The sequence below is a fragment of the Stegostoma tigrinum genome, unplaced genomic scaffold (assembly GCF_030684315.1).
Source record: "Stegostoma tigrinum isolate sSteTig4 unplaced genomic scaffold, sSteTig4.hap1 scaffold_104, whole genome shotgun sequence".
Classification (NCBI taxonomy): Eukaryota; Metazoa; Chordata; class Chondrichthyes; order Orectolobiformes; family Stegostomatidae; genus Stegostoma; species Stegostoma tigrinum.
The window spans coordinates 594,499-666,587 of NW_026728056.1; the positions used below are offsets into that span (position 1 = coordinate 594,499).

General features: G+C 46.9%; 1 pseudogene; it reads left to right on the plus strand.

Annotated features, from left to right (window-relative positions):
* Positions 1–8,828: 8,828 nt before the first annotated feature.
* On the plus strand, positions 8,829–53,891 carry LOC132207581 (utrophin-like; annotated as a pseudogene).
* The last annotated feature ends 18,198 nt before the right edge of the window (positions 53,892–72,089 follow it).

Below are 72,089 nucleotides of genomic sequence, written 5' to 3' on the forward strand. Positions count from 1 at the left end.
CTTGGCAGAACGGATTAGGGAGAACACAAAGGCATTTTACACTTAGGTGAGGAATAAGAGAATGGTCAAAGAAAGAGTCGGGCCGATCAGGGATAGCATAGGGAACTTGTGTGTGTGGAGTCTGAGGTGGTAGGGGAAGCCCTAAATGAGTTTTTTGCTTTTGTCTTTACGAAAGAAACGAACTTTGTAGTGAATGAAACCTTTGAAGAGCAGGTGTGCATGCTGGAATGGATAGAGATAGAGGAAGCTGACGTGCTGAAAGTTTTGTCAAACTTTAAGATTGACAAGTTGCCAGGCCTGGACCAGATTTGTCCCCGGCTGCTTTGGGAAACGAGAAATGCAATTGCTTCGCCACTCGCGAAGATCTTTGCATCCTCGCTCTCCACTGGAGTCTGACCTGAGGACTGGAGAGAGGCAAATGTAATTCCTCTCTTCAAGAAAGGAAATAGGGAAATCCCCGGCAGTTACAGACCAGTAAGTCTCACGCCTGTCGTCTGCAAGGTGTTCGAAAGGATTCTGATGGATAGGATTTCTGACCATCTGGAAGAGCATGGCTTGATTAAATGCAGTCAACACGGCTTTGTGAGGGGCAGGTCATGCCTCACAAACCTTATCGAGTTCTTTGAGGATGTGACTAGAAAAGTTGATGAGGGTCGAGCTGTGGATGTCGTGCATATGGACTTCAGCAAGGCATTTGATAAGGTTCCCCATGAGGGGTCATAATTTTAAGCTGGTTGGAAGAAAGTATAGAGGGGATGTCAGAGGCGGGTTTTTTACACAGCGAGTTGTGAGAGCATGGAATGCGTTGCCAGCAGCAGTTGTGGAAGCAAGGTGATTGGAGACATTTAAGAGACTGCTGGACATGCATATGGTCACAGAAATTTGAGGGTGCTTACATGAGGATCAATGGTTGGCACAACATTGTGGGCTGAAGGGCCTGTTCTGTGCTGTACTGTTCTATGTTCTATGTTCTATGTAATGAGAAGGGAATCATTGCCAATCTAGCTGTGCAAGATTTCTTGGAGATGAGTGACCATAACATGATAGAATTTTTTAAATCAGGATGGAGAGTGAGAGAGTTGATTTTGAGACCAGGATGCTGTATCTTAATCATGAAAGCTGAAGATATGAGGCATGAAGTTAGCCTTGATAGATAGGAAAGAGTTGCTTCAAGGGATGTCAGTGGATAGGCAATGGCAAACATTTAAGGAACACGTCGGGGGACTGCAACAACTGTTTAATCCTGTCTGGCATTAAAGCAAAATGGGTAAGAGGGCCAATCCATGACTTAACAAAGGAAATTAGCGATAGAATCTGATCCAAGTAAACGACATTTGAGGATTGGCAGCAATTTCGAATTTAGCAAAGAAGGACCAAGGGATTGATTAAGAAGGAGTAAATGCAGTCCAAATGTAAGCATACAGGGAACATAAAGACTGACACAAAGAGTTTCTATAGACACGTGAAGAGAAAGCGACTGCTAAAGACAAATGTTAGGAAGGGCGTTGACCAGTCAAGGGAAGACGGACAGGTCAAGGAGGCATGGATGAGGCTTGTAGGTAGGAGGTGGGGTGGGGGTTAGGGTGTAACTCTAACCCTAACCCAAACTCTCAGTCTAATCCCCACTCCACCTCCTACCTACCAGCGTAATCCCCGCCTCCTTGACCTGTCTGCCTTCCCTTGACTGACGAACCCCCATCTTAACTCCTCACCAACACTCACTTTTACTGGCTCCATCGCTGACTCTTTGATCTGTCTGTTTCCTCTCCACCTACCTTCTACTCTATCCATCTTCTATCCATCTCCCCTTCTCGCTTTATTTATTTCAGAATCCCCTTCCCCTCTCCCATTTCTGAAGAAGGGCCCAAACCTGAAACGCCATCTTTCCTGCTCCTCTGATACCGCTTGGCCAGCTGTGTTCATCCAGCTCCACACCTTGTTATCTCAGATTCTCCAGCATTGGCAGTTCCTACCATCTCTGAAATGGTATGTTGGCCTTCATTCCGAGAGGTTTTGAGTACAGGAGCCAGAATGTGTTTTTGCAGTTGCACAGCGCCTTAGTGAAGCCGCACCTAGAATATAGTGTGTGCAGTTTTGTGCTCCCTTTCTGCAGAAGGATGCTGTTACTCTCTTAGTTTATCAGTGCACCGAATGTTTATCAGGCTGATTCGGGGGATGGCAGATCTGATGTATGATCAGAAATTGACTCGGTTAGGATTGTTTTCGCTGGAATTCAAATGAATGAGGTGGATCACACAGAGACTTATAAAATTCGAACAGGACTGGACAGGATAGATGCAGTTCCCAGTGGTGGGTGTGTCCAGAACCAGGGGTCACAGTATGATGATTCAGGATAGACGATTTAGGATGCTTGTGAGGAGGTATTTCTTGACCCAAGGAATGGTGAGCCCGTGGAAATCATTACCAAAGGAAGCAATTGATGGTAAAACATTGAACGTATTCAAGACATGGCTAGATATAACACTTGGGGTGAATGGGATCAAAGGTTATGGAGAGAAAGCAGGATTAGGCGATTGAGTTGGATGATCAGTCATGATCAGAAGGAATGGTGGAGCAGACTCGGAGAGCCAATTGGCCTCCTCCCTGCTCCTATCTTCCATGTTTACAATAGCCACTCTCTGAAATGCAAAGCTTGAGCAATTGTGCAACTTTGAGCTGGGTGCTGGGAGTTTGGTCAGTAACGAAGTTAGGTAAGGCTCGGCAGGACAGCGCTTGTTGCTGTTTCTAACATTTTCACCCTGTAGGACTTGGTCCTTGTTGTGCTTCAATGGAAGAAGTTAGCTAATTGGAGATATCTGCAAGTTGTTAAGGTTCCAATGGTTTAAAGTGATTTGGGGAAGTGTGGTATTGTTCATAAAGTACATCATGAAGATAAATAAGATAAAAGAGAAAAGAATGACGAGAGTAAGATGAGGGCCAATCAACCATAATAGTGGGAAGATGTGTGTGGAGTCAGAGGAGATAGGGGAAGCACGAAATGAATATTTTTCAACAGTATTCACTCTAGAAAACGACAATGTTGTCGAGGAGAATACTGAGATACAGGCTACTAGAGTAGGTGGGATTGAGGTTCACAAGGAAGAGGTATTAGAAATCCTACAGAGGGTGAAGATAGATAAGTCCCCTGGGCCGGATGGGATTTATCCTAGGATCCTCTGGGAAGCCAGGGAGGAGATTGCCGAGCCGTTGCCATTGATCTTTAACTCGTCATTGTCTACAGGAATAGTGCCACATGATTGGAGGATTGCAAATGTGGTTCCCCTGTTCAAGAAAGGGAGTAGAGACAACCCTGGTAATTATAGACCAGTGAGCCTTACTTCAGTTGTTGGTAAAGTGTTGGAAAAGGTTATAAGGGATAGGATTTATAATAATCTGGAAAGGAATAAACTGATTAGGGATAGTCAGCACGGTTTTGTGAAGGGAAGTTCGTGCCTCACAAACCTTATTGAGTTCTTTGAGAAGGTGACCAAACAGGTAGATGAGAGTAAACCGGTTGATGTGGTGTATATGGATTTCAGCAAGGCATTCGATAAGGTTCCCCACAGGAGGCTCTTGTACAAAATGCGGAGGAATGGAATCATGGGAGACATAGCAGTTTGGATCGGAAATTGGCTTGCTGAAAGAAGACAGAGGGTGGGAGTTGATGGGAAATGTTCATCCTGAAGACCAGTTACTAGTGGTGTACCACAAGGGTCGGTGTTGGGTCCACTGCTGTTTGTCATTTTTTTTAAATGACCTGGATGAGGGCGTAGAAGGATGGGTTCGTAAATTTGCAGACAACACTAAGGTCGGTGGAGTTGTGGATAGTGTCGAATGTTGCTGTAGTTTGCAGAGAGACATAGATAGGCTGCAGAGCTGAGCTGAGAGGTGGCAAATGGAGTTTAATGCAGACAAGTGTGAGGTGATGCACTTTCGTCGGAGTAACCAGAAGGCAAAGTACTGGGCTAAAGGTAAGATTCTTAGTAGTGTAGATGAGCAGAGAGATCTCGGTGTCCATGTACACAGATCCTTGAAAGTTGCCACCCAGGTTGACAGGGCTGTTAAGAAGGCATACAGTGTTTTAGCTTTTATTGATAGAGGGATCAAGTTCCGGAACCAAGATGGCATGCTGCAGCTGGACAAAACTCTGGTGTGGCTGCACTTGGAGTACTGCGTACAGTTCTGGTCACTGCATTACAGGAAGGACGTGGAAGCTTTGGAAAGGGTGCAGAGGAGATTTACTAGGATGTTGCCTGGTATGGAGGGAAGGTCTTACGAGGAAAGGCTGAGGGACTTGAGGCTGTTTTTCTTAGAGACAAGAAGGTTGAGAGGTGACTTAATTGAGACATATAAGATAATCAGAGGGTTAGATAGGGTGGCTATGAGAGCCTTTTCCCTGGGATGGTGACGGCGAGCACGAGGGGGCATAGCTTTAAATTGAGGGGTGAAAGATAGAGGACAGATGTCAGAGGTAGTTTGTTTTCTCAGAGAGTATTGAGGGAATGAAACGCTTTGCCTGCAACTGTAGTAGATTCGCCAACTTTAGGTACATGTAAGTCGTCATTGGATAAGCATATGGACGTACATGGAATAGTGTCGGTTAGATGGGCTTCAGATCAGTATGACAGGTCGGCACAACATCGAGGGCCAAGGGCCTGTACTGTGCTGTTATGTTCTATGTTCTATAAACAATTGCACCTCCCAGTCGCAAACCATTTTAACTCCCCCTCCCATTCTTTTGACGACCTGTCCATCATGGGCTTCCTGCAGTGCCACAATGATGCCACCCGAAGGTTGCAGGAACAGCAACTCATATTCCGCTTTGGAACCCTGCAGCCCAATGGTATGAATGTGGGCTTCATAAGTTTTAAAATCTCCCCCTCCCCCACTGCATCCCAAAACCTGCCCAGCTCGTCTCCTCCCCCAACTGCATCCCAAATCCAGCCCAGCTCATCCCCGCCTCCCTAACCTGTTCTTCCTCTCACCTAACCCCTCCTCCCACCTCAAGCCGCACCTCCATTTCCGACCTACTATCTCATCCCGCCTCCATGACCTGTCTGTCCTCCCCGGACTGACCTATCCCCTCTCCACCTCCCCACCTACACTCTCTTCTCTACCTATCTTCTCCTCTATCCATCTTCAGTCCGCCTCCCCGTCTCTCCCTATTTATTTCAGAACCCTCTCCCCATCCCCGTCTCTGATGAAGGGTCTCGGCCCAAAACTTCAGCTTTTGTGCTCCTGAGATGCTACTTGGCCTGTTGTGTTCGTCCAGCTTCACACTTTGTTGTCTTGGATTCTCCAGCATCTGCAGTTCCCATTATCTCTCCCTTCAGCCCAACTGCCTATTTTCTGTTCTTTGACCAATTCTGAAAACATGCTAATATACTATCCCAAAATTATGTGTTTTTTCTTATATTAGGTAAACTTCGGGCGATATTTTTTCAAGTGCCATTTTAAAATCGAAACACAATACATCTACTGGTTCTGTTTTATCTGTCCTGTCTGTTACTTACTCAAAGAATTTTTTAAAAATTGCCAGGCACAATTTCCCCACCATGAAGCTATGCTGACTTTGCTTGATTATATTATCTGCTTCCACTGTTATGGACTCGATCAAATCCCCACACATAGGTATCAAGGAGACAACATAGACTCAAACTTTTATTTAAAGACAATTCTAAGGTGCTGTGTTCCAGATGTAAATCGATTGGGCACGCCACTCAGCTTTAAGCAAAACCACTTTCCCCCCAATTAAAATGCAAGCAAAAGAAAGAAGAATTAAGATTAGTTTAACTCTACTGGAAAACTTAATTGAATAATATATTACTTAACTACCAAACAACAACTGTTCCAATATAATAATATCCCACAAACACATCTTGGCAAAGGCAAAGTCAGTAAAACAGATTGTCTCACATGATTCTGGTAGCAGAAAGAGAACCCCTGCTTTTAGCTGTAACACAGAGAGAGAGAGAGAGAGAGAGAGAGAGAGAGAGAGAGATAACAGCTTCCACAGCCAACTTCAAACCTCAACAACTGTCGAAATCTCAACGAAAACCTTGGTTCTGTGGGAGCCTGACATGACCCATTCATACTGAGATAGTAAGAACTGCTGATGCTGGAGAATCTGAGATAACAAGGTGTAGAGCTGGATGAACACAACAGGCCATGCAGCATCAGAGGAGCAGGAAAGCTGATGTCTTGGCTGAGACCCTTCTTTGGAAATTACCCATTCATGCATGCTGCTTTTGTTGTTACAACTTCCAAAAAATAAAACCCCAAGGCCTCACGAGTTGTTTATTGGTTTAGAGAAGAACACAAGCCAGGACAAAATACACCTCTTAAAGCCATAGTATTGCCAGACCACATGACCTGCTGTTGCAGCTTTTACAACAGACTGCAATATTTTCCCAATGAGAGGTTGCCTATTTTTTGTCATCCTTCCTTTTCATATCAAGTTGTTACATTGGCAGTATTCCCATCTACTGCTTGAAATGTTCCAGATTCCCGGGATATTTGGAAGATGACTGTCAGTACATCCAGTATCTCTGTGGCGACATCTTTTAATATCCTAGTGCAGAGTACATCAGGTCCAGGATACCTCTCGACCTTTAGCCCCATTAGTTTCCCGAGCACCTTTTCTCTGGTGATATTTCCTGTCTGCTTTTTGCTCTTTGTTCACTAAATATTTTTGAGATGGTATTTGTGCCTTTTGCTGTGAAGACTGACATAAAGTATTTATTTGTCTCATTTGCCATTTCCTGATTCCCCATTATTATTTTTGCAGCCTTCATTCTTTAAGGGATCTGCGTTCACTTTGACCTCTTCCTTCATTTGTTCAAATAAGCTCTTATTGTCTGTTTCTTTTCTTTTTCTCAGCTTTGAAATCTTTCCTTATTTCTGGTTTCCCACTCACCTTGGGCACTGACTGTTGAATTGGCAGAACATTGGAGAGAATGCTGAGGATATGGAAGTTTTGGTCTGATAAATAGTACTCGACATGGTGCTGTTGCCCCAGCTCCTGCTCAGGTCTCTCCCAGTTGAAATGCCAAATAGGAGCCTGCCCATGCTCTTCACATCTGCCCTGCAGCATTAAATGGCTGGAGACAGGACATCAGGCACCCTCTTGGATGGAAATTCTACCTTGTCAAACTCCTGGCCACTTAGAGCTCAGAAGAGTCTGAAGTTGCTGATGGCTGGAGGGCGGGTCCCCGACGAGAGGTACGGAGTGGTCGAGGGTTGTTAGGGGTTGTTGAAAGGTTGGATGAGAGTTTAAGGGTGTGAAGTGCCTAGGATCAGGCCAAGGGGCCTGCGAATGTGGTTCCCCTTCCAACTCACGTTTTCTAGGTTGGATTATGCATCTAAAGCTGAATGTCTTTCTGATTGACATCTATCTCCTTAGGCAATAGAGGGGATCTCTTAAATTGCCATCAATTGGTCTCAGCAGGCCAAAGGATAGGCAGGCTGCTTGACAGTTCCCCAGAACTTCCACACATATACACACAGTGCCCTCCAGATTTTATGTGTTTCTTCCCACCTTCGTATCTGTGGGATGGGGCTGTATAATCGAGCTCATGCAGTGCTAAAACAAAGAAGTTATCCTGAACCTTGAAATAGGACTGGAATGATGCAGCCAAATCTGGTGACTAAACTTCAAGGGTAATAATTTTGGTAGTATTGAATAATAATGATGAAATTTACCCAACGTATTTTAGGAATGTGACATTTTATCAACAAATTTAGCTCATGCTATTTTCATTGGAGTACAGGGGATTAATAAGTAGTTAATGAAACATAAAGGATTATGATCAGTTGGGGTAAAATAAACGTGGAAAGGCTGTGTTCCCATGGCTGATGGATGATGTTACAAGGAGAAGGGAATGCATTCATGTTTTGGGGAAAAGATGTAGGGGTTGTAAAGAGGAATTTTTTTGAAGCAGTCAATGTTCATGGGCCAGGATCTTGCTGCCTGTGGAAGGGTTAGAAGCCGAGAAAATCAATGATTTCAGTCACATGAATGCATATCTCTGGGCGCTTCATTCCTCACATTGCCATTAGATTTTATTTATGGAGGTTCTGTTATATTTCGAGTGGTTCGACTGGCATTTGATGTTTTGATGAAGTTTGCCAGATTTTGTTGGCATCATGTGAACTAACATTGAAGTGATACTTGGTTAACTACTAATTGTTTTTGGTAGACACTGTAGAACATACCATATGTATGACAAAATAGCAAAATTACAAGAGAAATCTCGTTCAAAACCTAGGTAACAGAGCACCTTTTTAGAATTAACAAGAATGTGTGATTAACACACTTAATAGCTGTGGCATAGTGTGATTTAAAAGAATGCTGATTACCAGAAGTGAAATATGGGTTGTAAGGTCCACTATTTTAAACGGGTAAAGAGCCAATTAGATTGTACTTTGGATTTGGATGTCGTGAGAATGAACATCGGTTGAAAGAGATGGATGTTTGAGGTTAAATTGTTGTGAATCCTGCTTCATAAATATAAAGGAGGGCTTCATGACATAGAAAGCTACTGTTCCTCCACCATTGTTCTGCAGAAATTACTGAACCAAACAACAGAATATGACCAGCATCACTGACGGTTCCCTCGTTAGATTTGACATATTGCATTTGAGAAGGAAATGGCCTGTTTCCATCATTCCAGAGTACTTTTGTGAATCCTTGTATTTATTTCGAGGCCAAATAAAGGAATTAATTTTATTTAATAGCTCCAATAAGTTAAAACTGTAATTGAAGTTAGTTTTCTTCCTCCTTTGTAGTGGATCTGTTGGAGTTGCACACAGCACAATGCGTCTTGGATCAACACAAATTGACACAAAACGAGCAACGTCGAAATGTGACTGAAGTAATCAACTGTTTGACGACCATTTATGATGGTTTGGAACAAAATCACTTGGTCAATGTGTCACTCTGTGTCAACATGTGTCTGAACTGGCTGCTGAGCGTCTTTGATACGTATCTATGATTTACACTTTAATGTAGTATGTTTAGATTGTCCTAAGGTGCATGAAACTGCATGCGACGTATTGGATTTTGATATGTACATGATCAGTTAAGTAAATGTGAAGATTGTTGACTGATTAAAATCAATCCGAGTATTGATGACATAAGGTTTCAGTATGTTCTAATTTCATTTTAGTTCAACAGAGAAAATAGTTGAAAGTTTGAGCGACTTTTGTTTTAAATCATAAAATTGAAAGTGATATACTTTTGATTCCATTTGGTCAGACCTGTACAGGATCATGTAGACGTCTTGACACTCTGATTGTAATGCTCTTCACGGTGACAAATGTTAGTGCTGGAGAAAGATGTGTATAAAGTACACAATATGAACATCATCCAGTTAATGTCAAGGAATAAATGGCTTTGTGAGGGGCAGGTCATGCCTCACAAACCTTATCGAGTTCTTTGAGGATGTGACTAGAAAGGTTGATGAGGGTCGAGCTGTGGATGTCATGTATATGGACTTCAGCAAGGCATTTGATAAGGTTCCCCATGGTAGGCTCATTCAGAAGGTCAGGAGGAATGGGATACAGGGGAACTTAGCTGTCTGGATACAGAATTGGCTGGCCAACAGAAGACAGCGAGTGGTAGTAGAAGGAAAATATTCTGCCTGGAAGTCAGTGGTGAGTGGTGTTCCACAGGGCTCTTGGTCCTTGGGCCTCTACTGTTTGTAATTTTTATTAATGACTTGGATGAGGGGATTGAAGCATGGGTCAGCAAGTTTGCAGATGACACGAAGCAAGGAGGTGTCGTTGACAGTATAGAGGGCTGTTGTTGGCTGCAGCGGGACATTGACAGGATGCAGAGATGGGCTGAGAGGTGGCAAATGGAGTTCAACCTGGATAAATGCGAGGTGATGCATTTTGGAAGGTCGAATTTGAAAGCTGAGTACAGGATTAAGGATAGGATTCTTGGCAGTGTGGAGGAACAGAGGGATCTTGGTGTGCATATACATAGATCCCTTAAAATGGCCACCCAAGTGGACAGGGTTGTCAAGAAAGCATATGGTGTATTGGCTTTCATTAACAGGGGGATTGAGTTTAAGAGTCGTGAGATCTTGTTGCAGCTCTGTAAAACTTTGGTTAGACCGCACTTGGAGTAATGCGCCCAGTTCTGGTCGCCCTATTATAGGAAAGATGTGGATGCTTTGGAGAGGGTTCAGAGGAGGTTTACCAGGATGCTGCCTGGATTGGAGGGCTTATCTTATGAAGAGAGGTTGACTGAGCTCGGACTCTTTTCATTGGAGAAAAGGAGGAGGAGAGGGGACCTAATTGAGGTATACAAGATAATGAGCGGCATAGATAGAGTTGATAGCCAGAGACTATTTCCTAGGGCAGAAAAGGCTAACATGAGGGGTCATAGTTTTAAGCTGGTCGGAGGAAAGTACAGAGGGGATGTCAGAGGCGGGTTCTTTACACAGAGAGTTGAGAGAGCATGGAATGCGGTGCCAGCAGCAGTTGTGGAAGCAAGGTCATTGGGGTCATTTAAGAGACTACTGGACATGCATATGGTCACAGAAATTTGAGGGTGCTCACATGAGGATCAATGGTCGGCACAACATCGTGGGCTGAAGGGCCTGTTCTGTGCTGTACTGTTCTATGTTCTATGTTCTATGTTCTAACTGTGTCATTGTGGTATTTTCCAGACTAATTGTCCTTCAGCTTATCTCAGTCAGATTGTTTACTAAACTCCATTTAGGAATAATGTTATGCACTTCACTTGGAAATGTATGAGGACTGTGACAGTATATTGGGGAATCCTTGCAAGCGGAGAGAATTTTATTTTCTTTCAGTCCGGGCTGGATCTCATTCTAGGACTTGGAGATGAAAGTCCGGGGTTAAACTTTCAGTGTCCTTCTATACACCCCTAATCACCTCCAATATTTCATTTATATTAAATTGAGCTTCGTCTGCATGAGATGTGTTCCAATATTATATCATTATTGTGACTGTCAATTTTGACATTGTTCATTAGGTGCGTACCCTTCATATTGATTGCAGCTCAAGGTCCTTCTGGATGTCAAAACCAAAATGTTGCATTTTCCAGTAAAATTGCAGACATTGAGCGGAAATTCACACTAGGGAGTACTGAAAGGCATGAATTATTTCTCAGTACCACCCTCATTAATACTTTTTCTACCTGCCAGACAGAAACTAGACTCTCAGAATTACCGAAATGAAATTCTGAGTGGGTGTGTGGTGCTTGCACTTTGCTCAATGCTCCTCTGGACCTCCAACTTGGGTAGTAGTCACCAGTATCTGCAGCCACACCCTTCAGTAGCACCCCATCTCCACAGTTTTGACATGTGGCATGTTCCAGCCTCAGCACATCTCACATCTGCTTTCAGTACTCTTCTGTACTTCATTGCTGCATTTTGGATTGCAGCAGCCCCCCTCATTGCAGTGCTACTGCCAGGGCACTTTTATATGCAGGAACAGGCACCCATTCGTGTATTGGGCCACGTTACACATCAGGACACCTTGCTTGAGCTCTCCACTCTCATTTTGTCCCTGCATGAATGCTAACAGCTCCTCTGCCTTGTCTTCATTTGCCTTGTCTTTTTACGGGTTGCCCCCTCCGCCACACCTCACAGACTCATAATGCTAGTATATTGATTAACCTTTTGGCATCGAGACAAAGCCAGACAGCTTGTCATGTTTGTCAGCAGTCATCAATCAAAGGAGTGGGTGTGTTGCCGTTCAGCACCGTGATATGTTGATCTCACACCTGCAGCATGTGCCAGCTGCAGAAGCACAGAACGCGTTGCATTGTCTCCAACCTCATGGTCATGCTTCAGGTTCCGAGGGGAATGGTCTCCAGTCAAGGGAGGCAGTTTCAGGCAGCAGATCTAGGTAACTCCAGGGCATTGTCTGATATCACTCGAGGGGCTTGGATGCAATCAGTTGGCTGCTCAGGATGACCATCGTCAGGACACTGTCCTCATAGGTTGTGGGAAGTCGAACGTTAGACACCTCACTACCTGTGTTGGCTCTTTCTGCCCTACTGTGGGCTGTTTTTCCTGGATGAAACAAAGGGAGGGATTGAGTGAGATGAAATGAGCTGGTGCATTTGTTAGTGCTCATGTATGTTTGGGAAGGGAGGTGAGGTCTCCTGGGTGAGAGCAAGAGGCACAGAGACATAGAGGATTAATAGCCTTGGGCCCTCAAGTAGGCGAGAGCAAGTGAAGACAGACATTGAATGCTTTGGTGAGAATGGTATTACATGAGCTGTGCTGAAGGGTGGTGCAGAATTAGAGAGAGGGTGAATGTGAGGTAGCACAGAACAATGAGGCTCTTCTTCTGTTGGAGCAGGGGTCACTGATCTTGCAGCACTGCTGGATGGTTCTTTTGGTGGTTGAGCCTGCGTTGGCACTGGACAGCCTTGGATCAGTCTGGCCGAGTCTTGTGTCGTGGCCTCCTGTGCTTGTCCTTGGGAAAGAGGACAGTTCTGCACTGCACCAATCCATCCACCAGGACCTCCAGGTCCCTAACTGTAAAGTAAGGTGCTAATTTCCCCTTTCCTGCCCTGTCTGGGACAAATGCTATGAACGGTACGAGGCAGTTCTGGATTCTGAGCAATTTACTGGTCCACAATAGCCTTCAAACATGGCACGAGTGCCAGTAATACCGGGATGGTCCAGTTACTTTGAGTGGAGAACTAACTAGCGTCGGTTGAGAGAGGCACAACAGGAGCATTGTTGCCAGTTATTGAATAGGTTTGCAACAACAGAGTGAGAAAATTTCTTCGGTCTTTTGGAGAGATACTGTCCTTGCAGTGCAATAAAAATGACACTGAACTGATTCATTCCAGTGTTTTAGACCTGATGATTTAAGAACAGAATTAGATCATTCAGCCCATCGAGTGGGATCTATCATTCTCAATCCCATTCTCCTTTGTCCATACTAAGCAAGAACATATCTATCTATGCCTGAAATCAACTCTGACTTGGCCTCCACAGCTTTCTACATCAATGAGTTCCACAGGTTCGCAACTTTCTGACTGAATAAATTCCTCCTCATCTCCATCCTGAAGGGTGGTCCCTTTGACTCTGAGGCTGTGCCCTCAGGTCCTAGTCTCTCCGACTCGTGGAAACAACATCTCTGTGTGCACTCTATCCAGGCCTGACTGACCTTCAGTGTGACCCCCTTCGTCCTTCTAAACTCCGTCGAGTACAGACCCAGAGTTCTCAGCCACTCCTCACATGACAGTCCCTTCATCCCCAGGATTATGTTTGAGAACCTCTGCTAGACCCTGACAAAGGCCCGCACATCCTTCCTTAGATAGATGGCCAAAAACTGCTCTTAATATTCCAAATGCAATATGACCAGAGCCTTACACAGCCTCAGCAATACGTCTCTGCTCTTGTATTTTTGCCATCTTGAAATGAATGCTGACATTGCATTTGCTTTCCCAACTGCCAACTGAACCTGCATGTTAAAAGAATCCTGAACTGGGGCATCTTTGTGCTTCAGATTTCTGAAGCCTTTCCCCATTTAGAAAATAGTCTATGCCTGTAATGCCACTTCTCGAAAGACTCTCTGTGACCTCCCAACCCCCTCAACACTGCCTGCCTTTCCACCTATCGAAATGTCATCTGCAACAACCCACTATGGACAACAATACCATCAGTTCCTTTGTCCAGATTGTTAATGTATAATGTGAATGGCTGTAGTCTGAACTCTGATGACTGTGGAACTCCTCTAGTTGCTGGCTGCCATCCTGAAAAAGACCCTTTTATTGCCACTCTGTGCATTCCGCCAGTTAGCCAATTCTCTGTCCGTGGCAGTACCTACTCCCGAACACCATAAGCTCATTTTTTTAAATTTTGAAGCCTCCTGTGTGGGACCTTCTCAAAGGCTTTCTGGAAATCCAAACAGATAAAGTTCAATGGTTCTCTTTTGTTTTAACTCACTGGTTACATTCTCAAAGAATCTAACAGAGACCTTCCCTTGACAAAGTTGTGTTTTCTCAGCCCAATTTAGCATGTATTTCCAAGTATTACCATGTACTTCCAAGTACTCTCCGGCCTCATCCTTAATAATGGACTCTAAAATCTGACCTAATGACCAGCGCCAGGCTAACAGGTCTATAATTTCTTGTCTTTTGCCTCCCTCCATTTTAAACAGGGGCGTTATATTTGCCATTTTGTACTCCTTTGGGACCCACCCTGACTCCAGTAATTCCTGAAAGATCACCAATAACTGCATGGTTTTTTCACTTATCTCCTTCAGAACTCTGGGGGGCAGTCCATCTGGTCCATGTAATTTACCATCTTCTCGGAATTATAGAATTCCTACAGAGCGGAAAGAGGCCATTGGGTCTGCACTTGGAATACTGCGTCCAGTTCTGGGCGCCCTATTATAGGAAAGATGTGGATGCTTTGGAGAGGGTTCAGAGGAGGTTTACCAGGATGCTGCCTGGACTGGAGGGCTTATCTTATGAAGAGAGGTTGACTGAGCTCGGTCTCTTTTCATTGGAGAAAAGGAGGAGGAGAGGGGACCTAATTGAGATATACAAGATAATGAGAGGCATAGATAGAGTTGATAGCCAGAGACTATTTCCCAGGGCAGAAATGGCTAGCACGAGGGGTCATAGTTTTAAGCTGGTTGGTGGAAAGTATCGAGGGGATGTCAGAGGCAGGTTCTTTACGCAGAGAGTTGTGAGAGCATGGAATGCGTTGCCAGCAGCAGTTGTGGAAGCAAGGTCATTGGGGTCATTTAAGAGACTGCTGGACATGTATATGGTCACAGAAATTTGAGGGTGCATACATGAGGATCAATGGTCGGCACAACATTGTGGGCTGAAGGGCCTGTTCTGTGCTGTACTGTTCTGTGTTCTATGTTCTATCTCCGCAAAGAACATCCCACCGAGACCCAGCCCTGTACTGTTTCCCCGCAAGCTCACATTTGCCATGGTTGATCCACCTTGCCTGCACATCTTTGGACTGTGGATGGAAATCAGAGCACCTGGCGGAGACCCGTGCAGACATGGGGAGAATGTACAAATTCCACACAGACCCTTCAGCTTCTCCTTTGAGATGGCCACCACACTCACTTCTGCTTCAGACTCCCTTAAAGTTCTACTACTGGTGCCTTCCAACCTGAAGACTGATGCAAAATACTTGTTCAGTTCCTCTGCCATTTCTTTGTTCCCCAACACTACTTATTTGGCCCCTCTTGAAATTTTCTTTGGATTTTCAGGGGTGTTTTACAATAACAATATCTACTTTATTGTGTTGACAAATGGATTATTTAGATCATCACAGAAACAAAAAGCAAAATTCATCAGTACTCTCAATTAACAATCATATATATATATTAATATCACAATCAATGCATTTCCATCAGGTAAGCACGTAGCTGGAACTTTCTAACCTGGCAGTTTTCACTTTTCATTTCTCAGATTTCACTCTCAGACAGAACAGTTGATGTTGACACACTGTTCATTAAAAATAGCATCCACTGTATTTTTCCCCATGTTGTAGCTCGTGGGCTTGTGTCACCTTAACCCATAGAGTCCATGTTCATTTTCAAGCAAGTTATTACTTTCGTGATTTCAGGTGTTACATTCAGAAGGGTACCATGCTGCAATTCGAGCCTGCAGTTTCCAGAGTAATCCCAATGTGGAAGATTTTGAAAAGTATGTAAGTTTCCCTAATTTACTTGTCTTTTAGATCCAAATTGATGAAGACCACGGTCCAGATTTCTGTTCTTAACAAGAATGCCTATTTATTACAACTGCATTGATTCTAGCTACAGTCAGATATTTACAAACATTGGACACATATCTGTACAAATTAAAACTGTAAGCCCCCTGTTAACTCATCTTCCTGCAGACAAACATCGAGGGGAGAGGGATAAAACATGGATATTATAGGTGTAAAAAAAAGGCTAAGTAAGCTGTTCAGTGGCCCCTGTTCACAGGATTTGCAAAGATGATCTTGAGGATATAAAACAAATGAATAAATATCCCAGAGTGACTTATTATCTATTAAAACATGTGTTGATGATATGGCATTGCTATGATCATAAAATAGAACATTGTCCAATTTCCTATGAGCATTACCGTAGTTTTCATTTGTATTCTCCATGTCGGGAACATACTTAATTAGTACTTTACTGATTAAGTGACCTTTGCTCATCTACAGTGTTCAGTTGCAAACAGCCAATAGTTTATTATTCTAATTTCGTAACTTTGGTTTGGAATTTTGTCATAGGAAATGTATTTCCCCTGTGTACTTGTAGCCAATCCTCCATTGGCAAAGAAACACAACTACAGAAGTTAATAAAAGAAAGAAGTGCATTTATGTAGCTCATTTTATGGTCTCAGGCATAAAAAGTACTTTATAGGCAGCTAAACTACCTTTGAAATGTCGTCACTGATGTAGCATAAGAAAACCTGTTGTATTTAAAATAGTCAGAAGTAAAGAAATATGAAATAATAAAGAAAGAAGAAATAGTAAAATAGATATGAAATTATGAATGTAAAGAAATATAAAATCTTCAGCCCTTTGCGAGTGGAGACATAGAATCAGGAGATGCAGAGTCAGTATGGAGCCTACCAGGGAGGAGGCAATTCTGGATCTGGTGTTGTGCAACGAACCGGATTTGATCAGGGACCTTGAAGTAAAGAAGCCATTAGAGGTAGTGACAATAATATGATAAGTTTTAATCAGCAATTTGAGAGGGAGAAGGGAGAATTGGAAGTGTCAGCATTGTAGTTGAAGAAAGGGAACTATGGAGCGATGAGGGAGGAGCTGGCCAAAGTTCAATGGTTCAATACCGTAGCAGGGATGGCAGTGGAACAACAATGGCAGGTATTTCTGGATATAATGCAAAAGGTGCGGGATCAGTTCATTCCAAAGAAAGATCCGAAGGGGAGGCAGGGGCGGCCGTGGCTGACGAGGGAAGTTAAGGACTCTCTAAAGATAAAAGAGAAGTATAACATAGCAAAGATGAGCGGGATGCCGGAGGACTGGGAAGCTTTTAAAGAGCAACAGAAGATCACTAAAAAGGCAATACGCGGAGAAAAAAATGAGGTACGAAGGAAAACTGACCAAAAATATGAAGGAGGATAGTAAGGATAACAAAGTGTGGAGCTGGATGAACACAGCAGGCCAAGCAGCATCTCAGGAGCACAAAAGCTGACATTTCGGGCCTGGGTGAAGGGTCTAGGCCCGAAACGTCAGCTTTTGTGCTCCTGAGATGCTGCTTGGCCTGCCGTGTTCATCCAGCTCCACATTTTGTTATCTTGGATTCTCCAGCATCTGCAGTTCCAATTATCAAGGAGGATAGTAAAAGGTGTGTGGAAAAAAAAAATGGTTAAGACTAGAATTGGGCCCTTGAAGACAGAAACAAGTGAATTTATTATGGGGATCAAGGAAATGGCAGAAGAGTTGAGTAGGTACTTTGGAACTGTCTTCACTCGGGAAGACACAAGCAATCCCCCAGATGTAATAATGGCTGAAGGACCTAGGGTAATGGATGAATTGAAGGGTATTGATGTTAGGCAAGAAATGGTGTTGGATAGACTGTTGGGTCTGGAGGCTGATAAGTCCCTGGGACCTGATGGTCTGCATCCCAGGGTACTTAAGGAGGTGGCTCTGGAAATCGTGAACGCATTGGTAATCATTTTCCTATGTTCTCTAGATTCAGGATCAGTTCCTGCGGATTGGAGGGTGGCTGATGTTGTCCCACTTTTCAAGAAAGGAGGGAGAGAGAAAACAGGAAATTATAGATCGGTTAGCCGGACGTCAGTGGTGGGAACGATGCTGGAGTGAATTATAAAAGATGAAATTACAACTCATTTGGATAGCCGGAACAGGATAGGTCAGAGTCAGCAGGAATTACGAAGGGGAAATTGTGCCTGACTGATCTTCTGGAATTTTTTGAGGATATAACTGTGAAGATGGACAAGGGAGAGCCAGTGGATGGGGTGGACCAGGACTTTCAGAAAGCCTTTGATAAAGCCCCACAGAGGATATGAGTGAGCAAAATTAGGGCACATGGTATTTGGGGCAAAATACTGACTTGGATTGAAAATTGGCTATCTGACAGGAAGCAGAGAGTAGTGATAAACGGGTCCCTTTCGGAATGGCAGGCGGTGACCAGTGGGCTACCACAAGGTTCAGTGCTGGGACCGCAGCTGTTTACAATATACATTAATGATACAGATGAAGGCACTAAAAGTAATATTAGCAAATTTGCCAATGACACAAAGCTGGGTGGCAGTGTGAAATGTGAGGAGGATGTTATGAGAATACAGGGTGACTTGGACAGGCTAGCTGAGTGGACGGATGCATGGCGGACGCTGTTTCATGTGGATAAATGTGTGGTTATCCATTTTGGTGACAAGAACAGGAAGGCAGATTACTATCTAAATGGAGTCAGGTTAGGTCAAGGGGGAAGTACAACAAGATCTAGGTGTTCTTGTACATAAGTCAATGAAAGCGAGCATGCAGGTACAGCAGGCAGTGAAGAAAGCTAATGGCATGCTGGCCTTCATAACAAGAGGAATTGAGTATAGGAGCAAAGAGGTCCTTCTGCAGCTGTACAGGGACCTGGCTTAGAAGGACGAGAGGGTGTCTGATTGAGACGTATAAGATTGTTAAAGGATTGGATACTCTGGAGGTAGGAAGCATGTTTCCGCTGATGTGTGAGTCCAGAACCAGAGGACACAGTTTAAAAATAAGGGGTAGGGCATTCAGAACAGAGTTGAGGGAAAACTTCTTCACCCAGAGAGCAGTGGATGTATGGAATGCTCTGCCCCAGAAGGCAGTGGAGGCCAAGTCTCTGGATAGTTTCAAGAAAGAGATGGATAGAGCTCTTAAAGACAGTGGAATCGAGGGTTATGGGGATAAGGCAGGGACAGGATACTGATTGTGGATGATCAACCATGATTATAACGAATGGTGGTGCTGGCTCGAAGGGCCGAATGGCCTACTTCTGCACCTGTTGTCTACTGTAAAAGTTAATTGTATAAGAATGATTAAGACGGTCCCATATTTCTGGTGTTGGCAGCTTGTTCAGATAGGGAAAGCAAGGTTGATCTTGATTCTGCTCCTGTTTGTTACACAGAAGCCTCTTCGAGCAACAATTCTTGAATGTTGATGGGACATTGAAACGCAGGTAGATTATCATGATCACTTGTTGAAAATGGATAGCAGCTAGTGGTTCTCTTTCCTCTCAACCAGTGACCAGTAGGCAATGGTCAAACAACACCTAACCCAGAGGTCACAAGCTCCCCTGAGACATGATGTCAGTTGAGTCTCATGAATAACTACCTGCAGATGAGTTATCTGTAGATAAAGCATGGTATTAAATCTCACATATACTGCTCTCAACCATTTTATTCGAAGTGTTTATCACTCGTTGCATCGAAACAGATCACACAAACTGAATTGGCATCTGCACAAATACCAACATACAAGTTCCATATAGTGGCATTTTGTTTGAAGTTGTATTTATAAAATGATCGGGTGAAGTATTAATCTTCACAAATCATATTAAGATGCTACAGAAGTCTATGGAAGTGAGAAATTTGTTTTTTGATTCAATACATGTGTGACAAATGACAATTCAAAGAGATCTTTGTTTCAGCTGGAGTGGGTTGCGGAGTCGGCCTCATTCGGGGCATTTAAGTGACTATTAGACAGGCATATGGATGGTCATATAAGATAGGGGTGGAGTTAGATAGACCTGAGGTTTAGGGTAAAAGTTCGGCACAACATTGTGGGCTGAAGGGCCTGTACTGTTCGATGTTCTATGTACCTTACGCTGTATTCAAATAAGTAAAGTCAGTCAGTGACGTTCTGCAACTTCCTTTTCCAGAAGTATGAGTGGAAGAATCAGAGTGCTTTCTTTGAAAATTGGCTTGACGTGACTCTACAAGGGTCATCTGGAGGAAAAATACAAGTGTCAGTACTAAATCTATCATTGCTGATACACATGTAAACTGTAGATTTAACTGTATGTAAACTTTGTTCAACAAACTAGCACACTCAATAAACTGACAAAAATTATACACCAGATGTTTACTGTATTCTCATCATCTTGTGATGTATGGTGAGGATGCAAGTGAAAAGGCACTCTGCCAGTAAGTTTTAATTGAGGCAAAGTTGCCTCATTACTGAAGTCATTTATGCTGTAAATGAGGGAGAACAGTGATGTGTATATCCCAGATAATAAAATGTGAGGCTGGATGAACACAGCAGGCCCAGCAGCATCTCAGGAGCACAAAAGCTGACGTTTCGGGCCGAGACCCTTCATCTGATGAAGGGTCTAGGCCCAAAACGTCGGCTTTTGTTCTCCTGAGATGCTGCTGGGCCTGCTGTGTTCATCCAGCCTCAGATTTTATTATCTTGGATTCTCCAGCATCTGCAGTTCCCATTATCACTGATACAATGTGTATATCCCATGCATTATGTTCCTATTATTGAGTGTGTGTTTTTTGCGTGTGTGGACCTATTGATCAACTGGAATTTTTGATTATTCAGCTCATTCCTGGTACCGCAGGTGCTGTTTAACAAAAGGTTTGCTGTATTAGTATATTTCTGTATTTAGTCACTGCCACGATGAGTGTTAAGTCATAACTTGGTCTGTGCAGAATGTGCACAGTGCATTCCTGCAAGATAAATGATGCGCTACATATGTATGATGCTATTGTTTCTCAAAGGCACTAACCTTAGCAGCTGTTTTTGTGACCAATGATGTTTTCATCATTCGCACTGGGAAAAAGATTTGGAAGTGCTGTATGACTCTACTGCTCACTTGCAGCAGTGATAACACTGAATGTGAGGTAATGTTTTTGCCCATTTGTTGTCCTGTTGGTCAGCAATGTATCTCACAAACTAATGGGCATATTTCATTGAAAGCTGGTACGTACGGGTATGGTCCAAGGAAGAACTGATTAGTTTTTGACAGATCCAGATTTATTTCTCTATTTTTTAAAGCAACAGTTAAAATTGGTCGGATAGGCAAATGATCATCTTTCTGGAATATTATTGATTGATTTAGAATGTTGTGGATTGTGTCAGCCCTGATAGTAGAATTTGTCATAACTATCAAAATATGAGCAGATTTTTGAGAGCAGATTATCAAATTGGCCTGAAGCTTTCTCAGTGAGATGGAAGCTTTTAAGAAAAGGATTTATTTTATCGGCCTTGCATTTACAAAGAATCAGTCAAGTGGAGAAATGCCTCAAAGAAAAGCTGTGTAATTATAGTCTCATGGATGTTTTTTGCACAGGAGGAGGCCGTGCGGTCTGCAGTTCCTGCACTGCTCAACAAAGATCTGTCTGCATCGAACTCACAGTACATTGCTTTCCGTTTTGATTGTTTGGCTCATAGCCCTGGAGCCTACGGCAACACAAGTGAATATCTAAATACTTAAATATTCAGACACTTTCTGAATCAGCCACACTTTCAGTCAGTGAGCTCAGGACTCCCACCACACTGGGAAAATAGGTTCTCCTCAACTCCCCTCTTAGCTTTCTACCTGTGAACTTCAATCTATGCCCCCTGTGTATTGACATGTCTACGAATGGAAAAAGCAGCTTCCAGTTATCCTTTCTATGCCCTTCAAAATCTTAAACATCTTTACCAGTTCCCCTTGTCTGCTTCAATCTTGGCATCGGTCAGATGGGCAGGTCAGTGGCAGATTGATATAGCCTGAAGAAGGATTAAGATAAGAGAGTACTTAATGTGGCAAAGCCTGTCGTGCCCGATGGAGGTCAGCAACGGCAGTCAGCAGTGAAGTCCACTGGCAAGGATGGGCGGGCCTTAGCCCAGCGCAGGGGAATACGAACCGTCATGGGGGAAGCCTCGGTCAGAGTGTCTGAAAACTCGTGGCTTAAGAAAGGACTGTAATGTTTGACTTTTTAAACTTTTGTTTTTATTTTTCTACTGTTATACTAAGAAGACTGTAGTGCTGAACTTTTTAACGTATTCAATTATTTTTATAACATAGAGCCTGGAACGGTACAGCTCAGTACAGGCCCTTCGGCCCACGATGTTGTCCCGAACTATTACCCTCATCCTAAGGTCTGTCTCACCTCCACCACTACCTTATACTGTCATCCATGTACTTGTCTAATGGCCGATTAAATGCCCCTAATGAGGCCGACTCCACTACCCTCTCCGGCTTTGCGTTCCACTCCCCTACGACTGAGTAAAAAAGGATGGATAAATTTTCTACATTTGCAACTGAAATTTCGTACCGAGGTACTTTGTACCTGAGATGGCACCGTCTGAGGTGGCATTGCACTCCTGTACCCTGTATTGAATATGTGTGATAATAAAACCTAAGTCTAAATCTAATGCATAGCAGGACACTGGGAACCTTAGAGGAGAAAAGGGATCCGAGGGTGCTAGTTCATAAATTCCTGAAGGGGTCAGGTCAGGCTAGTAAGGGTTGTTACAAAGACATATGGGACATCTCCCTTTATCAGATGGTAAGAGTGGGGAGGTCACTTTGTGCTGTTTAAAAGTTTGGTTAGGCCACAGCTGGAGTTGTGTGTGGCATTTTGGTCACCACCCATCAGGAAGGATGTGATTGCACTGGAGGGAATGAAAAGGATGTTGCATATGTTGGAGCATTTTAGCTGTGAAGAAAGGCTGGAAAAATTCAGATTATTTTCTGTGAAGCAGAGAAGTTTTCGGGGTTGAGTGGAGGTCCTGATAGAGGCATATAAGATTATGAGAGGTAAAGATAGGTTGAGTAGAAAGCATTGTTCCCCTTAGTTAAATCATCAATAACGGTAGGGCATAATGTTAAAGAGAAACACGGGAAATTTAGCGGAGGTTTGAGGAAAATCGTTTTCATCCAGAGTGTGGTAAAGGTCTGGAATGCATTGCCTGGGAGGGAAGTTGAAACAGGAAACCTCACACCCTTTGAAAAGTACTTGGATGAGCACTTGTAATGGCATAATATTTTTGAGAATGGTCTAGTGTGTAAAAATGGGACTAGTATATGCCGCAGTGTGTTTTTAGAGGCACAGCCTTAGTGGGCCGTAGGACCTCTTCTGTACTCTATGATTCCATGAGAACCCCCAGCCCAGGCAGCATCTTGGTTTTTTCAGTAATGTCCAGGATCACACCCTTCATAGTGTGATCCCTTGCCTTGTTAGCCCTCCCGAGTTCGTCAGCTCACACTTTTCCTGGTTGAGTTCCAATTGCTGTGTCCAGCTGACCAGTGTGCTGATCTCCTCCTGAAGTTTATTCTTTCTGTCTGTCAACCAATTTTGGGTCCAGTGTACCACTTTGCCTTTGATCCCATGGCTGTTATTTACATGACCATTCCGTCGATATCCTCCTCACTAAATTAGTCATTCGCTAGCAACACGGTCATACACACTGTGTTTAAGCCAAAATGATGAATCTCGTTGACAAATTTCAAGGGCCCTTGTGGCAAGCCCTGCACAACCCCACTGAAAGCAAACATCCTGTCAAATAGATATCCCTCTACCATCAATCACCCTGTGCTCTCTGCCTCAGCCAGTTTTGGCTCCAGCGTGCCTCTTTGCCTTTGATCCCGTTGACTGTTGCTTTCTTGATCAGTCTGCCAAGGGGGGCTTTACTAAGTCCACATCGAATGCATAAGCTCATCAACACTCCAACATCTCCTCAAAAAAGGATCAAATTTCTGAAACGTGACCTCACCTTAACAAATCCATACTGACTATCCCTGATTAGTTCATGGAAGTACATTCTACCCCGAAGAATGCCTCTTTATAGCTTCTCCAGTGCTGAGATTATTCTGACTGGCCTTTAATTTCCTGGTCTGTTCCTCTCTCCATTTGTTCATCGTAGGACAATGTTCATCGTCCTTCATGACTTCACGTGTGATTGACAAGTGTTTGAAAATTGCTGACAGGGGCCCAAATATCTCCTCCCTCACTTCCCTTGCTCGCTGGTATACATTTCAGTTCGGCCTGTAGATGTATCCACTTTTAAATTTGCTAAACCAGCTGCATCTTCCGATGTCTAAACTTCTGATGTTCCTAGGTCCTCTGCCCTGATATCAATACTTGCAGTGTCCTTTTCCATTGTAAAGATTGACACAAAATATTCATTGAGGACAGTGCCCATGTTTTCCAGGTCCACACAAAGATTATCTCTGTGAAAAGAACGAGGAGATATTAGAGAGGTTTGAGATTTACAATCAAGAAAGAAATGACTTCCTTGGAGAATCATACAACATACATTGTCCATTGGTGCCAAGAAACAGAAGTTTTTGTTTCCACAGTTGTTTGCAAATAGCCAATCAAGATCATAAAATAATGTTTTAAGATAATTTACAAAGCAAGGCAATTGAGGAAGATATATTGGATGTATTGAACTCTTAACTACCTCCCTTAAGTTTAGGAATATCAAGTTTTTTCTTATGGATAACTTTTGCAGACCTCTTCAAACAAGGAGCTGAACCCACAGAATTATGTGACCAACAAAGCCTGAGCCTTTTGCTTCACAATGCAGTCCAGATCCCTCGGCAGCTGGGTGAGGTACCTTCATTTGGAGGCAGCAACATTGAACCAAGTGTCCGCAGTTGCTTCCAACATGTAAGTGTGCTCTGCGCCACTTCAGAAGGTCAAGCGGGTCTACTTGCCAGTATGAATTTTGTGCTCATTTTCGATTTGAATTAGTTCCAGAGGCCAACATGTACCACCACTAATCCAAGGCTATCATGTTTATAAATAGTCAATGTTTTTAATCATTAATTTAATAAAAACAATGTCAGAAACCCCAATGATAGTGTATTAGATATGTCTGAGGATAGCGGATGTAAACTTGACATAATTAATCATGCAGCTGATCTTTTATTTTCTTCTAGGGCCAGAACAAACCAGAGATTGCTGTTAAACACTTTGTAGAGTGGATGAGACTGGAGCCTCAGTCCATGGTGTGGCTGCCTGTTCGACACCGTGTGGCAGCTGCTGAAACTGCAAAACATCAGGCTAAGTGTAACATCTGCAAAGAGTACCCACTCGTAGGTTTCAGGTGAGATGTGCAAACCAGCAGAAAGTTAGAGGGAGTTAGTTTTTAAAGAAAGCTTTTACTTTAGATGTTCTATTAGAAACTCCATCAGTCAACAACACAACTGAGATCATCACAAAACCCGAACAAATTCATGGACCAGAGAAGTAATTCGGACAAATTAAGTATCAACTTCTTTACCTTAATTTTTTGTGAGAGGTGAGTGCTGCATGCTTTTGGTATTTTGTTCGCAGTTGCATTGATCACAGACACTGTGGCTCAGAACGGATTGTGACTCGACTTCCGGTTGGTTCTGTAATTTGCAATTATTGGGAATTTACAGAAAGGCCTTTTTATTAGTCCTGTAATCAGTGTGTGTGCATCCTATGAAAGTGATTGCTGTGTTGTTGCTAAATGATCGATAAAACTTCTTGTCCACAACTAGTAAATTAAATTGCAGATTTGGACAGGATTTCTAAGGGGTAAATTGAACCTTTTTGGTTAACTATTCTCCTCCATTTCTAAGATTGGCCATCTTGGAGAAGGTACATGTTACTGCCATTGATCTGATCAAACAACTCTCTGTCTAAGAAGAACTGGAGTGAGAGCCCAACTGTGGATGAAACTATGACTGCCGTAACTAAATCAAGAGCAACAGCGACCCGGAGTCAATTGAATTCCATCTGAAGCTTGAGGAATGGTGGCCTAACTCTGAAGGCCAAGATCTGTTAGCTTTTCATGGACTGTGAGGAACAGGGCAGGATTTCACAGAATCTTTAAGATGCCATATCTTGTACAAAACTGAAGGAGAAATGTCAGATTGCTCAAAGAACCATGAGATCACCAGCCTTTGCATTGCTGGGAAGATTCTGGCAAGGTTACTTCTGAATAGGTTTATACCACCATGGCAAATGAAAACCTTCCGTGCGAAGGGAACTTTGTGAAAATGTTGGAGAGAGACAGAGCAGGACCAATTTACAATAACGATTCCAGGGTTGAGATATCTCATTATGAAAATTGATTAGAGGAATTGGGACAGCTTTCCTCGAAGATGCTGAGACTTAGAAGAGATTATTTTGAATCTTGCAAAATCATTTGAGGTCTGGTCAGAGTAGACGAGGGGAAGACTTTGCTACTTGTGACAGAATTGAGAATAAGATGCAGAGGTTTGAAGTGATTGACTAAAGAAGTAACTGCAGTGTAAGAAATAGCTTTATCACAGTCTATAGAATGCATTTCCTAGAGGAGGCAGTTTCAGTAAAAGATGCAAGAAAGCACTAGTTGATTAATTAAAGAGAAATAATGTGCAGGTTAAGGAAAAGGCGCTAATTTGTGATATGTATTTGGAGATCTAGTTCAAACATGATGGACCAAATGGCTTCCTTTTACTGTGATTTGGACTTAAAATTACTTTAAAGTAAAGTGTAATTGGCTCTGGGACACGGCGGAAAAGGGTGAGGTAAACAGGACGTGAGTGATCGCAGACTTGACAGTTCGAGGGACAGATAGGAGATTTTGTAGCCGCAATCAGGAATCCAAACACAGAACTTGCATGAAAGAACAAAGAAGAGGAATAGATTCAGTTGCCCCGAGCGAAGACTGTGACCACACCTTCACCCGCTGTTGGAGAATCTGCCTGATATGAATGAACCAACCACCAATAGGTCCGCAACCAATCAGCACAACTTTCCTCGCGTGTTCATCCAGTGAGAAGCACCAAGAGGAAGGCAGCCTTTTTCCTACATTTTGTAAGCTTGACCATTTGGGAAGAGAGCCCCCCTTCTCTGACATTCTGTTCTCTAAAGATCAAATGTATTGGTTCCTGATGTTGCGTGAGGCCAGTGAACTTCCATAATTCTACCACACTGTTGCTTCCAAATCTATTTCTTTCCTTACCATCTTCTCATGTTTCATCTTCTCAATCAACCGTCTGTCTGTGTTTCTTCCGAATGTTGTTCAGAAAAGTAATTCCTTTCATCCCTTTAACTTCCAAATTATGTTTGTTCCTCACGGAAACTGGTATTCTGCTTCACTTTATCTATTGCCTTGAAAATTCTGGACTAATCTGTAATTGACAGTGAGTTTCCTGTTAGCAGTGCTATTTACAAGAGGATTAACTGAACTTAACCACTTCAGTGCATAATTTAATATTGCCTTGCATATCTCCAAAAATTTTAAGAGCCTGCTGTTTGTACTTTTATGTTGGTTTTCATGGCTATTTAGTTTCTGCTCACACATTTGAGTGCTTGCTGAGTCTCAGAGTTTGGCTTCATGACAGGAATCCTGAAGGCAATATCCTCTGTTTTGCACCATCTCATCGTATTGATGACCTACATTCTGTATGCAGTTCTATCCATTCATCTGTTGATAATTTCACACTACATTGATCAAGTCCTTCCATTTCAAGAGAACATTTTCCATTCTTGCAAGGGATTTGGCTATCACTGGTGAAGTTATCATTTGTTGTCCTTCACTAATTGCCGTTGAACTGAGTGGATGGCTGGGAGGGTGGTTCAGAGCTACCTACATTGCTGTGGCTCTGCAGCCACATGAAGTGGTGTAAGGATAATCGAATACTCCCCGAAAGGACATGAGTGAATCGGATGGGTTTTTACCAACATTTGTTGATAGTTTCATGATAGTGTTGCTGGAAATAACTTTTAGTTCTGGGTATTTTTTAATGAAATGTAAATTTGACCAGCTACAGTGTTGGAACATGAACCTACATTCTCCAGAGCATTTAGCTCAATGATATTGCCACTATACCACTGTGACTCAGCCATTATTGCAGTTTATTTCTTCGCTATTTCTTCTCTTTCCCTGGAGTACTTCCCTTCTGCTGTCTGAGCTGAAAATGTGTGTCCTCCTCCTTCAGTGTTGCCTTCACAGCTTCACATGTTACAATCGCTGCTCGTCAGATTTACCTTTTCCAGGAAGATTCTGGCAAGGTTACTTCTAAATAGGTTTATGCCACCATGGCAGATGAAAACCTTCCATACTATGGGAACATTGCAGAGCAGAAGCAATTTAAATAATTCCAGGGATGGGATATCCCATTATGAAAATTGACTGGGGGAGTTGGGACAGTTTTCCTCGACTGACCTAGCATTTGCTTCTCCCCACACAATTTTGCCGTTTCTTCAAAATAAAAAAAAATACATAATTTAACTACTTAACTTGCATTCCTTGGATGGTTAAAAATATCCAAACAAAAATGAACATTTCTCTTACTTCTTGTTCTTCCTTAATAGGTGCCGCAGCCTCAAACACTTAAATTATGACATCTGCCGAAGCTGTTTCTTTTCGGGACGCACATCCAAGGGGCACAAGCTACATTACCCAATGGTGGAGTACTGCACTTCAGTGAGTAATACATTGTTCCACTTGATAGAATTGTTCCGATCTGTGGAAACTTAGGGATTTAACCATTTAAATACAATCTGCCCTCAAAGTTGAAGTAGTTTGCTAAAATGATAAAAGGCCAACAGCTTAAATCAGGCTTCAATACCAGAAATACAATGTTGTGCAGAAGCTCTTTGAGGTCAAGTTGAGGCTCACGCCCACTCTTTTCTCCAGCTTTGTCACCACCATTCTTAATCTCATCAAGAACAAGCTTCCCAGTGGCCTGAACAGGATGGATGGAAAACCTTTTCACCTCAACCAGTTAAAATCACAGAAGAAAATGACACTGACCTCGCTTCTGGAACTTCAGTATGTGGTTCACAACGTCATTTCCGCTCGCAGAAGTCTTCAAATCTCCCTTAAGGCCTTTGCAGAAGTATACTGAAGAATTAGCCTCAACCTTAAATTTGCCACCCAGGTTGATGGGGTTGTTAGGAAGGCATACCGTGTGTTAGGCTTCATTGGTAGAGGGATTGAGTTTCGGAGCCATGAGGGCATGTTGCAGCTGTACAAAACTCTGGTGCAGCCGCACTCGGAGTATTACGTACAGTTCTGGTCGCCGCATCATAGGAAGGATGTGGAAGCGTTGGAAAGGGTGCAGAGGAGATTTACCAGGATGTTGCCTGGTATGGAGGGAAGGCGTTATGAGGAAAGGCTGAGGGACTTGAGGCTGTTTTCGTTCGAGAGAAGAAGATTAAGAGGCGACTTAATAGAACCATACAAGATGATCAGAGCATGAGATAGGGTGGACGGTGAGAGTCGTTTGGCTCGGATGGCCATGTTTGACACGGTGGGGCATAGCTTTAAATTGAGGGGTGATAGATATAGGACAGAAGCCAGAGGTAGGTTCTTTACTCAGAGAGTAGTAACGGCATGGAATGCCCTGCCTGCAACAGTAGTAGACTTGCCAACTTGAAGGGCATTTAAATGGTCGTTGGATAAACATATGGATGATAATGGAATAGTGTAGGTTTGATGGGCTTCAGGTTGGTTTCACAACATCAAGGCCGAAAGGGCCTGTACTGCGCTGTTATGTTCTGTGTTCGAACCTCAAGATGACTCAAATCCTTTACCAATCTGTCAAGTTGTGGCCCATCTTTTCATCAAAATTAATAGAGAAATCCTCCCAAATGTAGAACATTTCCCTTAGATGGGACGCTCTCTCTCTTTTAAGGCTGACATCGATACAGAGATTCTAACATTACGTCCAATCTGCGAGTGGCACCTTTGGACTCCAGAGGATGAGAATGCACAATTGTGACATCTGTGCTGATCGCAAGATCCTTGAGTTCAAGGCATGCATCGTTCAGCCTCTTCTATATGACTGTGAAACCTGGATAACATAGAGCTGCCACTTCAAGACCCTTTCAGCACAGTTTTGTCATGGATTCTCCACATCAGCTAGGAGGAAAAACCTCCTAGCATCAGCATTGATGCCATGATGATTTGAAACAAACCCCATTGGGCTGGCCATGTACTTTGGATGCCTAAGTTATGACTACCAAAGTAAATTTTTGCCAACTCAAGGAAGGCATCTGATCAAGAAGTAAAAGGAAGCATTTCAAAGACCTTGAAATGTTCCTTCAAGAAATACTACATCGAGGTCAAAGTATGGGATATCCCCATTCAGAAGAAACCAACTTGGTGAATCTCCTGTATGAAGGCACATAATTCTTCAACAGCACCAGACAAGAAGTTGAAGTGTGGGAAAGGAACTGGAGAAAGGAATGCTGGTGTTCTCAAGGCCAAGACCACTTCCATCACACTGAAAGACCTCCTAAACATGTGGTCAGATATGTGGCTCTAGTTGAGGCGAATCAACCCGCACAGAGCTCATGACCTGTGATATGGAATTTCCAAGCTGGGCAATCATACTCATCAGCCAGTGATGGCTCTTAATATTGTGCAGAATGTGATTTGATCACAAATGAGTACTGTGAGTCGCTTTGAGCATTGCCACAGAAAGACCAGGTTTTATAGAATAATCAGAATGGTGCTGCATGAGAAACTGGAATTAGGAGGAGATAGGTGATACTTAATTGTTATTTGTTTCTGGGCCATTGGCATCGCTAACTGGGCCAGCATTTACTTCCCATCCTTAGTTACCCTTGTAATTGGTGAATCAATGTAGCCCATGTGCTGTAGGTAGACTCAGTCAGTCAGGGGAGAATTTCCAGGACTTTGACCCAGTGGTAGTGAAAGAACAGCAATATATTTCCAAGTTGAGATGGTGAGTGGCTTAGACAGGGTGTTGTAGGTGGTGCTGTTCCCATATATCTGTTACGCTTGCCCTTGTAGATGAAATTTGTCATAGGTTTGGAAAGTCCTGTCTCAGGATCTTTTGCAGATTTCTCAGTGCATCTCATAGATGGTGCACGCTGCTGCTATTGAGCACTGCAGGGAGGAGGCTGCTTTTTCCTGGATGGTGTCGAACTTCTTGAGTGCTTTCGCAGCTGCACCCATCTAGGCAAGTGGGGATTATTCCACCATTCTTCTGACTTGTTCCATGTAGCTGGTGGACAGGCTTGGGGAATCAGGAGGTGAGTCACTTGATGCAGTAATCGGAGCTTTGGGCCTGCTCTAGTAGCCACTGCATTTAAATAGGAAGCCCAGTTGAATTTCTGTTCAGTGGTAAAACCCGGGATTTTGATAGCGGACAATTCAGTGATGGTGACACCTTTGAATGTCAAGGGACAATTTATGGATTTTCTCTTCCTGGAGATGGTCATTACCTGGTATTTGTGCAGTATAAATGCGACTTGCCAATTACCAGCCCAAGCCGAGACATCGTTCTGGCCTTGTTGCATTTGGACATGGACAGATTCAGTATCTGAGGAGTGGTGAATGATGCTGAATATTCTGCTATCCCTGGTGAACATCCCCACTTCTGAGCTTATGATGGAGAGATGATGGGATAAATCAGCTGAAGATGGTTAGGCTTCGGACTGTACCCTCAGGACCTCCTGCAGGTGACCTCTAACAACCAAAATGCCAATCATGAGAGGCGATGACCTAATGGTATTATGACTAGACTATTAATCCAAACACTCAGGTAATGTTCTGAGGACCTGGTTCAAATTCCACCATGGCACATAATGGAATTTAAATTCAATGAAAATCTGGAATTAAGCGTCTAATGATGATCGTAAATCCATTGCCAATTGTCGGAAAACCCCATCTGATTCACTTATGTTCTTTAGGGAAGGAAACTGCGTGGCCTGCTGTGGCCTACATGGAACTCCAGATATCAGTTGGGCAATTTGGGATGGGCAATAAAAGCTGGTCTAACCAGCAATTACCTCTTTCCGATTCAAGAATGAAAAAATATCGTCCTCTGTACAGATATTATTCCAACCAGTGGTGAGTTTCTGCTGGATTCCCACCAGCTCCAGTTATGCGAGCGCTCTTTGATGCCACACTCGGTCAAATGTAGCCATCCTTAGCTCACCTCGGGAATTCAACTCTTTTGACCATGTTTGAACAAAAGCTGTAATGAAGTCAGGAGCTGATGAGGTGGCAGAATTGAGGATCTTGTGCAGGGATCCGAGGGATGTGGCATATCGAGATTTCCAGAAAGAATTTGACCAGTTGCTGCATAAAAAAGTGAACCAGAAGGTTAGATCCAAGGGGATTAAGGGTAGAATATTGGTTTGAATAAAGGGCTGGCTAACTGACAGAAAGCTGAGTGTCAGGATAAATGAGTCTTTGCCTGGATGGTGAATTGTTACTGGTGGGTTGCTGCGGGGTTCAGGTCTCTGACCTGAACTATTTGTAACGTATACAAATGATATGTAAGCAGAGACAAAATGTAACATAACAGAATGCGTGGATGATTCTGAAAGAGATGGGAAAACAGCCTGTGATGTGAAATAAAACAGAGACAGCTGAATATTGACAGGCGAGGAGAATGGACCAGAATCTGGCAGGTGGTTAATGTGCATAAGCACAAGGCTTGCCTATTTTGTCCATGAAAAAAAGGGCGAATTTTTATTTAAATGGAGGGAAGGTTCAAAGTGTGTCAGTGCAGAGTTGTCTGGCTGTCTTTGTAGCTGAAAGTGGGTATGCAGGAAGAGCATAGCATAAGAAAGGCAGATGGAACTCTGGCATTTATCACCAAAGGACTGGATCATTAAAGTAACACAGTGTTTTTCCGAACACATTGGGTGTTGGTGAGACCAAAGTATTGTGTCCAGTTTTGATCCCCTTACTGAGGATGGATACATCTGCACTGGAGGCAGTTCAGAGGAGGTTGGACTGATTGAATCCCGGGATGAAAGGGCTGTCATATGAGAAGTTGCTGAGTAGCTTGTGCCTGTACTTGCTGGTGTTCGAGAGAGTGAGGGGGTGGTTCTGATTGAGGTATATAAAATAGTAAAGGGGATTGAAAAGATGGGCATTGAGCACATGTTCGCCATTGTGGGACAGTCTCAAACAAGAAGCTGTAGCTATCGAGTGAGAGATGGAATGTTCAAAATGGAGATGAGGAGAGAGTTGTGAATCTGTGGAATTCATTGCCCCTAAATGCAATGGAGGCAGCACCAATCGACCGATTCAAGAAAGAAATAGATATGTTTCTGATGAAAAACAGGGAGAAAGGGCCATGGGGAGCAGGCAAGAGAGTGGAGTTGAGATCAGGAAAGGATCAGCAACCACGGCTAACAAGATAAGTCAGGGACAGGATGAAAGCAAAAGAAAAAGCATAAAATGTGTTGTGGTTAGTGGGAAGCCAGTGGATTGGGAAGCCTTTCGAAAACTAGCGGCGGACATGTAAAAAGGCAATAAGGGGGAAGATGATGAAATTTGAGGGCAATATTAACGAGGGTAACATGGAAAAAAATTGCATGAGTTTTTTTCAACTAGAAAAGGTATGAGAAAGGCAAGAGTACAAATAAAGAGAACAAAGAAAATTACAGCACCGGAACAGGCCCTTCGGCCCTCCGAGCCTGCTCCGATCGAGATGCTCTGTCTAACCTGTCACCTATTTTCTAAGGGTCTGTGTCCATTTGCTCCCTGCCTATCCATGTACCTGTCCATAAGACCATAAGACATAGGAGTGGAAGTAAGGCCATTCGGCCCATCAAGTCCACTCCGCCATTTCAGTCATGGCTGATGGGCATTTCAACACCACTTGCCTGCACTCTCCCCATAGCCCTTGATTCCTTTTGAGATCAAGAATTTGTCGATGTCTGCCTTGAAGGCATCCAACGTCCCGGCCTCCAAGCACTCTGCGGCAATGAATTCCACAAGACCACCACTCTCTGGCTGAAGAAATGTCGTCTCATTTCAGTTTTAAATTTACCCCCTCTAATTTTAAGGCTGTGCCCACGTGTCCAAGTCTCCCCGCCTAGCGGAAACAACTTCCTAGCGTCCACTCCTTCTAAACCATACATTATAGAACATAGAACATAGAACAGTACAGCACAGAACAGGCCCTTCAGCCCACAATGTTGTGCCGACCATTGATCCTCATGTACGCACCCTCAAATTTCTGTGACCATATACATGTCCAGCAGTCTCTTAAATGACCCCAATGACCTTGCTTCCACAACTGCTGCCGGCAACGCATTCCATGCTCTCACAACTCTCTGCGTAAAGAACCTGCCTCTGACATCCCCTCTATACTTTCCACCGACCAGCTTAAAACTATGACCCCTCGTGCTAGCCATTTCTGCCCTGGGAAATAGTCTCTGGCTATCAACTCTATCTATGCCTCTCATTATATTGTATACCTCAATTAGGTCCCCTCTCCTCCTCCTTTTCTCCAATGAAAAGAGACCGAGCTCAGTCAACCTCTCTTCATAAGATAAGCCCTCCAGTCCAGGCAGCATCCTGGTAAACCTCCTCTGAACCCTCTCCAAAGCATCCACATCTTTCCTATAATAGGGCGCCCAGAACTGGACGCAGTATTCCAAGTGCGGTCTAACCAAAGTTTTATAGAGCTGCAACAAGATCTCACGACTCTTAAACTCAATCCCCCTGTTAATGAAAGCCAAAACACCATATGCTTTCTTAACAACCCTGTCCACTTGGGTGGCCATTTTAAGGGATCTATGTATCTGCACACCAAGATCCCTCTGTTCCTCCACGCTGCCAAGAATCCTATCCTTAATCCTGTACTCAGCTTTCAAATTCGACCTTCCAAAATGCATCACCTCGCATTTATCCAGGTTGAACTCCATCTGCCACCTCTCAGCCCATCTCTGCATCCTGTCAATGTCCCGCTGCAGCCTACAACAGCCCTCCACACTGTCAACGACACCTCCGACCTTTGTGTCGTCTGCAAACTTGCTGACCCATCCTTCAATTCCCTCGTCCAAGTCATTAATAAAAATTACAAACAGTAGAGGCCCAAGGACAGAGCCATGTGGAACTCCACTCACCACTGACTTCCAGGCAGAATATTTTCCTTCTACTACCACTCGCTGTCTTCTGTTGGCCAGCCAATTCTGTATCCAAGCAGCTAAGTTCCCCTGTATCCCATTCCTCCTGACCTTCTGAATGAGCCTACCATGGGGAACCTTATCATCTTGCAAGTTTCTATTAGATCTCCCCTCAACCTTCCAAACTCTAACGAGGACTATCCCAGGATCCTTAGCCGTTCATCATACGTTAAACCTACCATTCCAGGGATCATCCGTGTGAATCTCCGCCGGACATGCTCCAGGGCTAGTATGTCCTTCCTGAGGTTCAAAATTGGACACAGTATTCTCAATGGGGCCTAACTAGAGCCTTCAAAAGCCTCAGAAGCACATCGCTGCTTTTATATTCCAACTCTCTTGAGATAAACAACAACATTACGTTCGCTTTCTTAATTACGGACTCGACCTTCAAGTTAACTTGCAGACAATCCTGGACCAACACTTCCAGATCCCTTGGCACTTCTGACTTGCGAATTTTCTCACCATTTAGAAAATAGTCCATGCCTGTATTCTTTTTTCCAAAGTGCAAAACCTCACATTTACTCACATTGAATTTCATCAGCCATTTCCCTGGTCACTCTCCAAAACTGTCTACATCTTTCTGCAGCTTCCCCACCTCCTCAGTACGACCTGACTGTCCACCTATCTTCGTATCATCGGCAAACTTCGCCAGAATGCCCCCAGTTCCTTCATCCAGATCATTAATATATAAGGTGAACAGATGTCGCCCCAACACTGAACCCTGCGGGACACCGCTCGTCACCGGTTGCCATTCTGAAAAAGAGCCTTTTATCCCAACTCTCTGCCTTCTGTCAGACAGCCAGTCCTCAATCCAAGCCAGTAGCTCACCTTGAACACCATGGGCCCTCACCTTGCTCAGCAGCGTCCTGTGAGGCACTGTATCAAAGGCCTTTTGGAAGTCTAGATAGATAACATCTACTGGGATTCCCTGGTTTAACATACTTGTTACCTCTTCAAAGAATTCTAATAGGCACGACGTCCCCTGACTAAATCCATGCTGACTTGTTTTAATCTGACCCTGCACTTCCAGGAATTTAGAAATCTCATCCTTGACAATGGATTCTAGAATTTTACCAACTACTGAGGTTAGGCTAATTGGCCTGTAATTTTCCATCTTTTGCCTTGATCCTTTCTTAAACAAGTGAGTTACAACAGCAATTTTCCAATCATCTGGGACTTTCCCTGACTCCAGTGACTTTTGAAAGATCACCACCAATGCCTCCGCGATTTCCTCAGCCACCTCCCACAGAACTCTAGGATGTAGCCCATCGGGGCCAGGAGATTTATCAATTTTTAGACCCTTTAGGTTTTCTAGCACTTTCTCTTTTGAAATGCCTACCGTACTCAACTCTGCCCCCTGACTCTCCCTAATTGTTGGCATACTACTCATGTCTTCCACTGTGAAGACTGACGCAAAGTACTTATTGAGTTCTTCAGCTATTCCCTGATCTCCCATTACTAGCCTTCCAGCATCAATTTGGAGCGGCCCAATATCTACTTTGGCCTCTCATTTGTTTCTTGTGTATTGAATGAAGCTTTGACTATCATTTCTAATATTACTAGCTAGCCTACCTTCAAAATGATCTTCTCCTTCCTTGTTGCTCTCTTTGTTATCCTCTGTCTGTTTTAGTAGCCTTCCCAATCTTCTGATTTCCCAGTGCTCTTGGCCACTTTATAGGCTGTCTCTTTTACTTTGATATATTTCCTGACTTCCTTTGTCAGCCATGGCTGTCTAATCCCACCCCAGATAATCTTTGTTTTCTTTGGCATGAACCTCTGTACTCTGTCCTCAGTAACACGTATAAACTCCTGCCATTGTTGGTCTACTGTCTTCCCCGCTAGGCTCTGCTTCCAGTCGATCTTCGTCAATTCCCCTCTCATGCCCCTGTAATTACCTTTATTTAACTGGAATACCATTCCATCCGATTTTGCCTTCTCTCTTTCAAACTGCAGACCGAACTCTCCCATAGTATGATCACTGCCTCCTAAGTGTTCCCTTACTTTAAGATCTTTTATAAAGTCTGGCTCAGTGCATAGCACCAAGTCCAGAATAGCCTGTTCCCTTCTGGGCTCCATCACAAGCTGTTCCAAAAAGCCATCCTGCAAACATTCCATGAACTCTTTTTCTTTGGATCCACCAGCAACATTATTCACCCAATCCACCTGCATGTTGAAGTCCCCCATGATCACCGTGACCTTGCCTTTCTGACGTGCCCTATTTATTTCTTGGTGCATCTTGCGCCCCTCATCCTGATCACTGTTAGGAGGTGTGTACATAACTCCCATTATAGTTTTTTTTGCCTTTGTGGTTCCTCAATTCCACCCACATAGACTCCACATCTTCTGACCCTATGTCATTTAGTGCCGTAGATCTCATTCCATTCTTAACGAACAAGGGAACCCCACCCGCTCTGCCCACCTCCCTCTCTTTTCGATATGTTGTGAATCCTTGGATGTTTAACTGCCAGTCCTGAGCTCCCTGCAACCATGTCTCTGTGCTGCCTACCACATCATAATCATTCAAGAGGATTTGTGCTGTTAATTCATCTACTTTGTTGCGAATGCGAAGAGCATTTAGATGAAGTGTCTTAATGCGAGCTTTCTTATCAATATGAGAGAGGTTGGACATGCCAAGATGCCTTAAGTTATCCTTCCTTTTTGCTGTATTCCTAGTCTGCCTCGAGCTTAAATCCACCTGTACACATGCTATCCTGTTGCTTATCTTTCCATTTAACTCCATACTCCCTGTCTCTTTCACTTTCCCTTCCCCCCGACTCACGAGTTTAAAGTCTTACTGACCACCCTATTCATCTTTTTTGCTGGAACACTGGTTCCAGATCGGTTCAGGTGGAGACTGTCCCGATGGTACAGATCCCCCCCGGTTCCAAAACTGATGCCAATGCCCCATGAAATGGAATCCCTCTTTCCCACACCAATTCCTTCGCCACATGTTTACTTCCCTAACTTTCTTTTCCCGATGCCAATTGGCACGTGGCTCGGGCAGTAATCCAGAGATTATGACCCTTGAGGACCTGTACTTCAATTTCTTTCCTCGTGTTTCATAATCCCTGAGCAGGACCTCTACCCGAGCTTTGCCTATGATGTTAGTCCCAACGTGGACCACAACAACCGGATCTTCCCCCTCCTGCTCCAATATCCTTTCAACCCGGTCGGAGATGTCTCGCACCCTGGCACCGGGCAGGCAACACACCGTGAGGGACGCCCGATGCAGTTTGCACAGGATACTATCTGTCCCTCTAATTATAGAATCCCTGATAACAACTACCTGTCTTTTTGCTCCCCCCCTCTTGAATGACCTTGTGCGCCACGGTGCCATGGTCAGCTGGCTCATCCTGTCCACAGTCCTTTTCCTCAACCGTACAGGGAGCAAGAATCTCATACCTGTTGCAGGTATCTGTCCAGATATATCTGAAAAGACGCTAATGTGTCTGCGTCTACCAGCTCCGCTGGCACCGCGTTCCAGGCACCCACCACCCTCTGTGTATAGAACTTTCCACGCCTATCTCCCTTAAACTTTCCTCCTCTCACTCTGAACTCATGACCCCTAGTAATTGAGTCCCCCACTCTGGGGAATAAGCTTCTTGCTATCCACCCTGTCTCTCCCCTCATGATTTTGTAGACCTCAATCAGGTATCCCCAATCTCCATCTTTCTCATGAAAATAATCTTAATCTACTCAACCTCTCTTCATAGCTAGCACCCTCCATACCATGCAACATCCTGGTGAACCTCCGCTGCACCCTGCCCAAAGCGTCCACGTCCTTTTGGTAACGTACACAGTACTCTAAATGTGACTGAACCAAAGTCTTATACAACAGTACATGACCTGCCAACTCTTGTACTCAATACCCCGTCCGATGAAGGAAAGCATGCCGTATGCCTTCTTGACCACCCTCTTCACCTGGCTTGCCACCTCCAGGGAATAATGGACCTGAACACCCAGGTCTCTCTGTTCATCAATTTTCCCTAGGACTTTACCATTTACTGTATAGTTCGCCCTTGAATTAGATCTTCCAAAATGCATCACCTCACATTTGCCCGGATCGAACTCCATCTGCCATTTATCTGCCACACTCTGCAGTCTATCTATATTCTGCTGTAATCTCTGACAGTCCCCCTCACTATCTGCTGCTCCACCAATCTTAGTGTCATCTGCAAACTTGCTGATCAGACCACCTACACCTTCCTCCAAATCATTTACGTATATCACAAACAACAGTGGTCCCAGCACAGAACCTTGTGGAACACCACTGGTCACAGGTCTCCAATTTGAGAAACTCCTTACTACCACTACTCTCTGTCTCCTGTTGCCGAGCCCATTTTTTTTTTTATCCATCGAGCGAGCACACCCTGGACCCCATGCGACTTCACTTTCTCCATCAGCCTGCCATGGGGAACGTTATCAAACACCTTACTGAAGTCCATGTAAATGACATCTACAGCCTTTCCCTTTCAATCAACTTTGTCACGTCGTCAAAGAATTCTATTAAGTTGGTTAGACATGACCTTCCCTGCACAAAACCATGTTGCCTATCACTGATAAGCTGATTTGCTTCCAAATGGGAACAGATCCTATCCCTCAGTATCTTCTCCAGTAGCTTCCCGACCACTGACGTCAGGCTCGCTGGTCAATAATTACCTGGGTTATCCTTGCTAACCTTCTTAAACAAGGCGACAACATGAGCAAGTCTCCAGTCCTCCGGGACCTCACCCGTGTCTAAGGATGCTGCAAAGATATCTGTTAAGGCCCCGGCTATTTCCTGTCTCGCTTCCCTCAATAACCTGGTATAGATCCCCACCTTAATGCCTTTTTGGAGACCCAACACTTCATCCTTCCTTGTGTCAACTTGACCTGGAGTAAGCAAACATCTATCCCTCACATCACCATCTGTCATGTCCCTCCCCTTGATGAATACCGATGCAAAGTATTTGTTAAGAATGTCAAGATAATACAATGTGAGGCTGGATGAACACAGCAGGCCAAGCAGCATCTCAGGAGCTTTTGTGCTCCTGAGATGCTGCTTGGCCTGCTGTGTTCATCCAGCCTCACATTGTATTATCTTGGAATTCTCCAGCATCTGCAGTTCCCATTATCTCTGTTAAGAATGTCACCCATTTTCTCTGACTCAGTGCATAACGTTGCTTCTTTGTCCTTAAGTGGGCCAATCCTCCCTCTAGTTACCCTCTTGCTCTTTATATATGAATAAAAGGCTTTGGGATTTTCCTTAACCATGTTTGCCAGCAATATCTCATGTCTTCTCTTAGCCTTCTTCATCCCTCGTTTCAGATGCGCTCGAAATTCCCCGTGTTCTTCCAAAGATTCATCTCTCTTCAGTCGCCTGGACCTAATCTATGCTTCCTTTTTCCTCTTGGCTAGTCTCACAATTTCATCTGTCACCCATGGTTCCCTCATCTTGCCTTTTCTGTTCCTCATTTTCACAGGAACATGTCCTGCACGCTAATCAAACTCTCTTTAAAAGCCTCCCACATATCAAATGTGGATTTACCTTCAAACAGTTTCTCCCAATCTAAATTCCCCAGATGCTGCCAAATCTTGGTATAGTTGGCCTTCCCCCAGTTTAGAACTCTTCCTTTAGGACCACTGCCATCCTTGTCGATGAGTATTGTAAAACTTAGGGAATTGTGGTCGCTATTTCCAAAGTCACTCCCTGCTGTAATTTCAACCATCTGGCTGGGTTCATTCCCCAGCACCAGGTCCAGTATGGCCCCTTCCCGAGTTGGACTACATACACACTGCTCTTGAAAACCCTCCTGGACACACCTTACAAATCCTGCTCCATCTTGACCCCTAACACTAAGTGAATCCCAGTCAATGTTGGGAAAATTAAAATCTCCCATCACCACCACCCTGTTTCTCCTACACCTTTCCATTATCTGTTTACATATTTGTACCTCTATCTCACGCTCGCTGTTGGGAGGCCTGTAGTACAGCCCCAGCATTGTTACTGCATCCTTCCTATTTCTGAGTTCTACCCATATTGCCTCAATGCTTGAGCCCTCCATGGGTCCCTCCTTCAGTACAGCTGTGATATCGTCTTCGACCAGTATTGCAACTGACATTAAAAAGTAGCAGTAGATCACTGGAAAAGGAGGCTGAAGAATCAGTATGAGGAACGAAGAAATGGAAGAGGAACTGAACAGGTACTTTGTATCAGTCTTCATGGTGGAAAACACCAATCGCATACTAGAACTTTGAGAGTTAGGGGCAGTGGTGAATTTCATAGCCATAACTAAGGAAAAGGTGCTCGGGAAGCAGAAAAGTCTGAAGGTGGACCAATCACCCCTGGACCAGATGGACTGTACTGCAGAGTTCTGAAGGAGATAGCTGAGGAAATTGTTGAGGCATTAGTGCTGATCTTTCAGGAATCACTGGAGATAGGGAGGATCTCAGGGATTTGGAAAATGGCTAAAGCAACACCCCTGTTTATGAAAAGAGAGAGGCAGAAGAAGGGAAATTATAGGCCAGTTATCCTGACCTCAATCATTGGTAAGATTTTAGAGTCCATTATTAAGGATGAGATTGCAGAGACCTTGGAAGTACATGACAAAATCGGGCTGAATCAGCACAGCTTCATCAAGGGGAAGTTATACTTGACAAATCTGTTAGAATTCTTTGAGTAGAAAGTGAGCAAGTTAGACAAAAGGAAGCCAGTGAATGTGATTTGTTTGGATTTCCAGAACGCTGTTGAGAAGGTACCAAATAAGATGAGAGCCCATAGTGTTTTAGCAAGGTACTGCCATAGATAGAGCATTGGCTGACTGTCAGAAGGCAGAGAGTGTAGATAAAGGGGTCTTTTACAGGATGGCAGCTGGTGACTAGTGGAGTCCTGCAGGGATCAGTGTTGGGACCACAACAGTTCACGTAATACCTTAATGATATGTACGAAGCAACTGAGACATTGTTGCTGAGTTTACAGTCGACACAGTGACAGATGGAGGGACAGATAGCAGTGAGGAAGTTGAAGAAGGACTTGCATAGGCTCGGAGACTGGGCAAAGAAGTGGCAGACAGAGACTGTGTGGGACACTGTGAGGTTATGTGCTTTGGTAGGAAAAATGGAGGCGTAGATTATTTTCTAAATGAGAACGGGCATTTGAGGTCTGAAGCACAACTGTCCCTCGTTGCCCTTGAGAAGGTAGCAGTTAGTTTCCTTCTTGAACTGCTGAAAGTACATTTGCTGTTGGTAGATACAATGTCATTAGGGAGGGAATTTTGGATTTTGACCCAGCATGTTATCAGCTGAGCCTGAACATGGTCCAGTTCACTCTGCACAAAATAACCCTTTTTACCCCTGGAATTAACATCATGAACGTTCTGAGAACTGCTGTTGTAAGCATATCCTCGCTTAATAGACCAAAACTGTACACTGTGCTCCTTGCGTGGCGTCACCAATGTCTTGTGTGGAAAGATTTCCACTCCTTCCCTCCTTGAAATAAAGATTTGCACCTCACGTGCCTTCTAAAATACATGCTGTGCATAGAAGCTAAATTTTTGTGCTTCATGTACGCCTTTTGGAAATCCAAATTAACGACATCTGCTAATTTCACTTCAACGACCCGGTTTGTTGAAGAATTAGAATTCCTTGAAGTAGAAACTCAAATGGATTCACCATATTTTTAAATTTATCCTTTTCACTTAACTTATCAAATCTGCCTGAATATGATCTAAATGGTTTGCTGCTGCCTTCTCAATAATAAATTCTAGCAATTTCCCAATGACAAACTTTAGACGAAGTAAATCGTACTTCGCTGCATTCTGCTGGGATCTTCCCACAATCTAGAAAAGATTACAGCCAATACATCCATTTGGGCAGCACGGTGACTCAGTGGTTAGCTCTTCAGCCTCACAGCGCCGGGCCCGGGTTCGACTCCAGCCTTGGGTAACTGTCTGTGCGGAGTTTGCACATTCTCCCTGTGTCTGCATGGGTTTGCTCCATGTGCTCCAATTTCCTCCCGCAGTCCAAAGATGTGCAGGCTAGGTGGATCGGCCATGCTGAATTGCCCATCGTGTACAGTGGTGTTTGGGTTATAGGGGTGGGGTGGGATGCTGCAAGGGGCGATGTGGACTTGTTGGGCTGACGGACCTGTTTCCACACTGTAGGGAACCTAATTTAATCTCATCTCTGCAGTCAACTCTTATAATCCTCCATGTTATCATCTAATTTAGTCTGAAGGGATGCCTGAGAACTAACGAAGTGAGGGAACAGGTTTTATGTCTGTATTAATTGAGGATGAATTGAGTGTGAGTTGGTTGTATAAATATGGGAGCTAGTAATTAGGGGTTGAAGTTTATGGAGTATTATTAAAAGAAATAAAGCTCTGATGGTACGATGTGGGGTTGGACTCTTTGCATACCTGGGATCCAAGTCTTTAGGTCCAGGGAACCTGTTAACTTCGTCTTCTCAGTTTTCCTCAATGTTTCCTTGAGGATTTCCTTCTCCCTTTCGCTCCCTACTTTTCGCCCATTGATATTTTTTGTATGTTTTCTACTGTGAAATCAGATAGAAAATATTGGTTCAAAGCTTGTGCCATTACCCTCATTTCCCATCATGAATTCCCCAGTCTCACCCTCTCATGAGCCATTATTCACTGTCTTTACTCTTTTCCTTTTGATACACTTGTGGAAGCCTTTACTGTATTTATATTAATGTCTCCCTCATTATTACTTTGGTCATCTTTTGTTCACATCTGAAATATTTCCAGTTCCACAATTTTCCAATCTTTCTTTCAATTTATACTATCTTTAACTTTCTTAGATAGCAACAGATGGCACCATGGTGCATTCTAGCTGTACATCCTTTCATTCTAAATTGACAATATTTTTGTTCAGAGTTATGAAATATCCCCTGAAACATCTGCCATTGCTTCTCTATGGTCTTACCTTTTAAACTATTTTCCCAGTTCAACTCTGCCTTTCTACTCCTGAATTATCTTCAATGAAAGTTTAAGATATTAAACAGTTTCAGACCGAATTCTCAACCTCGTCCTTGATGTAAAATTCTACCACATCCTGATCATTCTTACCCAGAGAATCCTATACTATTGATGAGTTGTATCTCAAAACATACTACCAGGTCTAAAATATCTTAATCCCTGCTTGGTTCCAGTGGTACAGTTTTAAGACTCCGAATGCACTCTATGAATATATCCTGAGGGGTAGATAACTGCTCTTAACATCAAGGTGCCATTCAACCAAATATGACATCAAGGAGCCGTCGCAAAGCTGCAGTCAGTAAGAATCAGGTGAAAAACCCTCTGCTGGCTGGAACCTTACCATAAAGCAAGTGGTTGTGGTTGTTGGAAGTCAGTTGCCCCAACTCCAAAGCATCACTGCGGGGGTTACGTAAATTTGTGCCCTGAGCTCAACCATCTTCAACTGTTTCATCAAATGCCAAATGCCATCCCTCCGTCAGAATGCCATACGTGGGGATGTTCTCAGTTGATTGTGCCATGTTCAGCACCACTCATAGCTCCTCAGATGCTGAAGTAGTCCATATCCACGGAACATAACTAGTTTTGAGCTGAAGAGAAGCAAGTGGTAGTTGTGCTGTGCAAGTTACAGGCAATGAACGTCACCATTAAGGAGAATCTAACCATTGCCCCATGACTTCCACTCCTTTACTGCCAATATGCTGAGGCTTATCAGGTTTCCAGAAACTGAATTGGACCAAACTTATAATTATTGTGACGACAAGAGCAGGTCAGAGGTTAAGAATTCTGCAGTGAATAATGAGCCCCCTGTCTACACAAAGCCTGTCCACCATCTATCAAGCCCAAGTCAGGAATGTAATCTCCACTGGTCAGGACTGGTGCAGCTCCGTCAACACTCAGGAAGCTTGAACCATATGGGACAAAGCAGCCTGTTGGATTGGTACCCCACCCACCACCTTCAACATCTGTTCTATCATCACTAATGCATAATTAGTGCCCCATGCAAGTTTCCCTCCAAGCCACACACACTATCCTGACTCGGAACGATATCACTGTTCATTAATAGTCATTGAGTTAAGATTCTGGAGCTTCTTTCTGAACAGCACTGCTCTAAGGACTGCAGTTATTCAAGAAGGCAGCTCACCACCACCTTCTCCAGGGTAATTGGGCTTAGCCAGCAACATCCACATCCCGTGAATAAAAAAGAATCTTCCAGACTACCTGTGCCAATTGAATTCACAGTTTATTGTAACATCTTTCTGACAAGATCCCATTACTTCTTGGTCTATAGCCTCTCTGCTATCCTGGACTGTATCTTCTGTCAGGGGATCTATGAATCTGAAACTGTCACAGCCATGACTTCTTTCCTTTGCTGCTCCTTATCTCGACCCAAACTGATTCTATATTTTGCCTGGGAGCCAGTTAGCTCAGTTGGCTGGTTTGTAATTCAGAATGATACCAACAGCATGGGATACTACACTGTCTGAAGTTACAATGAAGGAGTCTCCTTCTCAACCTGTCTCCTCATCTGAGGTGTGGTAACCTTCAATTTAAACCACCTCCAGATATCTCTCTTGACTGTGAGAGCAGCCCTGTGGTCCCGCCTGGGACTATAGTGACTTTGAATCTCCAAACCAAGATAATTTCTCACCAATGTATTGATCTCATCTTTGACACTGTACAGAAAACCAAAAAAATTAAACCCAATGAGATGAATTTTGGATCACTGGATTACATGGCAAAATTGGACAAAAAAATGCACTATTGTTAAAATAATTAGCAGTTCAACCAGAAAGGCCACTAATGTGAATCCTGGATCTGTGTATCATTTGAAATGACTTAATTGTATAGTTCTCGTATTTGGCCACAAGATGGAGAATTCTTCTCAGGTGATGTTGTAGCCAGAAGATAGAAAGATGACAGAAATGTTTGGAGAGATATGGGCCAAGCACAGGCAGGTGGAACTAGTTCAGTTTGGGATTGTGATCAGCATAGACTGGTTGGACCAAAGGATCTGTTTTCATGCTGTCTGACTCTATGAAACTGAAGCTTAATAGTCTGAAACTCACATTCAGACATATCTAACTTTATCATAATCTTACAGAAAGATAGCCGACTTTATCCCTCGGAGTTGCAGACTCTTCAATTTTACATCTTCAAAGACATTTAGCAGGGAGAGCATGGATTATAGAGTGAGTTGAGTAGATTGGTTCATTGTTAATTCTGAACTAAATTTGATTTATTTTATATTTTTAGACAACATCAGGTGAAGATGTGCGTGATTTCACCAAGGTGCTGAAAAATAAGTTCAGATCAAAGAAATACTTGGCCAAGCATCCTCGTTTGGGTTATTTCCCAGTACAAACAGTCCTAGAAGGTGAGAACCTTGAGATGTAAGTTTATTGATGTGAGATTTACTAATGTATCAATGCCCATTTGGGAGTTGACAAATATTGCAGCATTATTCATTCTGCAGCTTAGCAGGAGAGTGAGGTTGTCCATTTGCGCATATGTCAGACATACACAATACAAAAACAAGGGGGGCTTAATGATATCATTGGTCCTCTCGCCTTCAAAACAGTGTTGTTACTCAGAGAGTGCATCTGCTGAGGACTTGTTGATACTGTCACTAACGTGCAACCTTCCTTGATATCTTTCTCTGTCCTCCAGTTCTGTCTTTAAAAACGACAATCAATTACCCGCTCCTCAAAAGAAAAGAACCTTTGGCTGAACAGAGAACAAAGAACAGTACAGGCCCTTCGGCCCACGATGTTGTGCCGACCTATTATCCCACTAAGATCAAGCTACCCTGCATACCCTTCATTTTACTGTCCTTCATGTGCCTATCCAAGAGTCGCTTAAAAGTCTCTCAATGTATCTGACTCCATTACCACTGCCAGCAGTGCATTCCACACACCCGCCACTCTCTGTGTAAAGAACTTAGCTCTGACATCTCCCCTCCTCCTTCCTCCAGTCACCTTAAAATTTCTCCCCCTCGTAATAGTCATTTCTGCTCTGGGAAAAAATCTCTGACTATCCACTCCAGCTATGCCTCTCATCATCTTGTATACCTCAATCAAGTCACCTCTCATTCTTCTTTGCTCCAATGAAAAAAGTCCTCACCCCCGAACCCTTTCTCCTAAGACCTGCCATCCATTCCATGCAGCATCCTGCTAACTCTCTTCTACACCCTCACTAAAGCTTCCACATCCTCCCTGTAATGAAGCAACCAGAACTGAAGGCAATATTCCAAGCGCTGCTCCATCCCCACGAACTAATGCTCGATTCCAAATCCCTTTCCTCTTGATGCTTTAAATTCATTGCTGTCTTTCGTGTAATTTCATATTTGAATTCACTGGATCAACTTGCCCCTGCATTCCTGAGACGGTCACAGCGACTTCCCCCCGGCAGTCCTGTCCCGCTCACAGTGACTTCTACCAGCAGTCCTGATCCGCCCGAAGTGACTTCTCCCCGCAGCCCTGACCCGCTCACAGGGACTGGCCCCCGCAGCCCTGACCCGCTCACAGACTGGCCCTTGCAGCCCTGACCTGCTCACAGTGACTGGCCCCCGCAGCCCTGACCCGCTCACAGGGACTGGTCCCCGCAGCCCTGACCCGCTCACAGGGACTGGCCCCCGCAGCCCTGTCCTGCTCACAGGGGCTGGCCCCCGCGGCCCTGACTTGCTCACAGGGACTGGCCCCCGCGGCCCTGACTTGCTCACAGGGACTGGCCCCCGCAGCCCTGACCCACTCACAGTGACTGGCCCCCGCGGCCCTGACCCGCTCACAGCGTACTGCCCCCCGCAGCCGTGTCCCGCTCACAGCGTGCTGCCCCCCGCAGCCGTGTCCCGCTCACAGCGGACTGGGCCCCGCAGCCCTGTCCCGCTCACAGGGACTGGGCCCCGAAGCCCTGTCCCGCTCACAGCGTACTGCCCCCCGCAGCCGTGTCCTGCTCACAGCGTACTGCCCCCCGCAGCCGTGTCCCGCTCACAGCGTACTGCCCCCCGCAGCCGTGTCCTGCTCACCGCGTACTGCCCCCGGCAGCCATGTCCCGCTCACAGGGACAGGCCCCCGTAGCCCTGACCCGCTCGCAGGGACTGGCCCCCACAGGCCTGACCCGCTCACAGGGACTGGCCCACGCAGCACTGACCCGCTCACAGGGACTGAACACCGCAGCCGTGTCCCGCTCACAGGGACTGGACCCCGCAGCCCTGACCCGTTGAGAGGGACTGGCCCCCGCAGCCGTGTCCCGCTCACAGGGACATGCCCCCGCAGCCCAGACCCGCTCGCATCGACTTGCCCCCCGCAGTCCTCTCCTGCTCACAGCGACTTGCCCCCCGCAGTCCAGCCCCGCTCACCGCCTACTGCACCCCGCAAACCTTTCCCGCTCACTGGGACTGGGCCCTGCAGCCCTGTCCCGCTCATAGGGACTGGCCCCTGCTGCACTGACCCGCCCACAGGGACTGGCCTCCGCAGCCCTGACCCGCTCACAGAGACTGGTCCCCGCAGCCCTGACCCGCTCACCGCGTACTGCCCCCCGCAGCTGTGTCCCGCTCACAGATACTGCCCCCTGCAGCCGTGTCCCGCTCACAGCGGACTGGCCCCCGTAGCCCTGACCCGCTCACAGCGACTTGCCCTCCGCAGTCCTGTCGCGCTCACCGCGTACTGCCCCCCACAGCCCTGTCCCGCTCAAAGGGACTGGGCCCCGCAGTCCTGTCCCGCTCACCGCGTACTGCCCCCCACAGCCCTGTCCCGCTCACAGGGACTGGCCCCCGCAGCCCTGACCCGCTCACAGGGACTGGCCCCCGCGGCCCTGACCCGCTCACAGCGACTTGCCCGCCGCAGTCCTGTCCCGCTCACAGCGTGCTGCCCCCCGCAGCCGTGTCCCGCTCACAGAGACTGGGCCCCGAAGCCCTGTCCTGCTCACAGCGTACTGCCCCCCGCAGCCATGTCCCGCTCACAGGGACTGGCCCCCGTAGCACTGATCCGCTCACAGGGACTGGCCCCCGCAGCACTGACCCGCTCACAGGGACTGAACCCCGCAGCCGTGTCCCGCTCACAGGGACTGGACCCCGCAGCCGTGTCCCGCTCACAGGGACTGGACCCCGCAGCCCTGACCCGCTCACCGGGACTGGCCCCCGCAGCCCTGACCCGCTCATCGGGACTGGCCCCCGCAGCCCTGACCCGCTCATCGGGACTGGCCCCCGCAGCCCTGACCCGCTCACCTCGTACTGCCCCCCGCAGCTGTGTCCCGCTCACAGATACTGCCCCCTGCAGCCGTGTCCTGCTCACAGCGGACTCGGCCCCGCAGCCCTTTCCCGCTCACAGGGACTGGCCCCCGTAGCCCTGATCCACTCACAGCGACTTGCCCCCCACAGTCCTAACCCGCTCACAGCGACTTGCCCCCCACAGTCCTAACCCGCTCACAGCAACTTGCCCCCGACAGTCCTGACCCGCTCACAGCGTACTGGCCCCCGCAGCCATGTCCCGCTCACAGGGACTGGCCCCATATCCCTGACCCGCTCACAGGGACTGGCCCCCGCAGCCGTGTCCCGCTCACACGCACTGTCCACCGCAGCCCAGACCCGCTCATCGGGACTGGGTTCCGCAGCCCTGTCCCGCTCACAGTGAACTGCCCCCCGCAGCCGTGTCCCGCTCACAGCAGGTGGGCCCCGCAGCCCTGTCCCGCTCACAGGGACTGGGCCCCGCAGCCCTGTCCCGCTCACAGCGTACTGCCCCCCGCAGCTGTGTCCTGCTCACAGCGTACTGCCCCCCGCAGCCATGTCCCGCTCACAGGGACTGGCCCCCGTAGCCCTGACCCGCTCACAGGGACTGGCCCCCACAGGCCTGACCCGCTCACAGGGACTGGCCCCCGCAGCACTGACCCGCTCACAGGGACTGAACCCCGCAGCCGTGTCCCGCTCACAGGGACTGAACCCCGCAGCCGTGACCCGCTCACAGGGACTGGACCCCGCAGCCCTGACCCCCTCACAGGGACTGGCCCCCGCAGCCCAGACCCGCTCACAGCGTATTGCCCCCTGCAGTCCTGACCCACTCACAGCGGCCTGCCCCCGCCGCCCTGACCCGCTTGAAGCGGTCTGGGCCCCGCCGCCCTGACCCGCTTGCAGCGGCCTGGGCCCGGCCGCCCTGACCTGCTCGCAGCAGCCTGCCCCCGCCGCCCTCACCCGCTGGAAGGGACTGGGCTCCGCCGCCCTGACCCGCTCACAGCGGCTTGGGCCCCGCAGCCCTGTCCCGCGCACAGGGACTGGGCCCCGGCACCCTGACCCGCTCGCAGCGACTTGGCCCCATCAGCCCTGTCCCGCTCACAGCGTATTGCCCCCGCAGCCCAGACCCGCTCGCAGTGGCCTGCCCCCACAGCCCTAACCGGCTCGAAGCGGCCTGCTGCCGCTGCCCTGACCCGCTTCCAGGGACCGGGCCCCGCAGGCCTGGCCCCGCCGCCGTGACTCGCTCACAGCGGCCTACCCCCGCCGCCCTGACCCGCTGACAGGGACCAGGCCCCCCAGCCTTGACCCGCTCACAGCGACCTGGCCCCGCTGCCCTGACCCGCTCACAGCGCCCTGCCCCCTGCGCCTTGACCTGCTCACAGCGGCCTGCCCCCTCAGTCCTGAGGCGCTGGCAGGGACTGGGCCCCGGCGCCCTGACCCGCTCGTAGCGGCCTGCCCCCGCCTCCCTGACCCGCTTGCAGCGGCCTGGGCCCTGCCGCCCTGACCCGCTTGCAGCGGCTTGGGCACGGCTGCCCTGACCTGTTCGCAGCGGCCAGCCCCCGCCGCCCTGACCCGCTGGCAGGGATTGGGCCCCGCCGCCCTGACCCGCTCACAGCGGCCTGGGCCCCGCAGCTCTGTCCCGTGCACAGGGACTGGGCCCTGGCGCCCTGACCCGCTCGCAGCGACTTGGCCCCATCAGCCCTGACCCGCTCACAGTGGCCTGCCCCCTGCACCCCTGACCCGCTCACAGCGGCCTGCCCCCTGCGCCTTGGCCCGCTCACAGCAGCCTACCCCCGCCGCCCTGACCCGCTGACAGGGACCAGGCCCCCCAGCCTTGACCCGCTTGAAGCGGCCTGGGCCCCGCCGCCCTGACCCGCTTGCAGCGGACTGGGCCCGGCCGCCCTGACCTGCTCGCAGCAGCCTGCCCCCGCCGCCCTCACCCGCTGGCAGGGACTGGGCTCCGCCGCCCTGACCCGCTCACAGCGGCCTGGGCCCCGCAGCCCTGTCCCGCGCACAGGGACTGGGCCCCGGCGCCCTGACCCGCTCGCAGCAACTTGGCCCCATCAGCCCTGTCCTGCTCACAGCGTATTGCCCCAGCAGCCCAGACCCGCTCGCAGTGGCCTGCCCCGACAGCCCTAACCGGCTCGAAGCGGCCTGCTGCCGCTGCCCGGACCCGCTTCCAGGGACCGGGCCCCGCAGGCCTGACCCGCTCACAGGGGCCTGGCCCCGCCGCCGTGACTCACTCACAGCGGCCTACCCCCGCCGCCCTGACCCGCTGACAGGGACCAGGCCTCCCAGCCTTGACCCGCTCAGAGCGACCTGGCCCCGCTGCCCTGACCCGCTCACAGCACCCTGCCCCCTGCGCCTTGAAACGCTCACAGCGGCCTGCCCCCGCCGCCCTGACCCGCTGACAGGGACTGGGCCCCGAAGCCCTGACCCGCTCACAGCGGCTTGCCCCCTCAGTCCTGAGCCGCTGGCAGGGACTGGGCCCCGGCGCCCTGACCCGCTCGCAGCGGCCAGCCCCCGCCGCCCTGACCCGCTGGCAGGGATTGGGCCCCGCCGCCCTGACCCGCTCACAGCGGCCTGGGCCCCGCAGCCCTGTCCCGTGCACAGGGACTGGGCCCTGGCGCCCTGACCCGCTCGCAGCGACTTGGCCCCATCAGCCCTGACCCGCTCACAGTGGCCTGCCCCCTGCACCCCTGACCCGCTCACAGCGGCCTGCCCCCTGCGCCTTGGCCCGCTCACAGCGGCCTACCCCCGCCGTCCTGACCTGCTGGCACGGACCGGGCCCCGCCGCCAGGACCCGCTCACAGCGGCCTGGGCCCCGCAGCCCTGTCCCGCTCACAGGGACCCTGGCCCTGCCGCCCTGACCCGCTCGCAGTGGTCTGGGCCCCGCAGCCCTGACCCGCTCACAGCGTATTGCCCGCTGCAGTCCTGACCCGCTCACAGTGTCCTGCCCCCTCAGTCCTGACCCGCTGGCAGGGACTGGGCCCCGGCGCCCTGACCCGCTCACAGCGACTGGACCCGCAGCCCTGACCCGCTCACGGGGACTGGCCCCCGCAGCCCTGACCCGCTCACAGCGGCCTGGGCCCCGAAGCCCTGACCCGCTAACAGCGGCTTGCCCCCTCAGTCCTGACCCGCTGGCAGGGACTGGGCCCCGGCGCCCTGACCCGCTCGTAGCGGCCTGCCCCCGCCGCCCAGACAGACTCACAGCGGCCTGCCCCCGCCGCCCTGACAGACTCACAGCGGCCTGGGCCCCGCCATCCTGACCCGCTTGCAGCGGCCTGGGCCCCGCTGCCCTGACCGGCTCGCAGCGGCCTGCCCCCGCCGCCCTGTCCCGCTGGCACGGACCGGGCCCCGCCGCCATGACAGCTCACAGCGGCCTGGGCCCCGCAGCCCTGTCCCACTCACAGGGACAGTCCCCCGCAGCCCTGACCCGCTCACAGGGACTGTCCCCCGCCGCCCTGACCCACTCACAGGGACTGTCCCCCGCAGCCCTGACCCGCTCACAGGGACTGTCCCCCGCAGCCCTGACCCGCTCACAGGGACTGTCCCCCGCAGCCCTGACCCGTTCACAGCGGCTGCCCCCCACAGCCCTGTCCCGCTGACAGCGACTTGCCGCTGCAGCCCTGACCCGCTCACAGGGACTGGCCCCCGCATTCCTGTCGCTCTCACAGCGGCTGGCCCCCGCAGGCCTGACCGGCTCACAGCGATTTGCCCCCTGCAGTCCTGACGCGCTCTCAGGGACTGGCCGCTGTAGCCCTGTCCAGCTGACAGCAACTGGCCCCCTCAGCCCTGCCCCGCTCACAGCGACTTGCCCCCTGCAGTCCTGTCGCTCTCACTGCGGCTGGCCCCCTGTGCCCTAACCCGCTCACAGGAACTGGTCCCCTCAGCCCTGTCCCGCTCACAGGGACTGGCCTCCGTAGCCCTGTCCACTCACAGCGGCTGGCCCCCGCAGCCCCGACCCGCTCACAGCGATTTGCCCCCTGCAGTCCTGACCCGCTCAGAGGGACTGGCCCCCGATCCCTGACCCGCTCACAGCGATTTGCCCCCTGCAGTCCTGTCGCGCTCAGTGGGACTGGCCCCCGCAGCCCTGTCCCGCTGACAGGGACTTGCCCCTGCAGCCCTGACCCGCTCACTGTGACTTGCCCCCGCAGCCCTGACCTGCTCACAGTGACTTTCCCCTCCTTCCTGACCTGCTCACAGGCACTTGTTCCCTCCGTCGTGACCCGCTCACAACGACTTGTCCCCTCTGTCCTGTCCCGCTCACAGCGTCTTGCCTCCCATTCCTCTTAGACAGGTCACCCCTTGCTCAGAAACGGTCCCAATTATCGATGAACCGGAAACCCTGCCCCCTGTGCCAGCTCCTTAACCATGCATTCATCTCACCTATCTTTCTCTGACTTAGCTCACTCAGATGTGGCACTCATGGCAACCCATAAATTGAAAGCAGTGTAAGAATGTCTTTGTGCAGCAGGCGAGGTGTGATGAGACTGAGCCTTCATACAATTGCAAGATGTTGAAAATTTGCCATTATTTATGAAAACAGTGATAAATTTCCATGATCAACATTTCTGTTACACTGCGATGATTATCCCGTGGCATGTAAAATCAGAAAGATACGATAAAATGAGACTGGGTCATATGCAGGGAGAATGTTTGCCTTTCATGTCTATAGAAGTAGTGAAATATTTCCATGAAGCTAAAAGTCACTTTTCCGTTCATCGAAGGACACAATCATCGCCTTGGAAGCTTCATCACGATACTACTTTGCATTTCTGAAGAGGGAAGAAGAAATCAATATGCAAATTCAATTCCATGGTTTTGGAAGTCCCATTGAGAACACGATTCATTTGCGCCGGCATAATGCTCTGACCAAGAAAGAATTGAAGGTGAGTTTGTAGTTTGGAAGATCGCAGCAATTTATGCATCAACTTCTTCATCGATAATGTTCCATTGCTTTCAAACTGCATTTTCCTCTCTGCAAGATAATAACTGTTAGAACAAGCAACAGCATCGGTAGATGGTCGATGGGGAATGCAATGTTACAAAACCCGATCCATTCAAAAACATATTTCAGATAAGTCAACAAATTAAATATTCCAGCACAGGATAAAACAAGGAAGATGAGAATGAGGAGGCAATAGCTCTGATGACAAAAGAACAGAAATTTACCTTTATCCATTCGAGCAAAAAAGCAGGCACACAAATAAATAATCATCTAACAATGCACGTGTGCAACGGAAGCTACAGGCGGACTAAGAATGCCGAATTGTTGTCATGCGTATTGCTGAAAGGATGATTGAAACAGAATCTGTGGGAAATTTGTTGAAATACAGATGATGCATCTCAGGATGTTGGAGGAAGAAGATTTATGGACTGAGGCAAATTGTATTGCCCTTTTCAGGAGTTATTAGGTTCATAATGAATTGAAAGACTTCCTTCTGTGCTGAAAGCTTTAGTTTAGTTGCAGCTGAATCACAATTTCTGTTCCTGGTAGTATTGAGCAAACTGTTAAAAGTGAATGTCACTGCCCAGAATTCCAAATATGACTCCAATCAGTAGAGAAAATATCCAAGGGGATATGTATCCTCTCATGTTGAACAGCGCAGCTACAGATACAATGGAGGCACTGATGATAATCTTCCAAGAATCCTTAGATTGTGGAAAATTCTCAGAGGATTGAAAGATTGTGAACATAACACCATTATTACAAAGATACTTGGACAAAGTAGTAAGCAAGTATTGCCAATTTAGGTCAACCTGGGTAGATGTTCATGCCTGCAATGAAAGATGAAATAACAGGGTACTTAGTGTGCTATAACATCCGACAGAGTTAACATCCTTTTATAAAGGGGAAATAATACTTGACAAACTTGCTGCAGTGCTTTGAGAAGGAAACAAACATTACTGATGAAGGACCACCAGTTGATGTCGTACATTGAGATTTCAACAAAGCATTTGATAAGGTGCAGCTCATAAGGTGTCTCAAAAGAAAAGAGCCCATGTGTTCAAGGGTAGTATGTTCGGATGGACAGAGGACTGCATCGTAAATAGAAGTAGAGACGTAGCAGCAGGATGGTAACTGACAAGTCATGTACGGCCACAGAGCGAATGCTGCAGAGGCCGAACACCTCATGTTGACTGGGTTGATGTGAGAAATGGCAGAGGGGATTGCTATGCTTATGAAAGTTGGGCAGGCAGGGACTACATTCATTGGCGTTTATAAGATTGAAAAAAATCTTATTTTTTCAACATGTAAGATTCTTAAGAGGCTTGATAGTGTATATCCGTAGAGATTACTCCCATTTGTGAAAGATTTTACGACCAGAGGCCACATTTTCAAATTGGTTGCCCATGAATTCAGGGAAGAATTACTTCTTTCAGGTTGTAGCAATTTATTGAACACTTTAGCCAAGAAGATTTTAGAGGTAATGCCATTAATCATATGCTAGGCTGTAACGGCCAGGTTAATTTTTAAATCAAGAAACAATGATAATGAGAAAAGGGTCTCGGCCTGAAACGTCAGCTTTTGTGCTCCTGAGATGCTGCTTGGCCTGCTGTGTTCATCCAGCTCCACACTTTGTTATCTTGGATTCTGAAGCATCTGCAGTTCCCATTATCTCCGATACAAATGGACAGAGATGCCAGGGTTGGCTTGTCAGTCAGAAATGAGGTCGCTCTTGTGCTTGTTTATGAATGACTTGGAGGAAAGAGGTGCATGTGCTGTGGCTAAATTTGTAGATGACTGAAAAAATATTTAGAAAGACAAGGCATGGCACAGAAACAGAGATTTACCAGGATGTTACTTGGATCGGAATGTATTAGCTATTAGGAGGGTTTGGTGGAAATGCTGTGTCATGATAAATGTAATGAGATCAACCATGATCTCACCGAATGATGGAGGAATATTCAATGGGCCAAATGACTTTTTTTGTGAGCCTTCTTGTTTGACAATGCATTCATGAAGGTGTTTTTTTTCTCTCTCTTGGATAAGATGTGAAAATGAAATGTCTACGAGATAATGGGAACTGCAGATGCTGGAGAATCCAAGACAACAAAATGTGAGGCTGGATGAACACAGCAGGCCAAGCAGCATCTCAGGAGGACAAAAGTGCTCCTGAGATGCTGCTTGGCCTGCTGTGTTCATCCAGCCTCACATTTTGTTGTCATGAAATGTATACACTTCCTTTTCATCTGGGAATAAATAATTGTTCTGAACAATTTCCATTGACTAATAGCAATCTGACAAGCTTCGCAATGTAAAGAGATTTTTAGCTTCTTTTTAATTGTAAAGGTATTCTTTGGAATTAATTTGGCAAATATTATTTGCATCTCAGGAAGTATGTTCATCACTGCATCTCAAAAAGTGCTCTGGTGTATGACAGCAGCTTTTTAAAGATCACTTCAATGGTTGTGATTTTCAGTTGCCATAACACACATTAAATTACACTGTTGGCCAATCTGTCCATGATTATTTCATTATCTTATGCTTCAAACAGACAAGGAAATATTGGTGATGCAATGAAGTGTTTGACTCTCAAATATAATTGCTGTTATAGTTTCCACTTGGAAGAAAGATTCACATCAAATTGACTGGTCAAGGAAATGGGACACTGACTGTGAGTACTTTGAATGTTCGAGTTATTCCTAAAATGAAAGTTATGACCTTGATGATTTCTCTTTCATGCAGATATGAAGAGACTCTTTTAAAATATCCTCTCGGTTCGTGGTTCAGGCATAAAAGTGTAATATGTATATTTATGTATATACATGTACATGCGTAATCTGAAAAGAAAATGACTATAAAACACTTGTTGCAAGGTGAGAATGAGTTATCCAGATGGTAAGACCTGCCAATGTTGGTGTCTGAGATAACACATTGTGGAGCTGGAGGAACACAGCAGGGCAGGCAGCATCAGAGGCTCAAGAAAGTTGAGGTTTTGGGTCAGGACCCTTCCTGAGAAATGGAGGGTGGAAGGGAGCTCAGAAACAACTAGTGTGGTGGGGGAGGAGGTGCTGGGGAATGTAGGTGGGATGGTAATAAGTGAGTACTATCCAGATTGGAACAGATTTTCCCCAGGGGGTATTGAGTACGAATTCCAAATCACTCTCAAAATCTTAGTGACTGTTAACATTGATGTTTTTTGTCTGTGTGTTTCAGTAATTGCATGACAGTTGAATGGTTCGTTGAGAGTGAGGAACCTATGGACTCTCACACACCAAGATGGAATTTAGTTCGAAGAGTGACTTCAAAATAGTTGCTTGCTTTTAAAATCTTGACCGTTTTTGCTGTCCAGTTGAATGAATTTAGCTTCATACTGCTTCAATAGGAATTAGTGTTTCAGAGGAACATATTTGTGAAACTTACAGTTCCGTAAGTTTTAGCATAAACTGGTGCAGCCTTTCGGTGCAAAAAGGCTCATCTCTCCATTAATACCGAAGGAAAATTGGAGTTTAAAAGTAAGTTCACCCGCTGTCAGGGAATGAAATGTTAATGTTGACTCGAACATAATTTTTAAAAAAGTCATATCTTTGTGTAACACTGAACTCAAATTAAAATTTGGATATGCTAGTTTTACAGATGGTTGGATATTGAATTCATTTTAAATAAGGGTGAAGATCACTTTAAATCCAGCATATTTGTGAAGAAAAGAAATAGCGTGTCAAATAAAATTAACTGCATGACTCTTCATAGCCCTATATGTAGAATTTCATTCTGAACTATGAGACAGTTGTGACCCCATACTACCTCAGTGCTCATGGCAAGAGTAAGACTCCTGTTTGACGTGCTGTGCACTGCATGGAATGGCGGCAACATCAGATTCATTGATGCTTGAGAATCAAAAGAATATGACGATAAGATTTAAAATCAAAATCTCATTGAACACTTCAAGGAATGTATTACAGGAAGAGGGGGAAAGCATGTATGACTAATAGAAGGTGGTGGGGCAGATCACATAGACCTGTGTGCTAAAACTTATCACAAATTTCACATTGAATGGAACAGTTTAAACAGGCTGGAGGAAGCAGACATGCCAGCCCAAACTTTTTGAATTTGAGCATTCTGTTCGTAAACATCAGCAAAATTGTGGGAAACATGTTTATTCTTTCTCTTTTATTGCACAGAACCATACGATTAGACTGTTTTGATGAGGAATTTAAAGATTATGTGTCCCATCCGTTTGACTCACAGTTTGGTACCATTGGTTGGTACGATCTTCGTTCGAGAAGGAAAAGGGATGTTCCAGATACAGAAAATCGTCAAACCATTTACTACAAAGTCCGTTTCTGGTTAGTATTAATTAATGCAGTTGACATTTTTAGCTCGACATGATTGCACAATGGAGTCAATAAGAAAATTCCATCTGATATTCCACATAAATTTTAAGTGGATATTAAAGCAGCTCATTTCTTTTTCACGCTGTCTGCTGCTTTTAAGAATGGTTGTCTTATTGTCGAAATGTTTAGCTTTGACTCCATGGCTTCTTCCATGAGGTCACATTGAAACACATGTTTCTTCAGCCAAAAATGCACGTTTACCCGGTGTAGCTTGACTAACCTTCCCCTGTGGTCGTTCCCCTGAAATCCCCTGCGGTAGCTCCCCTGAAAAACAACGATACCATTTTGGATACTGTTCCGGGGGACGACTTAGTAGGGGTACGCAGTAGGGTGCAGGTCTCTGGCACAGAGTCTGTCCCTCTTGCACAGAAGGGAAGTGGGGATAGGAAGAGAGTGATAGTCATTGGGGACTCAATAGTGAGAGGGACTGATAGAAGATTTGCCGGGAACGAAAGAGACCCACGATTGGTGTGTTGCCTACCAGGTGTCAGGGTCTGTGATGTCTCGGATCGTCTCTTTCGGGTCCTGAGGGGAGAGGGTGACCAGCCCCAAGTCGTGATCCAGATAGGCACCAACGGCATGTGTAGAAAGAGGGATAGGGATGTCAGGCAGGATTTGAGGGAGCTCGGGTGGAAGCCGAGAGCGAGAACAAACAGAGTGGTCATCTCTGGTTTGTCACCCGTACCACGTGATAGCGAGGCAAAGAACAGGGAGAGATTTCAGCTGAAGACGTGGCTGCAGGGATGGTGCAGGTGGGAGGGCTTCAGGTACATGGACAATTGGGGCTCGTTCTGGGGAAGGTGGGACCTGTACAAACAGGACGGTCTCCACTTGAATGAGAGGGGCACGAATATCCTGGGTGGGAAATTGGCTCGTGCCATTCGGTTGGATTTAAACGAGCTCAGAAGGGGGATGGGAAACTGAGGTGTAGTCCTAGTACACAGGAGGATGAGCATAGGGAGGACATGGTCAGGACCTCACTGTCACAGAAGTGTGCTGGCAGACAGCAAGCTGGATTGAAGTGTGACGACTTTAATGCCGGGAGTATCCGGAATAATGTAGGTGAGCTTGCAGCTTGGATAGGTACCTGGGACTTCGATGTTGTGGCCATTTCGGAGGCATGGATAGAGCAGGGTCAGGAATGGATGTTGCAGTTTCTCGGGTTTAGATCTTTCATTAAGGTCTGGGAAGGTTGTAAAAGAGGGGGAGGTGTGGCTTTGTTGGTCAAGGACAGTATAACGGCGGCTGAAAGAACCTTTGAGGACTCGTCTACTGCGGTGGTATGGGCTGAGGTTGCCCAGGAAGTTTTGTCGACTGAGTCAGTGTGGGTCGAAGTTCGGAACAGCAAGGCAGCAGTCACTTCACTGGGGGTTTTCTACAGACCCCAAATAGCAGTTGGGAGATCGAAGAACTCATTGGCCGGCAGATTGTTGAAAAGTGCAAACGTAGCAGGGTTGTTGTTATGGGTGACTTCAACTTTCCCAATATAGATTGAAACCTCCTGAGTGCAGATGGTTTGGATGGAGCTGTTTTTGTCAGGTGTGTTCAGGAGGGTTTCCTGACTCAGTATGTGGACAGGCCGACGAGGCGGGAGGCCATTTTGGATTTGGTGCTCGGCGATGAGCCAGGACAGGTGTCAGATCTCGTGGTGGGAGAACACTTTGGCGACAGTGACCGCAAGAGCCTCCCATTTACCATAGCCATGGAAAGGGAACGGAGCAGTTACCAGGGGAAGATATTTCACTGGGGTCAAGGAAACTATGATGCTATCAGACAGGAGTTGGGAAGTACAGATTGGGAGCAATTGTTCCACAGAAAGGGCGCAGCAGACATGTGGAGGCTGTTCAAGGAGCAGTTGTTGCGAGTGATGTATAAATTTGTTCCTCTGAGACAGGTAAGAAGGGGTAAGATTAAGGAGCCTTGGATGACGGGTACAGAGGTGCTTCTTGTCAAAAAGAAAAGGCAGCGTGCGTAAGGTGGAGGAAGTGAAGGTCTAGCACAGCTTTAGAGTATTACAGGCCTGCTCGGAAGGAGCTCAAAAGATATTGCCTGTACAATTGTTTCCTGTTACAACCTTTGCGTCCACGCTTGCTCATTCAATGGTGTCAAGATACCAGCAGTGCATGTACCTTCTCCATCCCCTAATGCCGTCAGCTCACACAAGACATAGTCCTTACTTAAAATCTTCTGATCAACCAAAGTTCATTGTAATGGACATTTTAGTTATCTGTCATGAAACGAAAACTGATTCTGACTGGCATGACCTGCAGTGCAAATGAATATAATCTGTGAAACGAGATTCCTTATGGGCTTGCAGCCGCTACAAATAATTGCTTTTCAAAGACGTTGCAGACATACATTTTTTTCTCCTATCACCTCAGATTATTTTTTTGTTTATGCATGTTGTGTGGGTTTCCAGTCAGGCCCATAAACACAGGTTGATGCAGTCACTGTTACAACACGGTATTGAAGGAGAATTTGTGATCTTTGGAGTTTCATTCCAGTGTATGAAGGAGTGCACCATCAAGCGACTTCAGAGCACTACTGGCGACAAATTGTTGCAAGTTTTCAAGTGTTACCGATGGTCACATAAAATATGGCCTTTTTGTTGTTGCGCTATTCATCTTAACTGCACCTTATCTAGTATTTAGGCTTGGAAACTATTTCAATTTTTTTGATTTACTTATTCAAAATCATTTATGATTGTTGTCATGATATCTACAATATGTTATTTTGATTGGACATAGAGGATTGGATCTGTCTTAATGGAAATAATGTGTGCGCTTATAAAACTCCTTCTGGGCAAGGTAGTTGCTCAGTGGTGAGAGCTGCTCATGCACTGGAGAGCCAATTGAGATTCCAGTCTTGGGTAACTATCTGTGTGGAATTGACATGTCCTCCCCGCGTCTGCGAGGGGCTTCTGCCAGGTGCTGCAGTTTCCTCCCATTGTTCAAAGATGTGCAGGTCCTTATATGTGATTTGTGAAGCATTTCTTAAATGTTTCAATCCTGCCAGCATCTAGTGCCTTGGACAAAATAACTGGAGATGAATAAAAGATACTGTGCCTTTTGACACCATTTCCTGCTGGATTTTCATCAATCCTGCTTTATATCGGTGACAACTTCCATGACCTTTTTTGATGCTGTGTCTGAATTGACAGTCTAGTTCCAAATATTTGTTGTGCACTATTTCAAAGTCTCTGTTACAGCATACCCATGAATGCCCACTTCAAAAGATACTTCCATATCATAGAGTCCCTACGGTGTGGAAACAAGCCCCTTTTGACCCAAGAAGTCCACGGACACCCTCCAAAGAGCATCTCACCCTGACTCATCCCCCGACCCTTTGCTCAGTAACCGTACATTTCCCATGACTAACACACCTAATCTACACATCCCTAAACACAATGGGCAAGTTTGGCATGGCCCATACACCGAGCCTGTACATCTTTGGACTGTGGGAGGAAACCAGAGCACCCAGCAGGAACCCATGCAGGCATGGGCAGAATATCCAAACTCCGCACAGAAAATCGTCCAACGGTGGGATCGAATCTGGGTCCCTGGCGCTGTGAGTCAGCAGTGCTAACCACTGAGCCACCGTGCTGCCCTTGGAGTTAGACAGAGCTTGCTTGTTCCTGGGTGGCCTCAAACTGCCAACCTCCACTTCGTGGCAAAAGTGCTGACCAACTGCACTCATCTTCACTGGTTTTTGCTTTGTATCATTGAATTCCATCCTTCAAACTCTATGATAAATATTTCAATTTCCATTGATATGTGAGGGTTGTTTTTAGTACGCAGTATTGGTTTATTATGTTTCATTGGTACATAATGAATATTGTATGTATATGCAAATGGGCAAGTTGGTAACGATGCAGTCCGCAGACCTGGAGGATAATAACACTGTCCTTCAATCGCCCACGATGACCTCTGCAAATTGATAGAAAACAAAAATTTCTCTAAAATTCATCTCCCCTCCCGTCAGTCGATCAAAATTAATTCATGATTTTGTACAGGCCAATAACCGTAAGATTACACGAGCCTAAACAAAACTACTGGCTCATATTAGTTCAGTAAAGTGAAAGGGCAACAATAGAGGCAGTAGGAACTGCAGATGCTGGAGAATCTGAGATAAGAAGGTGCAAAGTATCATCCGTCTCTGCACCTTGTGATCTCAGATTCTCCTGCGCCAATTTTCTGAAGCAGGGTCTCGTCCCGAAACATCAGCTTTCTTGCATCTCTGATGCTGCTTGACCTGCTGTGTTCATCCAGCTCTCCACCTTGGGCAACAATAGAGTATGTTTTAAGTCACTAGATATGTTACGTGGGTTTGTCTTCCTTCGGGTGGAGTTAGTGGAACCGAAAAAGATGTCTCCCTCACAGCGTTTGTGACACAAGAATTGCATCGTTCCTTGGCGGCCTTCCAACAGAAGAATATTCAGAGATTTCACGAGTGGTAAGAATGTAACTTCTTTTACTTCTCTTTATCTCACTTTTTCCAACAATTGGAAAAAAGATTTTAGAAATAACGTCGAGCTGATGAAGTGTGAAAAGAAGAATAATTCCAAGCAGTGGTGGGAGTTGGTCAGTGAGGTGTGAGGAGTGGATAGGTGGGAGAGAAGGCGGACAGGTCATGGAGGCGGGGATGAGGGGAGGAACTAGCGTTTGTGACACAAGAATTGCATCTTGGGATGAGGCTGGCGGGTGGGGAGATTTTGAGGGTGGCAAAGTCCATATTAAGGCTATTGAGTTGGAAGCTCCCGAGGCGGAATAGGAGGTGCTGCTCCTCCAGTTTCTGGGTGGTGTGGTTGTGACACTGGAAGAGGCCCAGGATGGACATGTCGTCCAGGGAGTGGGAGGGGGAGTTGAAGTGATGCAATGATTTGGATACGAAAATAGAAGGTGTGGTTAGTAAGTTTCCCAATGATTGAAGGTGTAGTAGCCAGCCAAGAAGGTCACCTCAGAATACAATGGGACATTGACAAGGGCCAATAAACTGAGGAGTGGCAGATTGAGTTGAGGTTAGGTAAATGTGAGGTGCTACATTTTGGAAAGGCAAATCAGGGCAGCACGTATACACTGAAGGTTGTGGGGAGAGTTGCTTAATAAAGAGACACTGGAGTGCAGTTTCGTAGTTCCATCAAAGTCCAGCCACCGGTAGAAAGGATATGAAGGAGACATTTGGTGTGCTCGCCTTTATCGGTCAGTGCATTGAGTATAGGAGTTGGGAGATCACTTAGCAGCCATATAGGACGTTGGTTCGGCTGCTTTTGGAATACTGCAATCGATTTTGGTCTCCTTACGAGAGGAAGGATGTCGGCGCAACATTGAGGGCCGAAGGGCCTGTTCTGCGCTGTATTGTTGTATGTTGTAAACTTGAAAGGGTTCAGAGAAGATCTACAAGTATGTTACGAGCATCGGAGGTTGGAGGTATACCGTGGGCTTGAACAGGCAGCTATTTCTTGGAACTTTGGAGTTCAGGGCTGACCATATAGAAGTTTATACAATTACGAGGGACGTGGATAGAGCGAACAGCCAAGATCTTTTCCCCGGGTTGCTGGAATCCAAAACTGGAGGGAATAGGTTAAAAATGAGAGAGGGAAGATTTAAAATGGACCGGATTTTTTTCATCGTGGTGCATGTATGGAATGAGCTGCCAGAGGAAGTGGTGGAGGCTTGTACGTTTAAAAGGCATGTGGATGGGTATATGAATAAGACGGGTTGAGAGGAATATGGGCCAAAAGCTGGCAAATGGGACTAAATTAATTTAGGATATCTGGTCAACATAGACAAATTGTGCCAAAGGATCTGTTTCCCGACTGTACATCTCTCTGATTCTAAGTGTCTTTTTTCTTAACCACGTGGCCCATAATTAGAAAAACTTGAATCAGGATTTGGGAATGTGACAATTCTAATTGGATCTGTTTGATGAAATTAACTCTGTAGGTAATGGTGGTTGAATTATGATTTATCAAATTTGAGTTTATTGCAGCATCTTATAGAATAGAGGAGACACACGTAATCAAAATTGAAAATCAAAACTTGGTAAAATTTTGCATTGGAAATACATGACCAGCCATTGGAGGAGATTCATGACCATTGCATTCAAGTGAGAACAACAAATGCGATTCAGTGACTCAGTGAAACGGGATGCAGTGACTCAGTGAAATTGGATGCAGTGGCTGTGTGAACTGGGATGCAGTGACTGAGGGTAATGGGATGCAGTGGCTTGTGGAAATGGGATGCAGCGACTTATGGAAATGGGTTGCACTGACTGAGGGAAATGGGATGCAGTGTCTGAGTGAAATAGTTTGCAGTGACTGCGGGAAATGGGTTGTAGTGACTGAGGGAAATGGGATGCAGTGACTGATGGAAATGGGATGCAGTGACTGAGTGAAATGGGATGCAGTGACTGAGTGAAATGGGATGCCGTGAATGACAAAAGGAGATGCAGTGACTGTGGGAAATGGGATGCAGTGACTGAGGGAAAGGAGATTCACTGACTGTGGGAAATGGGATGCAGTCACTCTTGGTAATGGGATGCAGTGAGTGAGGGTAATGGGATGCAGTGAGTGAGGGTAATGAGATGCAGTGACTGCAGGAAAGGAGATGCAGTGACTGCGAGAAAGGAGATGCACTAACTGAGGGAAAGGAGATGCAGTGACTGAGTGAGATGGGATACAGTGACTGAGTGGAATGGGATGCAGTGATTGAAGGAAATGGGGGCAGTGACCGATGGAAATGGGATGCAGTGACTGAGGGAAATGGGATGCAGTGGCTGATGGAAAGGAGATGTAGTGACTGAGTGAACTGGGATGCAGTGACTGAGCGAAATGGGATGCAGTGACTGAGCGAAATGGGATGCAGTGACTGAGCGAAATGGGATGCAGTGACTGTGGGTAATGGGATGCAGTGACTGTGGGTAATGGGATGCAGTGACTAAGGGTAATGGGATGCAGTGACTGATGGTAATGGGATGCAGTGTCTCAGTGAAATGGGGTGCAGTGACTGATGGTCATGGGATGCAGTGTCTCAGTGAAATGGGGTGCAGTGTCTGAGTGAAATGGGATGCTATGACTGAGTGAAATGAGCTGCAGTGACTGAGTGAAATGAGCTGCAGTGACTGAGTGAAATGGGATGCAGTGGCTGTGTGAAATGGGATTCAGTGACTGTGAACTGGGATGCAGTGTCTGTTTGAAATGGCATCCTGCGACTGAAGTTAATGGGATGCAGTGACTGAGGGAAATGGGATGCAGTGACTGATTGAAATGGAATGCACTGACTGAGTGAACTGGGATGCAGTGACTGATGGAAATGGGATGCAGTGACTGAGGGAAACAGGTTGCAGTGATTGAGTGAAATAGGATGCAGTGATTGAGTGAAATGCGATGCCGTGACTGAGTGAAATGGAAAGCATTGGCTGATGGAAATGGGATGTCGTGGCTGAGTGAAATGGGATGCAGTGGCTGAGTGAAATGGGATGCAGTGACTGAGTGAAATGCGATGCTCTGACTGAGTGAAATGGGGTGCAGTGACTGAGGGAAAGGTGATTCAGTGACTGTGGGAAATGGCAAGATGTGACTGAGGAAAGGAGATGCAGTGACTGTGGGAAATGGGATGCAGTGGCTGAGTGAAATGGGATGCCGTGTCTGTGGGAAACGGGATGCGGTGACTGTGGGGAATGTGATGCAGTGACAGCGTGAAATGGGATGCAGTGACAGCATGAAATGGGATGCAGTGACTGAGATAAATGGGATGCAGTGACTGATGTAAATGGGATGCAGTGAGTGAGGGAAAGGAGATGCAGTGCCCGTGGAAACGGGATGCTGCGACTGAGGGTAATGGGTATGCAGTGACTGTGGGAAATGGGAGGGAGTGACTGAGTGAAATGGGATGCAGTGACTGAGTGAAATGGGAGGCAGTGACTGAGTGAATTGGGAGGCAGTGACTGAGTGAATTGGGAGGCAGTGACTGAGTGAAGTGGGAGGCAGTGACTGAGTGAAGTAGGATACAGTCACTGAGTGAAATGGGTGGCAGTCACTGAGTGAAATGGGATGCTGTGACTGAGGGTAATGTAATGCAGTGACTGAGTGAAATGCGTTGCAGTTACTGCCAAAAGGAGATGCAGTGACTGAGTGAAGTGGGTGGCAGTGACTGAGTGAAATGGGTGGCAGTGACTGGGTGAAGTGGGAGGCAGTGACTGCGTGAAGTGGGAGGCAGTGACTGCGTGAAGTGGGAGGCAGTGACTCGGTGAAATGGGATGCAGAGAATGAGTGAAGTGGGTGGCAGTGACTGAGTGAAATGGGTGGCAGTGACTGGGTGAAGTGGGAGGCAGTGACTCGGTGAAATGGGATGCAGTGATTGCGTGAAGTGGGAGGCAGTGACTGAGTGAAATGGGATGCACTCACTGAGTGAATTGGGATGCTGTGACTGATGGAAATGGGATACTGTGACTGAGGGTAATGGAATGCAGTGACTGTGGGAAATGGGATGCAGTGACTGTGGGAAATGGGTTGCAGTGACTGAGGGAAATGGGACGCAGTGACTGAGTGTAATGGGACGCAGTGACTGAGTGTAATGGGACGAATTGACTGAGTGAAATGGGACGCAGTCACTGAGTGAAATGGGATGCTGTGACTGAGGGAAATGTGATGCAGTGTCTGTGTGAAATGTGATGCAGTGACTGAGGGTAATGGGATGCAGTGGCTGATGGAAATGGGTTGCAGTGACTTAGTGAAATGGGGGGCAGTGACTGAGTGAAATGGGAGGCAGTGACTGAGTGAAATGGGAGGCAGTGACTGAGGGGAATGGGATGCAGTGGCTGATGGAAATGGGAGGCAGTGACTGAGGGGAATGGGATGCAGTGGCTGAGGGGAAGGAGATGTAGTGACTGAGGGGAAGGAGATGCAGTGACTGTGGGAAATGGAATGCTGTGTCTGAGTGTAATGGGATGCACTGTCTCAGTTCAATAAGATTCACTGTCTCAGTTAAATGGGATGCAGTGACTGAGTGAAATGGGATGCTCTGACTGAGTGAACTGGGATGCTGTGACTTAGGGACATGGGATGCTGTGACTGAGGAGAATGCGATGCAGTGACTGAGGGAATGGAGATGCAGTGACTGTGGGAAATGGGTTGCAATGACTGAGTGAAATGGGATGCTGTGACACAGGGAAAGGAGACGCACTGAATGTGGGAAATGGGATGCAGTGACTGAGTGTAATGGGACGCAGTGACTGAGTGTAATGGGACGCAGTGACTGAGTGTAATGGGACGAATTGACTGAGTGTAATGGGACAAATTGACTGAGTGAAATGGGACGCAGTCACTGAGTGAAATGGGATGCTGTGACTGAGGGTAATGGGATGCAGTGGCTGATGGAAATGGGTTGCAGTGACTTCGTGAAATGGGAGGCAGTGACTGAGTGAAATGGGAGGCAGTGACTGAGTGAAATGGGAGGTAGTGGCTGATGGAAATGGGATGCAGTGACTGAGGGAAATGAGATGCAGTGACTGTGGGAAATGGAATGCACTGTCTCAGTTCAATGAGATTCACTGTCTCAGTTAAATGGGATGCAGTGACTGAGTGAAAAGGGATGCTGTGACTTAGGGACATGGGATGCTGTGACTGAGGGTAATGCGATGCAGTGACTGAGGGAATGGAGATGCAGTGACTGTGGGAAATGGGTTGCAATGACTGAGTGAAATGTGATGCAGTGACTGAGTGAAATGTGATGCAGTGACTGAGTGAAATGTGATGCAGTGACTGAGTGAAATGGGATGGAGTCACTGAGGAAAGGAGATGCAGTGACGATGGGAAATGGTATGCAGTGACTGCCTGAAATGGGATGCAGTGACTGCCTGAAATGGGATGCAGTGACTGAATGAAATGGGATGGAGTGACTGAGTGAAATGGGATGCAGTGACTGAGTGAAATGGGAGGCAGTGACTGAGTGAAATGGGAGGCAGTGACTGAGTGAAATGGGATGCAGTGACTTTGGGAAATGGGATGCAGTGACTGAGTGAAATGGGAGGCAGTGACTGAGTGAAATGGGATGCAGTGACTGAGTGAAATGTGATGCAGTGACTGAGTGAAATGTGATGCAGTGGACGGAGTGAAATGGGCTGCAGTCGCTGAGTGAAATGGGATGCAGTCGCTGAGTGAAATGGGATGCAGTCGCTGAGTGAAATGGGATGCAGTGACTGAGTGAAATGGGATGCAGTGACTGCGTGAAATGGGATGCAGTGACTGAGGGAATTGGGATGCAGTGGCTGAAGGAAAGGAGACGCAGTGACTTTTGGGAATGGGTTGCAGTGATTGAGTGAAATAGGATGCAGTGACTGAGTGAAATGGGAGTCAGTGACTGAGTGAAATGGGAGGCAGTGACTGAGTGAAATGGGATGCAGTGACTGAGTGAAATGGGATGCAGTGACTGAGTGAAATGGGAGGCAGTGACTGAGTGAAATGGGATGCAGTGACTGAGTGAAATGGGATGCAGTGACTGCGTGAAATGTGATGCAGTGGACGGAGTGAAATGGGATGCAGTCGCTGAGTGAAATGGGATGCAGTGGCTGAGTGAAATGGGAAGCAGTGGCTGAGTGAAATGGGAAGCAGTGGCTGAGTGAAATGGGATGCAGTGACTGAGTGAAATGGGATGCAGTGACTGAGGGAATTGGGATGCAGTGGCTGAAGGAAAGGAGACGCAGTGACTTTTGGAAACGGGTTGCAGTGATTGAGTGAAATAGGATGCAGTGATTGAGTGAAATGCGATGCAGTGACTGAGTGAAATGCGATGCAGTGACTGAGTGAAATGGGATGCAGTGGCTGAGTGAAATGGGGTGCAGTGACTGAGTGAAATCCGATGCAGGGACTGAGGGAAATGGGATGCTGTGACTCAGTGGAATGGGATGCAGTGACTGTGGGAAAGGTGATTCAGTGACTGTGGGAAGTGGCAAGCTGTGACTGAGGAAAGGAGATGCAGTGACTGTGGGAAATGGGACACAATGACGGTGGAAAATGGGACACAGTGACTGAGTGAAATGGGATGCAGTGGCTCAGTGAAATGGGATGCCGTGGCTGAGTGAAATGGGACGCAGTGGCTGAGTGAAATGGGACGCATTGACTGAGTGAAATGGGACGCAGTGACTGAGGGAAATGTGATGCCGTGACTGTGGGGAATAGGCTGCGGTGACTGATGGAAATGAATTCACTGTCTCACTTGGATAAGATTCACTGTCTCTGTTAAATGGGATGCAGTGACTGAGTGAAATGGGAGGGAGTGACTGAGTGAAATGGCAGGCAGTGACTGAGTGAAATGGCAGGCAGTGACTGAGTGAAATGGGAGGCAGTGACTGAGGAAATGGGTTGCAGTCCCTGACGGAAATTGAATGCAGCGTCAGTGAGAAACGGGAGACAGTGACTGAGGGAAATGGGATGCAGTGACTGAGTGAAATGTGATTAACTCACTGAGTGAAATGGGATGCAGTGATTGTGAGAAATGAGATGCAGAGACTGATGGAAATTGCATGCAGTAAGAGAGTGACATCAGCTGCAGTGACTGAGTGAAATGGGATGCAGTGACTGCGCAAGTGGGATGCAGTATCTGACGGAAATTTGATGAAGTGTCAGTGAGAAACGGGACACAGTGACTGAGTGAAATGGGATGCAGTGACTGAGGAAAGGAGATGCAGTGACTATGGGATATGGGATGCAGTGACTGCGTGAAATGGGATGCAGTGACTGACTGAAATGGGAGTGACTGACTGAAATGGGAGGGAGTGACTGAGGAAATTGCAGGCAGTGACCGAGTGAAATGGGATGCCGTGACTGAGTGAAATGGGATGCAGTGACTGAGTGAAATGGGATCCATTGACTGAGGGAAATGGGATGCAGTGACTGACTGAAATGGGAGGGAGTGACTGACAGAAATGGGAGGGAGTGACTGACTGAAATGGGATGTAGTGACTGAGGGAAATGGGATGCAGTGACTGAGGGAAATGGGATGCAGTGACTGAGTGAAATGTGATGCAGTGACTGAGTGAAATGGGATGCAGTGAGTGAGGGAAAGGAGATGCAGTGACTGAGGGAATTGGGATGCAGTGACTGAGGGAATTGGGATGCAGTGACTGAGGGAAATGGGATGCAGTGACTGAGTGAAATGGGATGCACTGTCTCCATGAAATGGGATGCAGTGACTGATTGTAATGGGATGCAGTGACTGAGGGAAATGGGATGCAGTGACTGAGTGAAATGGGATGCAGAGACTGACTGAAATGGGAGGGAGTGACTGAAATGGGAGGGAGTGACTGACTGAAATGGGAGGGAGTGACTGACTGAAATCCGATGTAGTGACTGAGTGAAATGGGATGCAGTGACTGCGTGAAATGGGTTGTAGTGACTGAGTGAAATGTAATGCAGTGACTGAGTGAAATGGGATGCAGTGACTGAATGTAATGGGATGCAGTGACTGAGTGAAATGGGATGCACTGACTGAGGGAAATGGGATGCAGTGACTGAGTGCAATGTGATGCCGTGACTGTGGGGAATAGGGGTGGTGACTGATGGAAGTGGATTCCCTGCCTGACTTGGACAGGTGTCACTGTCTCCTGCTCAGAGGGACTGGCCCCTGCAGCCCTGAACCGCTCAGAGGGACTGGCGCCCGCCGCCCTGACCCGCTCAGAGGGACTGGCCCCCGCAGCCCTGACCCGCTCAGAGGGACTTGCCCCCGCAGCCAGATCCGCTCAGAGGGACGAGCCCCCGCAGCCCTGACCCGCTCACTGCGACTTGCCCCCTGCAGTCCTGACCCGCCCACTGCGACTTGCCCCCCGCAGACCTGACCCGCTGACAGGGACTTCCCCCTTGCAGTCCTGTCCCGCTGACAGGGACTTGCCCCCGCAGCCCTGACCCGCTCACTGCGACTTGCCCCCCGCAGACCTGACCCGCTCACTGCGACTTGCTCCCCGCAGTCCTGAACCGCTCAAAGCGACTTGCCCCCCGCAGCCCTGACCCGCTCACTGCGACACTGCCCCCCGCAGCCCTGACCCGCTCACTGCGACTTGCCCCCCGCAGCCCTGACCCGCTCACTGCGACTTGCCCCCCGCAGTCCTGACCCGCTGACAGGGACTTGCTCCTTGCAGTCCTGTCCCACTCACTGTCACTTGCCCCCCACAGCCCTGACCCGCTCACAGGGTCTGGCCCCCCGCAGCCCTGACCCGCTCACAGGGACTGGCCCCCCGCAGCCCTGACCCGCTCACAGGGACTGGTCCCCGCAGCCCAGACCCGCTCACAGGGACAGGCCCCCAGCAGCCCTGACCCGCTCACTGCGACTTGCCACCCGCAGTCCTGACCCGCTCAGAGGGACTGGCCCCTGCAGCCCTGAACCGCTCACAGGGACTGGCCCCCGCAGCCCCGACCCGCTCACTGGGACTGGCCCCCCACAGCCCTGAACTGCTCACTGCGACACTGCCCCCGGCAGCCCTGACCCGCTCACTGCGACTTGCCGCCCGCAGCCCTGACCCGCTCACTGCGACCTGCCCCCTGCAGCCCTGACCCGCTCACTGCGACTTACCCCCCGCAGACGTGACCCGCTCACTGCGACTTGCACCCCGCAGCCCTAACCCGCTCATGGGGACTTGCCCCCGCAGTCCTGTCCTGCTCACATTGACTGGCCCCCGCAGCCCTGACCCGCTCACTGCGACTGGCCCCCGCAGCCCTG